Source organism: Bos indicus, chromosome 29, assembly GCF_029378745.1.
Source record: "Bos indicus isolate NIAB-ARS_2022 breed Sahiwal x Tharparkar chromosome 29, NIAB-ARS_B.indTharparkar_mat_pri_1.0, whole genome shotgun sequence".
NCBI lineage: Eukaryota > Metazoa > Chordata > Mammalia > Artiodactyla > Bovidae > Bos > Bos indicus.
The window spans coordinates 5,564,791-5,636,879 of record NC_091788.1 but is presented as its reverse complement, the minus strand read 5'-3'; the positions used below and the strand labels follow the sequence as shown (position 1 = coordinate 5,636,879).

The 72,089-nt window shown below is 42.7% G+C and overlaps 2 protein-coding genes and 1 non-coding gene across 3 annotated transcripts; 1 reads left to right on the top strand and 2 right to left on the bottom strand.

Moving 5' to 3' along the window:
* Positions 1–35,534: 35,534 nt before the first annotated feature.
* Positions 35,535–36,779, top strand: LOC139180564 (upstream-binding factor 1-like protein 1). The gene has a single exon (XM_070782410.1). The coding sequence runs from the start codon at positions 35,535–35,537 to the stop codon at positions 36,777–36,779; it is 1,245 nt and encodes a 414-aa protein (XP_070638511.1).
* A 15,094-nt stretch (positions 36,780–51,873) lies between these two features.
* Positions 51,874–55,198, bottom strand: LOC139180563 (PRAME family member 8-like). The gene is made up of 3 exons (XM_070782409.1): positions 54,912–55,198; positions 53,974–54,546; positions 51,874–53,013 (listed from the first exon to the last, which is right to left on the bottom strand). The coding sequence occupies exons 1-3, from the start codon at positions 55,196–55,198 to the stop codon at positions 52,461–52,463; spliced, it is 1,413 nt and encodes a 470-aa protein (XP_070638510.1). The 3' UTR covers positions 51,874–52,460.
* An 8,562-nt stretch (positions 55,199–63,760) lies between these two features.
* On the bottom strand, positions 63,761–63,869 carry LOC139180802 (U6 spliceosomal RNA). Its single transcript, XR_011565054.1, has one exon. It is a non-coding gene; the product is annotated as a U6 spliceosomal RNA (small nuclear RNA).
* Between the last annotated feature and the right edge of the window lie 8,220 nt (positions 63,870–72,089).

Below are 72,089 nucleotides of genomic sequence, written 5' to 3'. Positions count from 1 at the left end.
AAAGATAGTAATGATAACCCTGTATGCAAGATAGCAAAGAAGATACAGATGTATAGAACAGTCTTTTGGACTCTGTGGGAGAGGGAGAGGGTGGGATGATTTGGGAGAATGGCATTGAAACATGTATAATATCATATATGAAATGAATTGCCAGTCCAGGTTCAATGCATGATGCTGGATGCTTGGGGCTGGTGCACTGGGATGACCCAGAGGGATGGTACAGGGAGGGAGGAGGGAGGGGGGTTCAGGATGGGGAACACGTGTATACCTGTGGCAGATTCTTGTTGATGTATGGCAAAACCAATACAATATTGTAAAGTGATTAACCTTCAATTAAAATAAATAAATTTGTATGAAAAATACTTCAAAAAATAAAATAAAATTGACTTTTATTGAACTCTTATTCTGTTTCAATTGTGTAAAGTTCCTAAAATAAAGTAACCAACTACAATCACAGGCTGTCTGAAAATGTGAGAAGTTACCAGTGTAGACATGACTGTCAAGATGCATTTCTGAGTTCTCGGTGCTCTAACTAGTAGCTCCAGGATGAGCCTCAACCTTCTCTTCTACAACATCAGCGGGAGCAGGACTTAGTGTGTTTCTGGGACTGAGCTCCAGTTTTGGGCAAGGACTCAGAGATAAGAAAGATGGAACACTGAATCCAGATGCATTTCTTACCTGTGAGAAAGAACATGTCCCACAGTCTTTTGACTCCACCCCCACCACCCCCATTCAATGTGTTTTTCATTCCGTAGCAAAACTTGCGAGCAGGCAGGGTTGGTGTATTCCTAGATGTTGAAGGAGAGGTGTTGGTTTCTTGAATGTCGCCAAGAATTCCTTCTACTCAGATGAGTCCTTCAATGTCCCTGCCAGGCCTTTCTTTTATACTGGACACAAATGATAAGGGATTAATCAGGAATCTGACTGGTTGCCTGAAAACTCCATACATGAGGTCATCCTCATGAGCTACAGAAAAAATAATATTTTACTACTGTTTAAGAAAGCTCTCCTTTAGAGAGGAAAAAGAAGTAGAAAGGCTATGGTCAGGAAAGATTCTTTGGGTTTTCATTGGCTTAACTGTTAGGAAAGTAGTCTTTCTTCTAGTTGGGTTCCACTCTGTTACCAGGATACGACAGCCCCCTGACTCTAAGTCATTTAGGTTTTGTTTCTAACTACAACTCACATGGTGCGAGCTGGACTATAAAGAAAGTCGAGCGCTGTAGAATTGATGCTTTTGAACTGTGGTGTTGGAGGAGACTCTTGAGAGTCCCTTGGACTACAAGAAGATTCAACCAGTCCATCCTAAAGGAAAACAGTACTGAAAATATTCATTGGAACGACTGATGCTGAAGCTGAAACTCCAATACTTTGGCCACCTGATGCGAAGAACTGACTCATTTGAATAGACCTTGATGCTGGGAAAGATTGAAGGCGGAAGGAGAAGAGGATGACAGAGGATGAGACGATTGGATGGCATCACTGAATCAACGGACATGAGTTTGAGTAGACTCCAGAAGTTGGTGATGGACAGGGAGGGCTGTCATGCTGCAGTCCATGGGGTCGCAAAGAGTTGGACACGACTGAGTGACTGAACTGAACTGAACACTTCACGCCAAACTGTAAACTCTTTTTAAAGAAACGTTCTAAAATTTCCTGAACTCTTCCAAGGCAATATTCACTGAACCCCAACATATCCCATTAAGTCACAAGGCTCTAACTCTACAGAGTTTGTGCTAAAATGGGAAGATGAAAGTGAAAGTTGCTCAGTCGTGTCTGACTCTTTGCAACCAAATGAATGATATAACACAGTCCATGGGATTCTCCAGGCAAGAATACTGGAGTGTGCGGCTGTTCCCTTCTCCAGGGGATCTTCCCAATCCAGGGAGCAAACCCAGGGCTCCAGGTCTCCCACATTGCAGGCGGATTCTTTACCAGCTGAGCCACCAGGGAAGTCAAAATTGTAAGATACTAAGTGAAATAAAATTGGGACTTAAGAGAAAAAAACTCTTAAATTTTTCCATTAAGGTGCTGTCACATCCTGGATGCCCTGTTCAGGCTGATGTTGGGGATGGGACGTGCAGGAAGCTGGATGACACAATGGAATTGTTGGAAGATGGAAAAGTTCCAGCATAGTTTTACATTCCATCAATTTCGTTCATATATAAATCCTATATATATATATATATATATATATATATATATATGGCACCTATTTTTAATTGTATACCAAAGATTTGTGTTTTTATAAGAAAATTCAAAATGAAGAAGGAAATTTTGGGAATGATTATCCTGATATTTCTGAGAGAAGGATCATTAGTTAGTGAACTATATTGTTGATAGTGACAGAAAACAAGGGAGAGAATTCACATTTATAAAGAATAGCTTCATGTGGTGATTGCGGCACAATCACAGAAAACTAGCCAATCTGATTACATGGACCACAGCCTTGTCTAACTCAGTGAAACTAGGCCATGCTGTGTGGGGCCACCCAAAAGGCCGGGTCATGGTGGAGAGGTCTGACAGAATGCAGTCCACTGGATAAGGGAATGGCAAAACACTTCAGTATTCTTGAAGAAGCTGAAGTTGAATGGTTATATGAAGACCTACAAGACCTTCTAGAACTAATACCCCCAAAAGATGTCCTTTTCATTTTAGGAGACTGGAATGCAAAAGTAGAAAGTCAGGAAACACCTGGAGTAACAGGAAAATTTGGCCTTGGAGTACAGAATGAAGCAGGCAAAGGCTAATAGAGGTTTGCCAAGAGAATGCACTGGTCATAGCAAAAACCCTCTTTCTACAACACAAGAGAAGACTCTACACATGGACATCACCAGATGGTCAACAACAATATCAGATTGATTATATTCTTTGCAGACAAAGATGGAAAAGCTCTATACAGTCAGCAAAAACAAGACCTGGAGCTGACTGTGGCTCAGACCATGAACACTTTATTGGCAAATTCAGACTAAAACTGAAGAAAGAGGGGAAAAGCACTGTACCATTCAGGTATGACCTAAATCAAATCCCTTATGATTATACAGTGGAAGTGAGAAATAAATTTAAGGGACTAGATCTGATAGACAGAGTGCCTGATGAACTATGGACAGAGGTTCATGACATTGTGCAGAAGAGAGGGATCAAGACCATCTCCAGGAAAAAGAAATGCAAAAAAAAAAAAAAAAATAGCCTCTGAGGAGGCCTTACAAATAGTTGTGAAAAGAAGAGAAGTGAAAAGTAAAGGAGAAAAGGAAAGATATACCCATTTGAATGCAGAGTTCCAAAGAATAGGAAGGAGAGATAAGAAAGCCTTTCTTAGCGATCAGTGCAGAGAAGTAGAGAAAAACAATAGAATGGGAAAGACTAGAGATCTCTTCATGAAAATTAGAGATACCAAGGGAATATTTCATGAAAAGATGGGCTCAATAAAGGACAGAAATGGTATGGACCTAACAGAAGCAGAAGATATTAAGAAGATGTAGCAAGAATACACAGAACAAATTTACCAAAAAAAAAAAAAAAAAAAAAATCTTCATGACCCAGATATTCATGATGGTGTGATCACTCACACTCATCTAAAGCCAGACATCCTGGAACATGAAGTCAAGTGGGCCTTAGGAAGCATCACTATGAACAAAGCTGGTGGAGGTGATGGAATTCCAGTTGAGCTATTTCAAATCCTGAAAGATGATGCTGTGAAAGTGCTGCACCCAATATGCCAGCAAATTTGGAAAACTCAGCAATGGCCACAGGACTGGAAAAGGTCAGTTTTCATTCCAATCCCAAAGAAAGGCAATGCCAAAGAATGCTCAATCTACCGCACAAATGCACTCATCTCACATGCTAGCAAAGTAATGCTTAAAATTCTCCAAGCCACGCTTCAGCAATATGTGAACCGTGAACTTCCTGATGTTCAAGCTGGTTTTAGAAAAGCCAGAGGAACCAGAGATCAAATTGTCAACATCCACTCTGCCGGGAACCGGTGAGGCATTCCACTCATGACAAAGGTCATGAGGAAGGAGGCTCGGCATACGCAAAGGCGGGATCAAGCCTCAGGAGTCCGCCCGGATATTCTCAAGCATTTTCCCCCCAAAAACCAGAGTCTGCCTACTTTATTGCTTTGTGCTCTCACCTCTGACTCTACTGGGGGCTGTCCCCTACCACCATCTCGCTCTCTCTGTCAAGGAGTTAACTTACAGCTCCAATTAATAAAGTTCCTGGGCAATTAGGAGTGTTTAAATCCAAACCCCTCAGATGGCTCTCTAACTCGCCTGACAAGTTTACCCGGACTCCTACAGCTATGCATACGATTGTTTACAGTCTCCCAGCCTCGAGAGGCACGGGAAGCTTAAGATATTCAAATAGCTTAGAGCCTCTCAGAGAGTTAGAAACTGTCAGAATAAACTAGTAAAGGATTTCATTGATGAGTCAATGTTTGTTGCCAAGTTTTCACATCCCCTAAATTGTATCCTTGAATATGTATTAATTAATAGTTGGTATATAGAAAAAATAAGTAGTGGCCTTGGTGTTAGTAACTTTAGACCCTTAAGGTAATAAATTCTTTCCTTTGTTGTAAACCCATTACACATCCGCCCTATAGGAATGCAATTTTATCTTTAGAAGATGGCGCCAAACCTTAAAATAATTACTCTTAGAGAAAATAAGTCTTTGTTGATAAGTCCTTGTCAAGAGTCATAAAATGTTAGTAGGCCTTCTGGCCAGAAGATGATGTAAATCACCTAAACCATTTGTATACGATAAATTTGCAGGATGGTTTTTGATAAGGATCAAAAACTGCTGACTTTGCATCCCTTATTATCCTCTATGTGTAACTTAGGGTATAAAAGCCCCTGTTGAAAATAAAGCTACGGGCCTTGCTCACCAGCGCTTGGTCTCCCCATGTCATTCTTCCCTTTAACTTCCAGCTGAGTCTCCATCTGGAGCGCGGAACCCACCACGCTTACTAATTATGCCTGGGCTTCTAAGACCCACTCGAGAAGGTGTCTAGGGTGAGGCACCTTCCGCTATTCGAGAGGGCGCCTGCGGCCTACGTAAGTGGTGCAAACTTCTTGTCTTGAAGTTTTATTGGTCTCCCGCGTAAACCAAGCTACTCAGCTTCTTTTCTCCACTGAATTTTCCTACTGAGCTATCCTCATTCTATTATTCTTTATATCTCTAATTAGCATATAAATAGTCGCCTAGGCCGTCTCTCCTTCGAATACCCTGGATCAGCTGGGGCTGGTCCCCAGCACCACTCGATCATGGAAAAAGCAAGAGAGTTCCAGAAAAACATCTATTTCTGCTTTATTGACTATGCCAAAGCCTTTGACTGTGTGGATCACAATAAACTGTGGAAAATTCTGAAAGAGATGGGAATACCAGACCACCTGACCTGCCTCTTGAGAAACCTTCATGCAGGTCAGGAAGCAACAGTTAGAACTGGACATGGAACAACAGACTAGTTCCAAATAGGAAAAGGAGTATGTCAAGGCTGTGTGTTGTCACCCTGCTTATTTAACTTCTATGCAGAGTAACTCATGAGAAACTCTGGGCTGGAGGAAGCACAAGCTGGAATCAAGATTGCCAGGAGAAATATCAATAACCTCAGATATGCAGATGACACCACCCTTATGGCAGAAAGTGAAGAGGAACTAAAAAGCTCTTGATGAAAGTGAAAGAAGAGAGTGAAAAAGTTGGCTTAAAGCTCAACATTCAGAAAACGAAGATCATGGCATTTGGTCCCATCACTTCAGGGCAAATAGCTGGGGAAACAGTGGAAACAGTGGCTGACTTTATTTTTCTGGGCTCCAAAACCACTGCAGATGATGACTGCAGCCATGAAATTAAAAGACACTTACTCCTTGGAAGAAAAGTTATGATGAACCTAGACAGCATACTAAAAAACAGAGATATTACTTTGTCAACAAAGGACCATCTAGCCAAGGCTATGGTTTTTCCTGTGGTCATGTATGGATGTGAGAGTTGGACTGTGAAGAAGGCTGAGAGCCAAAGAATTGATGCTTTTGAACTGTACTGTTGGAGAGGGCTCTTGAGAGTTTTGGGCCTGCAAGGAGATCCAACCAGTCCATCCTAAAGGAGATCAGTCCTGGGTGTTCATTGGAAAGACTGATGCTGAAGCTGAAACTCCAGTACTTTGGCCACCTGATGCGAAGAGCTAACTCATTTGAAAAGACCCTGGTGCTGGCAAAGATTGAGGGCAGGAGGAGAAGGGGATGACAGAGGATTAGATGGTTGGATGTCATCACCCACTCAATAGACGTGATATTGAGGAAACTCTGGGAGTTGGTGATGGACAGGGAGGCCTGTCATGCTGCGGTTGATGGGGTCACAAAGAGTCAGACATGACTGAGAGACTTAACTAAACGTATAATAAGCCTTTTAACATTGGTGAAACATCTTTTTGTTATGAGTTTGTACACCTATTAACTTATTAAAGCAGATTTATTTCAAGCAGGTAGGTTCATGTTATTTATTTGGGATTTATCTGTACATGTTGCAGACACAAACCTTCTAACAGAGGGGAAACTAGGTGGGATTACCAATATTAGGTCATGAATTTTACAAAGAAATATGTAAGATGCTCTGAGTCAGCCCAACAAGATGCTGTCATCTAGTTCAGAAGGTTTACAAATAACATCATGAAAAAGAAATTTTAAAACTGAGACTTGATGAAGTAATATGAGCAGGGAAAAGAGAACTCCAATTCTGCCTTATCCCACTAAGCTGGGTAAACAGAGCAAGGTGTTTTTTGACATCCAGTTACCTTAGAAATTAAAGGACCAGAGAAGACGTAGAATAATGAGCGTACAGTATCCAAGATATATCATTTTTATTTAAATATTTATACAAATTTATAGTTAACATATCAACCCTTTAAAAATAAATCAATACATTTCATAAAGGAAGGTGAAATTATAGAAAATCATACAGACACAAATTAGTGATGCCATTTATTGACATTTCTGATACCTGTTTTCAAATTTCTAAAGTGCCCTTGATCATGGGTATCCAGAGCACAGAAAAGGTTTGAGAGGGAAAGAGAAGGAGAAGGAGAGGAAACTACAGATGAGGGCACTTCTGGCCACATTCACAGAGCTCACAACACCACCATCATAATCCAGGAACACCCCCACACAGCCTAGAGTCTTTCTGACATATTGATGTGACAGTGGGGAGGCGGTAAAGAAACTGCACTGACTGTTCTCTCTGATACAGAGAAGTAGAAAAATTCCCTCTGAGTCAAGGACCATGTCACTGTCTCTTGCCCAAGAATGATTTCAAAATCAAATGGCCCAGTTGCAACAGCCCGCCATATCCATCTCCCAGTAGTGCTGACCGGAAGTGAATGACTCAGCTCCCTAGGCAAGAAAATATTTAGATTTGGTGGAGTGTAGTCAACCCCAGGACCATCAGGACCAGCCTGAACACGTCTCAGATCTTCAAACACAGGGACATGACGAGTGACTCTTTCATTATCTAACCCAATGTACACTGAAGGAAGAAGGAAAAGTTACATTAGCAACTAGTGTTATAAATTCCTGATGGACATGAGCTCTACAGAGTGTCTGAGTTTCCTAACATATAACTAGAAATTGGAGGAAGAACAGCAAGAGAACTTGAGAAATCTTTTGCAATCCAAGATCTATAGGTCTGTCTTCATAAGAAGACAAATTGAGCCAGACCAAATGGGAGAAGTCATAATTTCTGTCTGTGAGACCTATTGCTATGTTTTGGTCATTATTTTCCATGGAACACTTGAAATTGGCAATTAATTAAAACTTCACTGTCAGAAACAAAAGTTGCTTGCTATCTCCATGGAAAATACACACTAATAAAAATAATAATAATAAAACTCTGATCACTTTTCCTGACAACAATAAATTTCCCCTACAGCATCAAAAATTAAAATGAAACAAAACCTTTTATTTTTGAAGTGGTTTCTTTCTGAGAATTTTCTGTCAGCACACCTTAAAAAGAAAAGGGAAAACTCTTTTGACAAAAGAAGTGGTCAGCTTACTTTGCCAGTGTTGTGTATCAGATCACATCAGTCGCTCAGTCGAGTCCAACTCTTTGCGACCCCATGAATCACAGCAGGCCAGGCCTCCCTGTCCATCACCAACTCCCGGAGTTCACCAGACTCACATCCATCGAGTCAGTGATGCCATCCAGCCATCTCATCTTCTGTTGTCCCCTTCTCCTCCTGCCCCCAATCCCTCCCACCATCAGTCTTTTCCAATGAGTCAACTCTTCGCATGAGGTGGCAAAAGTACTGGAGTTTCAGCTTTAGCATCATTCCTTCCAAAGAAATCCCAGGGCTGATCTCCTTCAGAATGGACTGGTTGGATCTCCTCGAAGTCCAAGAGACTTGCAAGGGTTTTCTCCAACAGCACAGTTCAAAAGCATCAATTCTTTGGTGCTCAGCCTTCTTCACAGTCCAACTCTCACATCCATACATGACCACAGGAAAAACCATAGCCTTGACGAGACGAATCTTTGTTGGCAAAGTAACGTCTCTGCTTTTGAATATGCTATCTAGGTTGGTCATAACTTTCCTTCCAAGGAGTAAGTGTCTTTTAATTTCATGGCTACAGTCACCATCTGAAGTGATTTTGGAGCCCCCCAAAATAAAGTCTGACAGTGTTTCCACTGTTTCCCCATCTATTTCCCATGAAGTGATGGGAACAGATGCCATGATCTTCGTTTTCTGAATGTTGAGCTTTAAGCCAACTTTTTCACTCTCCACTTTCACTTTCATCAAGAGGCTTTTGAGTTCCTCTTCACTTTCTGTCATAAGGGTGGTGTCATCGGTGTATCTGAGGTTATTGACATTTCTCCCAGCAGTCTTGATTCCAGTTTGTGTTTCTTCCAGTCCAGCATTTCTCAATATGGACTCTGCATATAAGTTAAATAAGCAGGGTGACAATATACAGCCTTTACATACTCCTTTCCCTATTTGGAACTAGTCTGTTGTTCCATGTCCAGTCCTAAGTGTTGCTTCCTGACCTGCATACAAATTTCTCAAGAGGCATGTCAGGTGGTCTGGTATTCCCATCTGTTTCAGAATTTTCCACAGTTTATTGTGATCCACACAGTCAAAGGCGTTGGCATAGTCAATAAAGCAGAAATAGATGTTTTTCTGGAACTCTCTTGCTTTTTCCATGATCCAGCTGATGTTGGCAATTTGATCTCTGATTCCTCTGCCTTTTCTAAAACCAGCTTGAACATCAGGAAGTTCATGGTTCACATATTGCTGAAGCGTGGCTTGGAGAATTTTGAGCATTCCTTTTATGTTTATAATAAACTTGACCATAGAGAGGATTTTTGTATGATGTGAGTGAAGTATGCTTTGTATTTATTACAAAGAGTTTATTTTTTTAAATATAAATTTATTTATTTTAATTGGAGTTTACCCAGAGGGATGGTACAGGGAGGGAGGTGGGAGAGGGGTTCAGGATGGGGAACACATGTATACCCGTGGCGGATTCATGTTGATGTATGGGAAAACCAATACAATATTGTAAAGTAATTAACCTACAAAGAGTTTTATAAACCAGCTTAAAACTCTCTAAGCGTCACACAACCATTGATAACCTCCCTTACCTAAAACTTGGGATGTGCTGAATGTACTTGCAGAGTACATGCTTCATGTGAAAAGTCAACACTATACCTCAGTCTGCCACAAGTGTCAATTGTCTTTTCCTGTTGTTTACCCCCCAGATGGCTTACCGTGTTGTGCTTAGTCACTCAATCACGTCTTACTTTTTGCTACCCCATGGGCTGTAGCATGCCAGCTCCTCTGTCCATGGGGATTCTCAAGGCAAGAACACTGGAGTGGGTTGCCATGTCCTCCTCCAGGGCATCTTCACAACCCAGGGATCAAACCTATATTTTCTTCCTTGCAGGCAGACGCTTTCTGTCTGAACCACCAGGGAAGATAGCTTACTACCACTCATTATAAATGTCTTTTTTCCAGATGCCATTTAGTTTTATTCCATATACAATATTCTCCTATAAGGGTAAGTGTGGATATTAAAATTTCCAGCATAGTCCACAGATTGGACAATGGGGAAAGGTAACCCATAGGACAGTAACAGAGGCCAGTGTATACCACCCGCAACAGAAGGCTGCCTGTTCCTTGGAATTGGTTGAGCCAGACTATGAGTCCAGGGATGGGCCACGCAGTGAGCTGTGGGACTACAGGCCGGAACATGTGCAGCTGCACTGACTCACCCCTGCAAGAAAGGACACTTCATTACTCTTTTGGAGCTCATATTTTCATCACAATAATTATGTCTACACACTTCTGTGGATTTCCGTTAAATCTTCATAATTAGATTCCAGGGCCATAAAAGTAATTCCCCAACTTAGAGAATGTGACCAATTTATTATATGAAAATCAAATAAAATTCTATCCCATTTGCTAACACTGAAATCCTAGCATGCAATTCAAATCAGTCGTGACCATATCTGATTCCTCGCAGCCAATCTCAGGGCGACACAAAATGACTTGAAATGAAGGACGTTCAAGAGGGGCACTCTGACTTTTAATACACTCTAGTCATCACAGAAATGCTCAGTGTCTGTACAACCACAGCTAGTGGTTGAGGAGATTAGCCTGGGTAGCAATCCCAATTCTTGGGACCCAGTTTTCCTAACCGCATCATAGAGTCTTTCGTTTTCAACTCCCCACGTGCTAAACATGGAAACCCTGCACCCAGATGATCCTCTGTTGGCCCATTCTCTCCCTGATTCCACATTAGGTTTCTATACAATCCTTACTTCTTCCACATTATTCTGTCATGACTTTGGGTACATTCCCTCGGTGTTTTTCTTTTTCTAAAAATTAAAATCAGCAATGGTAGTTGTTGTCATGAGATCTTTGCACAAAATCCTGCAAGTAATTCCCCTGCCCAGCTCCATCCTGGGTAAAGCAACACACAAAACTCTACCTTTGGAGAAAGGGGAATCTAAATACACCCAGAAAGAGGTTTTAGTGTCCTGATAACTCATGCTCCCATTTTAACATCAACTGACTGATCACAGTCACAATTACCAAAACTTGAAAATGAGGGCAATTTACCTTTTGGACATGTTTTCATAATGCTGTACAGAGAGAAACAACAAAAATAACGTGTTAATACACTTCACAAGATTCACAGTGAAGATTTAGTTGCTCATTTCCAAGGTTGCGTTAGCCCAAATTTCAGCAAATTGTATCATGTACACAGAAACAGCGGAGAAGGCAATGGCACCCCACTCCGGTACTCTTGCCTGGAGAATCCCAGGGACCGGGGAGCCTGGTGGGCTGCTGTCTATGGGGTCACACAGAGTCGGACATGACTGAAGTGACTTAGCAACAGCTTAGCAGCAGCAGCACACAGAAACAGGAGGGGAAACGAGTTATAGGGATTCCCAAATGTCTCATTATTGCAGGTCCAGGTACCAATCCATACATCTTTTAACACCTTCTCTGAGGCAGTTGTTCAGTAATCAAATGTATATTAGGAGAATTTAAGAAGAATTATTCTCGATTTCTTGCCTACTTCTCCATGAAGCTTTGCAGTTCTTGTGTTTGGCCAAAAAGGCTCTTGGTCATTAGCATTACTTGGACTGATAAAACTCTTATCACAGCAACAGAAAACATGATTTCAGACACTAGATGGAAGGCAAAGAAGAGGTGGGTATTATCCAGGGAACACCATGACTCTCCAGTTCTCTGTCCTTACCTGGATCAGCTCCATGTCTGGCTTATGGCACAATTCCTTGAGCTCCTCATATATCTGCCCTCAAAGTTTCTGCTTCAGGTCCATATTGTGTTGACTTTCTTTGAGTTGTTGAAAAATCTCCTCACTTTCCTCTTCTGTTTTCTCTAAATGATGCTTCTCTTCATGGTAGACTAAGTGAAACACCTTCCAATATTCAGTGTGTTTCATCTTCTTCCACATACTCACATAGCTCTGGGGTGACAATGAATTAATCAGGTCACATCCATGACTGTTACCCACTATTTATCTTCCAACATTTAGAAATTTGGGTATGTTCATTAAAAAAAATATCTAGGAATCCTTTTTTTAGGGGTGAGGGGAGCATTTCCAGGTGGCTCTAGTGGTAAAGAAGCTGCCTGCCATACAGGAGATGTAAGAGACACAGGTTCAATCCCTGAGTGGGGATGGTCCCCTGGAGGAGGGCATGGCAACTCACTCCAGTATTCTTGCCTAGAGAATCCCAATGGACAGAGGAGCCTGGCAGGCCACACAGTCCATAGGATGGCACAAAGTCGAACACGACTGAAACTACTTAACACACAGTTGCTTTTTATTTCATTGAACCTGAAATCAACATTTTGACTCTAAACACTGCCACAAATATCCACACTTCTTAAAAATGTGAATTTGTGATTTAATAATTGTTTTATATAATATATGGGGTACACTAATGACTAAAACTACTGAGTCTATCTTACCCTCACATATTTGCCTGTGGACTGACTCTTTGCTATAAAGAAATAATAGCAAATATTCAGAGAACTAGATAACATCTTTGTAAACTATTTACTTTCGGGTCCACAGACTGCATGCAAAGCAGAACCTCATGCACATGAGTGTAGCTTGACTTCCCTGTCTGATGCTGAACACTCCACACCTTAACTGGCTTCCACCCTATCCTAAGAGACACCAGTCAACAGACAACTACCTTCTAGTCTTAATTCCCATCATCTCCTTTTTTTTTTTTTTTTTTTTCCCCACTGTCTATTTTCCTTCTTTCCTTTAAACTTTAAAAATGATTCATACTTAAGAAAAACAAGACATATACCATTGACCAAAGTCTTCACTGGATTCTCTCTTGTATTGCCTTTACTTTCAGTGGGCAGATTTTTTGATCATGAGTGTATGTTCACAGTACTCATTTGTGGAACTCAATCTTTATTAATGTAACCACATTCCTCTTATCAGGAACCTCCTTTGCTGAGTCCCCATAGTTTTTACTCTGCGTGTTTCTAAGAACTTCTTCCTGTTACCCCAATCCTTCCTTTATTAAACCTATACACCTTGAGCTTCAAACAAACCCCCTTCTCTTGTTTCCCTCTATCAGTCTACTTTAACCAGTTCTTCTTTCCCTGATTGACCACCCGTTAATACAGAGATTCCTCCAGTTATCTCCTGATGTAAAAATGTTTTTCTTTTCATCCTTAAAACACTACTGTGATCTCCATCTTATGCCTAGAATATGCAGAAAACTGTGAAATGTTCCTGTCCAGACCAAGTCTTCCACACAAGGTCCATCCTCGTTCACCCAGTTTCATACTACCTATTTGTGTTAGAATACCTGCCAGAAACTCAGTTTCACAGTCTCAAACTCTAATATTTTCTTAACACAAATCACACTTCCTCCTTGTTTCTATCCTCAATGATGCCCCACCTTCAGAGCAGAAACTAGGTCTCAGGTTTTAAATTTTATCCTCTTAACATTACACATCAAGTGCTTCCTGTTTTTTGACATTTCTCTACCATCAAGAATATCTCTTGAATTCTATCATTTCTCCTTATCTGTGGGTAATTATTTCCTAAACTTTCCTTTAAGAATTTCTCAACTTTCAGATCTGGCTTCCAATGTCTCTAAGCTCTCTCATTTCCCTTTATATCAAGGTTGACACGATAGAGTAAACAATGGCAGGTGTGCTGTGGGGAAAGTGTAAGTTTAGTTTGAGACATGTTGATTTAGTTCTCTCTCCCTAAAAAACCTCCTTCCACAGAAAGCCCCCTGCCCTGACTTCTACCCTCAAGCAAATCTCTGCCGAAACGTGATCTTGCTTAGTAAATCTTTTCTGATCATATGTAAAATTCAATTTTGTCAAAATTAATTTTTAAAACAAAATTACAAAATTTTATTACTTAGCTTTCTTGCTGTTATTCTCAAAAGTACTTACCACAATGGATCGTGCCACAAATGTTATGTATAGAATTGTCAATTGACTCTCTCCATTACTCCATTTGATCTGTAAGTACAAGGAAATCTGTTCCTTTCATCTATTTCTACACTGGCTTAGAACAGTTATCATGACATATCTGCAACTCAATGTTTCAAAGAACAAACATTGTAAACTATAACCTTAAGTATATCATCTTTGAATAATTGAGATAATTTTGTTATATCTCCTTGTCATTCACACAGCCCAATTTAAATTTTCTTTATGGTGGTGAGAAGTGTCTTTTAATATTGCTCGTTTATATATTTCACATCATTAAATGTTTACTTACTCGAGAATCTAGATATACTGCTATTTCACCACTTTTATGTAGGGTGCTCAATTCACGTTTTTGAATCAACAAATGATAGATCCAAATTTCTCTGCGATGAATTTAGGTCACGTTTGAATCTCATCTATCCTCCATTTCCAGCCATATCTCTCAGCTCTGCGTCTCTAATGAAATACATGTGTCAACCTACATGAACTCTGTAGAATCTCAATATTCACATGATTCCTCTAGTTTATAGTCTTCAACTCTCACATGTTTACCTGCCTGGCACCCACATATATTTCCAACTTCAATTTGTCCTTTTCTATCCAAATAGTTAGAGCTGTCTTCCTGAAGTTTCAAAAAATTTCCCTGTGAGAAGCCCTGGGTTTATCTCATTGACAAATTATGACTGTGATTTATCTATAACCGTTGGTATGTTATGGTGTTAGCTAGGAAGTAAGATCTTTCAGCTTGATATTTTGATTTTAGAAAGAAATCCTACAAAGGGATGGACTCCGTTCCACATGATTACAGGAAAGCCTTTTGTAATTGGTTGGCCACCCATATTGAAACATGAACATTAGAATATTTAGTTCAAACATAGGTTTAGAGTAAACATCATGTGTCCCACGTTTGTGCTGAATGAAATAGAATTTCGTGCTTACATCCCATGTTCTGATTTTGTTGGTTTCTCTGTTCAGATTTATTTTATTTTCTTGTATCTTTTTCCACACAGACCTCATTATGTTCAGAAGCTTTTGCTGCAAAAGAACCAACAGTTTGATTATCAGAGAAGTTGGTAGTGAAATTTTTCAGATCCTAGAGTAAGAAGGATAGCAGAGAATAACAGGTGATCTCTGGAGAAGGGACAGTGTCCATTTTCTTTCACTTTGAAGCCCAGGTATCTACTGTGTGGGCTTCCCTGGTGGCTCAGTGGTAAAGGACCCATCTGACAATGCAGGGGATGTAGGTTTGAGCCCTGGGTAGAGAAGATCCCCTGGAGAAGGACACACTCATTCTCATACTCTTGTCTGGGAAATACCATAGACAGAAATGCCTGGCAGGCTCAGTCAAGAGAGTTGCAAAACAGTCAGACATGCCTGAATGACTAAAAAACAAGGCTACTGTGTAGGATGTTTATAACTAGAGAAGAGAGAAAACGTTGAAAAGGGTGCTTCTCCATAGAGAAAACTGGTTCTTGAACTTTATTTCACCTCGCCAATTTTTCTCATGCAAATTCCATCTCAGATTTCAGTTGTCCTGCTGCTAGTTCTCATCTCCTACTACTCTGTTCTTCTAGCTAAAAGGCAGGGTTTCTGATTAGACTCTCTTAGATTAGACTATTGCACTCACACACAGTAATCACTATGCACGTGCAGGGCACAAGGCTCACTGAAATTAGCAAGTTTGCCCACTTGGTCTCACACAGACTTAGCACAAATCCAAACACAATTAACCTCATCCACACCATCAGCTTGAATTGTAAGAATTTATAATGTAAAACCTTAACTGCTTAAGATTGAGGATGTCCTTTCTTAAATAGTTTATCCTAGGACCTGGGCCACAATGCTACTTAGTCTCTGCTTTATTTTTTTTTTTTTTTTTTTATTTTTTGCATTTTATTTATTATTATTTTTTTCTTCCAATTTTATTTTATTTTTAAACTTTACATAATTGTATTAGTTTTGCCAAATATCAAAATGAATCCTCCGCAGGTATACATGCGCTCCCCATCCCGAACCCTCCTCCCTCCTCCCTCCCCATACCATCCCTCTGGGCCGTCCCAGTGCACCAGCCCCAAGCATCCAGCATCATGCATCGAACCTGGACTGGCAACTTGTTTCCTACATGATATTTTATATGTTTCATTGCCATTCTCCCAAATCTTCCCACCCTCTCCCTCTCCCACAAAGTCCATAAGACTGTTCTATACATCAGTGTCTCTTTAGCTGTCTCGTACACCAGGTTATTGTTACCATCTTTCTAAATTCCATATATATGCGTTAGTATACTGTATTTATGTTTTTCCTTCTGGCTTACTTCACTCTGTATAATAGGCTCCAGTTTCATCCACCTCATTAGAACTGATTCAAATGTATTCTTTTTAATGGCTGAGTAATACTCCATTGTGTATATGTACCACTGCTTTCCTATCCATTCATCTGCTGATGGACATCTAGGTTGCTTCCATGTCTTGGCTATTATAAACAGTGCTGCGATGAACATTGGTGTACACGTGTCTCTTTCCCTTCTGGTTTCCTCAGTGTGTATGCCCAGCAGTGGGATTGCTGGATCATAAGGCAGTTCTATTTCCAGTTTTTTAAGGAATCTCCACACTGTTCTCCATAGTGGCTGTACTAGTTTGCATTCCCACCAACAGTGTAAGAGGGTTCCCTTTTCTCCACACCCTCTCCAGCATTTATTATTTGTAGACTTTTGGATCGCAGCCATTCTGACTGGTGTGAAATGGTACCTCATAGTGGTTTTGATTTGCATTTCTCTGATAATGAGTGATGTTGAGCATCTTTTCATGTGTTTGTTAGCCATCTGTATGTCTTTTTTGGAGAAATGTCTATTTAGTTCTTTGGCCCATTTTTTGATTGGGTCGTTTATTTTTCTGGAGTTGAGCTGTAGGAGTTGCTTGTATATTTTTGAGATTAGTTGTTTGTCGGTTGCTTCATTTGCTATTATTTTCTCCCATTCTGAAGGCTGTCTTTTCACCTTGCTAATAGTTTCCTTTGATGTGCAGAAGCTTTTAAGGTTAATTAGGTCCCATTTGTTTATTTTTGCTTTTATTTCCAATATTCTGGGAGGTGGGTCATAGAGGATCCTGCTGTGATGTATGTCGGAGAGTGTTTTGCCTATGTTCTCCTCTAGGAGTTTTATAGTTTCTGGTCTTACGTTTAGATCTTTAATCCATTTTGAGTTTATTTTTGTGTATGGTGTTAGAAAGTGGTCCAGTTTCATTCTTTTACAAGTGGTTGACCAGATTTCCCAGCACCACTTGTTAAAGAGGTTGTCTTTAATCCATTGTATATTCTTGCCTCCTTTGTCGAAGATAAGGTGTCCATATGTGCGTGGATTTATCTCTGGGCTTTCTATTTTATTCCATTAGCATGGAAATTGAAACTGTAATCAAAAATCTTCCAGCAAACAAAAGCCCCGGTCCAGACGGCTTCACAGCTGAATTCTACCAAAAATTTAGAGAAGAGCTAACACCTATCCTGCTCAAACTCTTCCAGAAAATTGCAGAGGAAGGTAAACTTCCAAACTCATTCTATGAGGCCACCATCACCCTAATACCAAAACCTGACAAAGATCCCACAAAAAAAGAAAACTACAGGCCAATATCACTGATGAACATAGATGCAAAAATCCTTAACAAAATTCTAGCAATCAGAATCCAACAACACATTAAAAAGATCATACACCATGATCAAGTGGGCTTTATCCCAGGGATGCAAGGATTCTTCAATATCCGCAAATCAATCAATGTAATACACCACATTAACAAATTGAAAAATAAAAACCATATGATTATCTCAATAGATGCAGAGAAAGCCTTTGACAAAATTCAACATCCATTTATGATAAAAACTCTCCAGAAAGCAGGAATAGAAGGAACATACCTCAACATAATAAAAGCTATATATGACAAACCCACAGCAAACATTATCCTCAATGGTGAAAAGTTGAAAGCATTTCCTCTAAAGTCAGGAACAAGACAAGGGTGCCCACTTTCACCATTACTATTCAACATAGTTTTGGAAGTTTTGGCCACAGCAATCAGAGCAGAAAAATAAATAAAAAGAATCCAAATTGGAAAAGAAGAAGTAAAACTCTCACTATTTGCAGATGACATGATCCTCTACATAGAAAACCCTAAAGAGTCCACCAGAAAATTACTAGAAATAATCAATGACTACAGTAAAGTTGCAGGATATAAAATCAACACACAGAAATCCCTTGCATTCCTATACACTAATAATGAGAAAACAGAAAGAGAAATTAAGGAAACAATTCCATTCACCATTGCAACAGAAAGAATAAAATACTTAGGAATATATCTACCTAAAGAAACTAAAGACCTATATATAGAAAACTATAAAACACTGGTGAAAGAAATCAAAGAGGACACTAATAGATGGAGAAATATACCATGTTCATGGATTGGAAGAATCAATATAGTGAAAATGAGTATACTACCCAAAGCAATTTATAGATTCAACGCAATCCCTATCAAGCTACCAACAGTATTCTTCACAGAGCTAGAACAAATAATTTCACAATTTGTATGGAAATACAAAAAACCTCGAATAGCCAAAGCGATCTTGAGAAAGAAGAATGGAACTGGAGGAATCAACCTACCTGACTTCAGGCTCTACTACAAAGCCACAGTTATCAAGACAGTATGGTACTGGCACAAAGACAGAAATATTGATCAATGCTTTATTTTTGACATGAGTGAAGAATGAAAGTGAAGTGAAAGTGAAGTCAGTGAGTCGTATCCGACTCTTTGTGACCCCACAGACAATAGCCTACCATGCTTCTCCGTCCATGGGATTTTCAAGGCAAGAGTACTGGAATGGGTTGCCATTTCCTTCTCAGGGGGATCTTCCCAACCCAGGGATCAAACCCGGGTCTCCCACATTGTAGGCAGATGCTTTTACTGTCTGAGCCACCAAGGAAGCTATCTTCATTTTCTTTAGCATTCACTCTCAGACAGAAAGTCCCCCAGATTCAAACTTCCCTCTTAGCCCTTGCTTACCTGGTATTCCTCAGCCGTACACTGAAGGGAACCATGCCTGGGAGTGCCCTGCTGCTCAGACATACAGCAGAGTGAACAATGCACATCCTTGGTGACTCTACAGAAGAAGTTCTTGGTATATCTGTATATTTCACATATCTCTTCTTCAGGATGTGGTAAGTCACAAGGTCCTTTCTGTCTGGCAAGAAGTACCAGTTTCCTCAAATTGGTGTTGGCTTTCAGGTTCAGTTGATGGGGTGTTTCCCTGCACATAGGGTAGCAAGGAGGCCGTTGGCCTTCCTCCAAGTAGAGACAGAGACACAGCATGCAGAACCTGTGCCCACAGCCCAGCGTGACCAGGTCTATGAAACACTTCACACACATGGAACAGGTGACTTCATTCCAGAGGCTTTTGGAACTCATGTTTCTGAAAGAGAAAAGAAAAAAGAAAGAACATTTTGTTGCTGTGGGCTCTAAGAGTGCCTTTTAAAAACCACAGACAGTATCAAGGGGCATGAGACTTACTTCCCACTCATAGCAACATGTTACTGTATAGAGCAGGACAGGTGATGTATTGCATGCAATGGAAAGAGGATGCTGGGTAATCAGTGCCCTCCTGACAGTCAGGATACTGTCAGACACAGCTTTTCCATCAGGGATTCAGCTCTCATCCATTTCTGACACAATCCTCTGCCACAGAGTCTTGTTCATATTCCACCTAAAACAACCCTCCTTATCCTTCTGCCAGTGATAGCAGTTAATGGATATGTATCCATGCCTCTTGAGAAATCTGTATGCAGGTCAGGAAGCAACAGTTAGAACTGGACATGAAACAACAGACTGGTTCCAAATAGGAAAAGAGTACGTCAAGGCTGTATATTATCACCTTGCTTCTTTAACCTATATGCAGAGTACATCATGAGAAATGCTGGACTGGAAGAAACACAAGCTGGAATCAAGATTGCAGGAAGAAATATCAATAACCTCAGATATGCAGATGACACCACCCTTATGGCAAAAAGTGAAGAGGAACTAAAAAGCCTCTTGATGAAAGTGAAAGCGGAGAGTGAAAAAGTTGGCTTAAAGCTCAACATTCAGAAAACGAAGATCATGGCATCTGGTCCCATGATCAGATGGGACCTATTTCATAGGAAATAGATGGGGAAACAGTGGAAACAGTGTCAGACTTTATTTTTCTGGGCTCCAAAATCACTGCAGATGGTGACTGCAGCCATGAAATTAAAAGACACTTACTCCTTGGAAGGAAAGCTATGACCAACCTAGATAGCATATTCAAAAGCAGAGACATAACTTTGCCAACAAAGGTTCATCTAGTTAAAGCTATGATTTTTCCTGTGATCATGTATGGATGTGAGAGTTGGACTGTGAAGAAGGCTGAGTGCTGAAGAATTGATGCTTTTGAACTGTGGTGTTGGAGAAGACTCTTGAGAGTCCCATGGACTGCAAGGAGATCCAACCAGTCCATTCTGAAGAAGATCAGCCCTGGGATTTCTTTGGAAGGGATGATGCTAAACCTGAAACTCCAGTACTTTGGCCACTTCATGGGAAGAGTTGACTTATTGGAAAAGACTCTGATGCTGGGAGGGATTGGGGGCAGGAGGAGAAGGGGACGACAGAGGATGAGATGGCTGGATGGCATCACTGACTCGATGGATGTGAGTCTGAGTGAACTGTGGGAGTTGGTGACGGACAGGGAAGCCTGGCGTGCTGTGATTCATGGGGTCACAAAGAGTCGGACATGACAGAGCGACTGAACTGAACTGAACTGACTGTATAGCACAGGGAACTCAAGTGAAGACTTGGGAATGATGTGTATAAAAAATAATCTTAAAAAAGAGTTATTATTGTTATTCAGGAAATAAGTCATGTCCAACTCTTTGCAACCCCATGAACTGCAGCATGCCATGCTTCCTTGTCCTTCACTATCTCCGGAAGTTTGCTCAAACTCATATTCATTGACTCAGTGATGCCATTCAACTGTGTCATCCCCTGTCACCCCCATCTCTTGCCTTCAATCTTTCCCTGCATTAAGGTCTTTTCAAATGAGCTAGATCTTTGTATCAGGTGGGCAAAGTACTGGAGTTTCAGCTTCAGTTCTTCCAGTGAATATTCAGGGTTGATTTCCTTCAGGATTGACTGGTTTGATCTCCTTGCTGTCCAAGGAACTCTCAAGAGTCTTCTCCAGCACCACAGCTTGAAAGCACCAACTCTTTGGCACTCAGCCTTTATGATCCAACTCTAACATGACTACTGGAAAAATCATAGCTTTTCCTATAGGGACCTTTGTTGGCAAAGTGATGTGTCTGCTTTTTAATACAATGTCTAGGTTGGTCATAGCTTTTCTTCCAAGGAGCAAGTGGCTTCCAATTTCGTGGCTATAGTTATTGGCTGCAGAGATTTTGGAGCCCAAGAAAATAAAATGTGTCACAGGTTCCATTTTCCCCCATCTATTTGCCATGAAGTGATGGAACCGGATGCCAGGATTTCGTTTTTTGAATGATGAGTTTTAAGCCAGCTTTTTCACTCTCCTATTTCATCCTCATCAAGAGGCTTTTAAGTTCCTATTTGCTTTCTGCTGTAAAAGTGGTATCATCTATATATCTGAGGTTGCTGATATTTCTGCCAGCAATCTTGACTCTACTTGTGAGTCATTCAGCATGGCATTTGACATGATGTACTCTGCATATAAGTTAAAGAAGCAGGGTGACATCCTCCTTTCCCAATCTTGAACCACTCTCATGTTCCTAGTCTGGTTACAATTCTTGCTTCCTTTCCTGCATACAGTCTTTTTAGAAAACAGGTAAGTCAGTCTGGCATTCCCATCTCTTTAAGAATTTTCACAGTTTTATTTGATTCACATAGTCAAAGGCTTTAGAGTAGTCAATGAAGCAGATGTAATTCTTTTTTGGAATTTTCTTACTTATCCTATAATCCAACAGATGTTGTCAATTGGATCTCTGATTCCTCTGCTGCTGCTGCTGCTGCTAAGTTGCTTCAGTCATGTCAGACTCTGTGCGACCCCATAGATAGCAGCCCACCAGGCTCCCCTGTCCCTGGGATTCTCCAGGCAAGAACATTGGAGTGGGTTGCCATTACCTTCTCCAATGCATGAAAGTGAAAAGTGAAAGTGAAGTCGCTCAGTCGTATCTGACTCCTAGCGACCCCATGGACTGCAGCCTACTAGGCTCCTCAGTCCATGGGATTTTCCAGGCAAGAGTACTGGAATGGGGTGCTTTTTCTAAATGCAGCTTGCACATCTGGAAGTTCTCTGTTCACAAACTGCCAAAGACTAACTGAAGGATTTTAGCATAATCTTGCTAACATATGAAATGATTACAGTTGCACAGTAGTCTGAACATTCTTTGCCATTTCTTTTTTTTCAGACTAGAAGGAAAACTGACCCTTTCCAGTCCCATGACCACCATAGATTTTCCAAATTTGCTGGCATATTGAGTGCAGCACTTTCACCATCTTTAATGATTTTAAATAGCTCAGCCTGAATTCCATCACCTCCACTAGCTTTGTTCCTATCTCTTAAGGCCCATTTTTTCCACACTCTAAAACGTCTGGCTCTAGGTGAGTGACCCCACCATTGTGGTGATCCAGGTCATTAAGACATTTTTAGTATAGTTGTTCTGTGTATTCTTGCCACTGCTCCTTAATCTCTCTGCTTTGGTTATGCCCTTGATATTTCTGTCCTTTGTGTCCATCCTGGCAAGAAGTGTTCCCTTGGTATCCCCAATTACCTTTAAGAGATCTCTAGTCTTTCCTATTTTCCTCTATTTCTTTTCACTTCTTACCTTTCCTTGCTATTCTCTGGAACTCTGCATTCAGTTGGGTATCTCTTTCCCTTTCTCTATTGTGTTTGCTTCTCATTTTCCCAGCTATTTGTAAGGTCTCCTTGGACAAGCACTTTGCCTTCTTGCACTGATTGCATGGATCACAGGCTTGTGTAATTCAAGGAAGCTATGAGTCATACCTTGCAGGGCCACCAAAGATGGACGAGTCATGGTGGAGAGTTCTGACAAAACGTGTTGCACTAGAGAAGGGAATGGCAAACCACTTCAGTGTTCTCGGCTCAAGAACCTCATGAACAGTATGGAAAATGGAGGTGAGATATATATATATAATTCACTTTGCTATACACCTGAGACTAATACAGTATTTTAAATCAACTTTATATTTCAAAGAAATTACAAATAAGTAAAGAAATTTTCCCGTCCAGTATCTTTCTCTGAGTGGAGCACCATGACCCATCTTTGATTAAATATGAAAATGTTTTGAGGGATAGCATGGAAGCAGAGTCAAAATAAACAAAATCTTAAAAGATAGTTGTCCAAACTTCATAGACAGTATCACATTTCTTTCACAGATTTTCTATGATTTTTTTAGTCTATCTTGCACTGTACAACTATGCAATAATCCTTAACTTCACAACCTAGCATCAGTATTTCAAATACAGATACATATTGAATAATATAATGAAAGGGTATGAGATGACATGCAGGGAATGACTAAAAAGAACAGAGTCTTTAGAGAATAACCACTATCCACTATTCTGTTTGCAGTTCTAACCAGAGCAAAACAATAGTGTGTAACCAAAACGAGCCTCGGAGGGAAGAATTTCACAGAAAACTGAATGAAAAGAATAACATTTAAGAGGCTTTAGTTCTGAAGGGGCTGAACACATCCATCAAACAGCAGAAGGCAAGAGTAGTAAGTGGTATTATTGGGGAGCTTGACTGTTCTAGGTTGAAAGACAGAATGTGAAGAACTCCTCTTCCTGAAGGAATATCCAGGGAGTAATTCAGGCAAATTCAGACAGGTATCCAAAACTAGTGGGTCACTTCAATTAGGACTATAATAAACTTCTGTAAATGGAGATATGAAATTTATAATTAAAGAGTTCATTTATTAACCAGACTTCATGGATTGGAAGTGTGAACTCAACCTGTGATTCTTTACCTGAGATTAGATTATGGTGTTTGGATTAAGTAAATTTCGGAAGGTTTGACTTCAATCCTTGGCATCTAGATGTGTTTACAATTCTTGACAAATCTAATCTCGTGCTACTGCACCTTTGTGCAGGGTTGATAACACTATCACTTTGAGGAAGTGGACCTGGTCTTCAGAGGATGTATAAGGCATCCAGCAAAGATCCAAGCTCATTCTTCTCCAGGGCCCAGAGCTGTTGCCTTTGGAATTGACTGGACTGTGGAGACTTGAAGGTGTTTGCCACCAGGAAGTGAGCACCTAAACTCTGAACTGAATTTAACAGAGTTACTTACTGAACCAGAGAGAAGACCTCTGTAACAGTACTGAGGTGAGTTCTGATCCAGGTACGATGAATTTTTGCTATGTTCAGTTAAAAACGGCTTCCCGGTGGCTCAGATGGTAAAGCGTCTGTCTGCAATGCAGGAGACCCAGGTTTGATCCCTGGGTTGGGAAGATCCCCTGGAGAAGGAAATGGCAGCCCACTCCAATATTCTTGCCTGGAACATCTCATGTACAGCAGAGCCTGGTAAGCTACTGTCCATGGGGTTGCAAAGAGTCAGACATGACTGAGAGACTTCACTTCACTTCTTCAATTAAAAATGAAACTTTAATGGTAATCATGGATAGAAAAGCTAATTTTTTTTTGTCTTCCAGTAATATCTATTTTGAAGCCCTGCATCAAACATTTGTTCCATATGTGATTTTTAGAAAAGTAACATTTTACCCACAGTATGTCAAGTAGCCTCTTTATAAACTGGGGGTAAAAGTTAGTGAATATTGCTGAGAATACTAAAATGGTTAATCCATATAACAGGAGTTAAGCCAAGTCCTAAAAATAGTTTTCTTGGGGATGGTTTTGACCACTGCCTCCTGTACAATGTTATGAACTTCCATCCATAGTTCTACAGGAACATGGTCACTTCTTACAAACAGCTGAGAAAAGAAGAGAAGCAAAAGGCAAAGAAAAAAAGGAAAGATATATCCATCTGAATGCAGAGCTCCAAAGTATAGCAAGGAGAGATAGGAAAGGCTTCCTAGGTGATCAATGCAAAAAAATAGAGGAAAATCATAATGGGAAAAAATAGAAATCTTCAGGAAATTAGAGCTATCAAGGGAACATGTCATGCAAAGATGGGCACAATAAAGCGCAGAAATGGTATGGGCCTGACAGAAGCAGAAGATATTAAGAGGAGTTGGCAAGAATACACAGAAGAACTATACCAAAAAAGATCTTAGTGACTCTAATAGCCATGATGGTGTGATCACTCACCTAGAGCAGACATCCTGGAGTGCATAGTCAGTGGGCCTTAGAAAGCATCACTGCAAATAAAGCTAGTGGAGGTGATGGAGTTCCAGCTGAGCTCTTTCAAATCCTAAAAGATGCTGCTGCTAAAGTGCTGGTCTCAATATGCCAGCAAATTTGGAAAACTCAGCAGTGGCCACAGGACTGGAAAAGATAAGTTTTCATTCCAATTCCAAAGAAAGGCAATGCCAAAAATGTTCAAACTACCACACAAATTGCACTCACCCCACAGGCTAGCAAAGTAATGCTCAAAATTCTCCAAGCCAGGCTTCATGAACCGAGACCATCCGGAGGTTCAAGCTGAATTTGTAAAAGGCAGAGAAACAAGAGATCAGATTGCCACATCCATTGGATCATAGAAAAGGCAAGATAATTCCAGAAAAATATCTACTTCTGCTTCACTGACTGCACTAAAGCCTTTGACTGTGTGGATCATGGCAAATGGTGGGAAATTCTTAAGGAGATGGGAATACCAGAACACCTGACGTGTCTCCTGAGAAACCTGCATGCAGTTCAAGAGGCAACAATTAGAACAGGACATGGAACAGACTGGTTCAAAATTGAGAAAGGAGTATGTCAGGGCCTTATATTGTCACCCTGCTTATTTAACTTACAGGCAGAGTACATCAGTGAAATGCCAGGCTGGATGAAACACAAGCCAGAATCAAGATTGCCTGGAGAAATATCACTAACCTCAGATACGCAGATGACACCACCCTTATGGCAGAAAGTAAAGAAGGACTAAAGAGACTCTTGATGAAAGTGAAAGAGGAGAGTGAAAAAGCTGGCTTACAACTCAACATTCAGAAAATGAAGATCATGGCATCTGGTCCCATCACTTCACGGGAAATAGATGGGGAAACAGTGGAAAGTGTCAGACTTTATTTTTTGGGGCTCCAAAATCACTGCAGATGGTGACTGCAGCCATGAAATTAAAAGACGCTTACTCCTTAGAAGGAAAGTTATGACCAACCGAGACAGCATATTAAAAAGTCAACCACTTGTAAAAGAATGAAACTAGAACACTTTCTAACACCATATACAAAAATAAACTCAAAATGGATTAATGATCTCAACGTAAGACCAGAAACTATAAAACTCCTAGAGGAGAACATAGGCAAAACACTCTCTGACATACATCACAGCAGGATCCTCTATGACCCACCTCCCAGAATATTGGAAATAAAAGCAAAAATAAACAAATGGGACCTAATTAAACTTAAAAGCTTCTGCACATCAAAGGAAACTATTAGCAAGGTGAAAAGACAGCCTTCAGAATGGGAGAAAATAATAGCAAATGAAGCAACTGACAAACAACTAATCTCAAAAATATACAAGCAACTCCTACAGCTCAACTCCAGAAAAATAAATGACCCGATCAAAAAATGGGCCAAAGATCTAAATAGACATTTCTCCAAAGAAGACATACAGATGGCTAACAAACACATGAAAAGGTGCTCAACATCACTCATTATCAGAGAAATGCAAATCAAAACCACTATGAGGTACCATTTCACACCAGTCAGAATGGCTGCAACCCAAAAGTCTACAAATAATAAATGCTGGAGAGGGTGTGGAGAAAAGGGAACCCTCTTACACTGTTGGTGGGAATGCAAACTAGTACAGCCACTATGGAGAACAGTGTGGAGATTCCTTAAAAAACTGGAAATAGAACTGCCTTATGATCCAGCAATCCCACTGCTGGGCATACACACTGAGGAAACCAGAAGGGAAAGAGACACGTGTACCCCAATGTTCATCGCAGCACTGTTTATAATAGCCAGGACATGGAAGCAACCTAGATGTCCATCAGCAGATGAATGGATAAGAAAGCAGTGGTACATATACACAATGGAGTATTACTCAGCCATTAAAAAGAATACATTTGAATCAGTTCTAATGAGGTGGATGAAACTGGAGCCTATTATACAGAGTGAAGTAAGCCAGAAGGAAAAACACCAATACAGTATACTAACGCATATATATGGAATTTAGAAAGATGGTAACGATAACCCTGTATACGAGACAGCAAAAGAGACACTGATGTATAGAACAGTCTTATGGACTTTGTGGGAGAGGGAGAGGGTGGGAAGATTTGGGAGAATGGCATTGAAACATGTAAAATATCATGTATGAAACGAGATGCCAGTCCGGGTTCGATGCGCGATGCTGGATGCTTGGGGCTGGTGCGCTGGGACGACCCAGAGGGATGGTGTGGGGAGGGAGGAGGGAGGAGGGTTTTTATAAGAGAAGAAAGAAAAAAAAAAGAAAAAAAAAGAAAAACCATCCAGTAACAAAAAAAAAAAAAAAAAAAAAAGCAGAGACATTACTTTGCCAACAAAGGTCCATCAGGTCAAAGCTATGGTTTTCCCACTAGTCAAGTACAGATGTGAGAGTTGGGCCATAAACAAAGCTGAGTGCCAAAGAATTGATGCTTTTGAACTGTGGTGTTGGAGAAGACTCTTGAGAGTCCCTTGCACTGAGAGGAGATGAAATCAGTCAATCCTAACGGAAATCAATCCTGAATATTCGATGGAAGGACTTGTGCTGTAACTGAAGCTTCAATACTTTGGGCAACTGATGTGAAGAAGTCACTCATTAGTTAAGATTCCAACTCCAGGAAAGATTGAAGGCAGGATGAAAAGGGAATGACAGAGGATGAGATGGTTGGATGGCACCCCAGACTCAGTGGACATGAATTTGAGTGAGCTCCAAAAGCTAGTGAAGGACAGAGAAGCCTGGTATCCTGCAGTCCATGGGATCACAAGAAGTCAGAAACTATTGAGCGACTGAACTGAACTGAAGAAGTGGTGAAGGACCTCAAAGTTGAGAAAATGAAGGCCTAGCCATTGTCTCTGCTACTGTTAAGTCACTCAGTCGTGTCCAACTCTTTGGGACCCCATAGATGACAGCCCACCGAGCTCCCCTGTCCCTGGGGTTCTCCAGGCAAGAATATTGGAGTGAAAATGTTTTCCATTGAAAAGTGAAAGGGAAGTCACTCAGTCGTGTCTGACTCTTAGTCACCCCAGGGATAGCAGCTTACCAGGCTCCTGCATCCATGGGATTTTCCAGGCAACAGTACTAGATTGGGTTTCCATTGCCTTCTCCCTCCATTGTCCCTGGAAGTCACTATTTTTTTTTATCAGTTTCTTAGGGCTTCCGCAACACCCGACCCCACACGGGGTTGCTTAAAACCAGTGTATTCTCTGACACATCTGGAGGCTGGAAATCAAGGTGTTGGCAGGGCCATACTCCTTTCAAAGGCTCTAAAATAATTTGTCTTTATCTCTTCCAGTGCCAGGTGGCTCCTGGAAATCCTCAAATTATGACATTGAACTTGAATCTCTGCTTCCTTACAAGACCTTTTCTGGTACATCTAAAACATCCCTTTGCTTTCTCTCATCAGGACACTGGTCAGCAGATTTAGGGTCCACTCTCTACCCTGGATGGTCTCATCATGGTATCTTCGCCATGCAGAGTCTGCACAGACTCTATTCTAAAAATAAAGTTAAAGAGATACTGGCTGTTGAGACTTAGACATAATTTGGTAAGGGGCACATTTTGGAGAAAGGGATGGCAACCCACTCCAGTATTCTTGCCTGGAGAATCCCATAGACCGAGAAGCCTGGTAGCTACAGTCCTTGTGGTCACAGAGGGTCGGACACAACTGAGTCACTAGCACAATGGGTGCATTAACTCACTACTTCATGAACAGAATGAAAGAATGCTGTCCTAAATTCAAGAGGTCTCAGATTTTTCTGGGGAAAGTAAAAACCTCAATATTTTTTCCTTGCTTTATACATAGATTACATGCAGTAGAGAAAGAAATAGTTAAAGCAAAGTTTCAGATTTGTGAGGTTTTGTCCAATGAATTCTTTTGAAGTTTTAATCAAGGTTAGAATTACTGGGTCAAAGACAAATATACTTTTTAAGGATTTGAATGCATATATACAAAACATTGTAAAGTCCATTTGCTGGTTGGATCTCCTTGCAATCAAAGGAACTCTAAAGAGTCTTCTCCTACACCACAGTTCAAAAGCATCAATTCTTCGGCATTCAGCTTTCTTCACTGTCCAACTCTCACATCCATACATGACTACTAGAAAATTTGAACTTAAGGAGAACACAGGATCCTTAAAATCAGAGAGAAATGGGTGTTCAATATAAAATCAGTGATGAGGACTGGGACTTTAGTTGTGGATTCTATTAACATATAGAGATTAGAGAGAGTTAGTGCAGTTAGTGCTGATTGGGTTTATCCAAGGGAACTGTGGTAATCTAATCAGGAAGGGGCTTCAAGGGTCCTGATAGTCGATTTCAGATGCACTGTTTCTTCTGTTCAGAGGTGTTCTGAGTTGGCTGGACCATGGACAGCTCCGAAAGTTACAGCTGCTGACCCATCCAGAGAACACAGAACTCCTGACTGGATGGGACTGATTTTCATACCAGCATTGAGGAGACCAAATCTACAACTTTCTGGTGAGTAAATGGTTCTGAGTAGATGGCTTCATATTTCTTTCCCTCAAAAATTAAAAAGAATAATTTTAATTTAGCAGTTAGCAGGCTTAAGAATTTCTTAAGCAAATGAAAAATCTAGTTCATAAGAATTCTGTTATTACTTAGAATTCACTCTGAAACTATAGACTTACCTTCAAATCATTGGAATTTGTGAATGAACATGAGTGATTCTACAAACATGAGTGATTCCACGAACTGGAAAAACCATCACTCTGACTAGATGGACCTTTGTTGGCAAAGTAGTGTCTCTACTTTTTAATATGCTGTCTAGGTTGGTCGTAACTTTTCTTCCAAGGAGTAAGCGTCTTTTAATTTCATGGCTGCGGTCACCATCGGCAGTGATTTCGGAGCCTAGAAAAGTAAAGTCTGTCACTGTTTCCCCATCTATTTGCCATGAAGTGATGGGACCAGATGCCATGAACTTTGTTTTTTGACTGTTGAGTTTAAGCCAACTTTTTTACTCTCCTCTTTCACTTTCATCAAGAGGCTCTTTAGTTCTTTGCTTTCTGCCATAAGGGTGGTGTCATCTGGGTATCTGAGGTTATTGATATTTCTCCCAGCAATCTTGGTTCCAGCTTGTGCTTCATCTAGCACAGCGTTCCTCATGATGTAATCTGCATAGAAGTTAAATAATCAGGGTGACAGTATACAGCTTTCATGTACTCCTTTCCCTATTTGGAACCTGAATGTTTTAGAAGTTTTTTTATTTTCTCTAATAGTGAATCTGCTAATATTTAATCTTAATTTTGTGTTATAAACAATGCACCATTTATGATTCCCTTAATTTTTATGATGATAAAATATTATATTAAAGCTAATTAGAACTACTGACCTCTGCAAACTGTTTATGTGAATGCCATATATGTAATAAAAATCTCTGTGCTTTTTCAAGAGCAGTTCATCAAAATCTATGAATTATATGTATAGAGATGAAACATTTATTTTTAGCAAATCCCATCTACTAACTACCATGAATCCTCCAAAAAGTTTAGCAATCCAGTGTATATTTTGATATATGATTTCAGCTTTGCCTGCGCACATCCATAAGTAAAAGTATATACCCACAATGATGCCAGTTATTTACCATTATTTGAAGCTATGTATCAAAATATTTCACTGATTTAGGTTTTCCAAATTATATCTTACTCTTACATGTTTCACAAGTACTAGTTTAAAAGTATATTTATATATAATTTAGGAAATAGAAGAAATCAATTTCAAGACTGTTACGAAATCTGTTATTGGTCTAATAACTAGTCATTTCAAGCTAGATATACTTTTGACCATGTTGGGTGAATCAAATTGTTCTCAACAAACAACTGTATTTTGTAAAATGCAATGTTCCTGTTTAATCACTCTAAAATCAGAATTAGATCAATCTTGGATGCCAGAGTTTGGAGCCTCTTTTCTCAAATTCCCAAGCTAATCTACAATAATTATTCATATTTTTATCTATTCTATAGATAAAATATATAGAATAGATAAATTTGGATTGGAACTGAAGGGGTTTTAATGACCACTGTAAATTTGATATGTTGTTAAACCCTAGAGCTTGTGAATAAAGGGCAGAAATGATCAAAACATGGAAGGATACATATTCAAATGTCCTAGTAAACTAAAATCAAATATGGAGGGAATTTAAGAAGAATGCAAGATCCTTAAAATCAGAGAGGAATGGGTATTCAATATAAAATCAGTGATGAGGACTAGGACTTCAGTTGTGGATTCTATTAACATATAGAGATTAGAGAGAGATTTAGTGTAGTTAGTGTTGATTGGCGGAGAAGGCAATGGCAACCCACACGAGTACTCTTGCCTGGCAAATCCCATGGATGGAGGAACCTGGTAGGCTGCAGTCCATGGGGTCGCTAAGAGTAGGACACGACTGAACGACTTCACTTACACTTTTCATTTTCATGCACTGGAGAAGGAAATGGCAACCCACTCCAGTGTTCTTGCTTGGAGTATCCCAGGGACAGGGGAGCCTGGTGGGCTGCCGACTATGAGTGACTTAGCAGCAGCAGCAGCAACAGTGTTGATTGGGTTTATCCAAGGGGACTGTGGTAATCTAATCAGGAAGGGGCCTCAAGGGTCCTGATAGTGGGATCTCAGATGCACTGTTTCTTCTGTTCAGAGTTGTTCTGAGTGGCTGGACTGTGGACAGCTCCGAAAGTTACAGCTGCTGACCCATCCAGAGAACACAGAACTCCTGACTGGATGGGACTGATTTTCACACCAGCATTGAGGAGACCAAATCTACAACTTTCTGGTGAGTAAATGGTTCTGAGTAGATGGCTTCATATTTCTTTCCCTCAAAACTTAAAAAGAATAATTTTAATTCAGCAGTAGCAGGCTTAAGAATTTCTTAAGCAAACGAAAAATCTAGTTCATAAGAATTATGTTATTACTTAGAATTTCACTCTGAAACTATAGACTTACCTTCAAATCATTGGAATTTGTGAGTGAACATGAGTAATTCTATGAACTTATGATTCCATGATATAAAAGGAAAATATGAATTTCTTGATGGGAAGTCCTAGACAGTTTTTCCATTTAGCATGATACCTAAAATTTGAATGAGAAACTGTGCTGTAGAACATGAAGAGTAATATATTTGTAAGGAAAAGTTGGAGTTTCTGCCTTTCAATTGTCCAATAGCAACCCAGACCTGATAATGGCTCTGAAAACAACATTGGTAACACACCAAATACCTGAAAGAAAAAGAAAGTCTGCACTCACTCTGATATAGAAGTGAAAACTTTTATTAACTTCAGTCATTGATTTTGAAGCACAATATATTAGATGGCTGGCTTCCCTGGTGGCTCAGGGGTAAGAAACTGCCTGCTAATGCAGGAGACACAGGTTCAATCTGTGGGTCTCAAGGGCCCCTGGAGAAGGGAATGTCAACCCACTCCAGTATTCTTGCCTGGAAAATCCCATGGACAGGAGCCTGGTGGGCTACAGTCCAAGGGCTGCAGAAGAGTCCCACAGGCCTCAGGGATTAAACAACTACAATATTAGAAGGAACTGTGTGTTAATTGATTGATGGATTTGATGAATTTGGCTGCACCAGATCTTTCTTGCACCTTGAGGGACCTTTAGATGGGACATGCAAACTCTTAGTCCCCACACGGGCACTCTGTGTCTTGGCAGGTGAACACTTTGCTGTGGAATGTGGGCTCTCATTCCCTGACGAAGGACCAAATGCTGGTCCCGTCCACTGGTAGCACAGAGTCTTAGACACTGCACCTCCAAGGAAGTCCCAGAACTGATCTTATTGTAACCCGGAATTTGTATGTTTCCAAACGGGAAAACTTTTCTGATAGTAGAGCAAATCTGATATGATTGGGAGTATGTTGATGTGCTGATCAAAGAAATGGATTCCCCTTACATTAAGGTCACTTAAATTGAAGAGTGTCATTTTCAAAGAGAAGAGAAAATTCAATTGTTAGAGTTCTCAGAACTGAAAGTTGTAGTTAAACAAAGATTAATGTTATGATTAAGATTCATTTTTATTAGAGATAGAAGGGACTGCATTTTAACAGAATAAAATAGAACACTGAACGTAAGTACCTTTGTTTAGAGTAGATAACTGTGTGTGATACACTGTGTGTGATGTGTCAATGTTTCTCAGGTTGCTCTGTCAGAGGCGGTCAGAAGACTCTTCTTGTGTGAGTGCAGGAGACACGTGCAGAGAAGGGCTTCCCCTGCCAGTGCCTGAAGTACCTGCGCCTCCTCCACAGGTCAGTGTTCCTATTTGTTCATTTCTATGAGCTTCCAATGAAACATGTTTTGTCATCTTTATATCTCAGCTAAAACAGAGAGTCCCTAGCTTATTGTGAAGTAGTGAAGTGAAAGTCTCTCAGTTGTGTCCAACTCTTTGCGACCACATGGGCTATCCAGTGGATGGACTTCTTTAGGCCAGAATACTGGAGTTGGTAGCCTTTCCCTTCTCCAGGGGATCTTTACAACCCAGGGATCAAACCCAGTTCTTCCACACTGCAGGTGGATCCTTTACCAGCTGAGTCAAAAGGGAAGGGTCTTCTTGTATACAGTTGTATTTAATATGCCTTATTATAATGTCTATTGACCTCCCCAGAAATGAAATATTGACCACTTAAACTCTTTTTCAATCCTTACATACACATGTTTACCCTTCTCCTCTCTTCATCTTCCCTTTGTACTTCTATGACATGTTTCTTAGATAAATTATATCTATTACAGCTTTCTTAGATTAATTATATCAATTATCATCTCAACTGCACATTCAGTCTATGGCCATCTGGACTTTTCTTAGGAGGGAGCTATGCTCAGAATCCTAAGGACTGTTAGTGTTCTATAGAAGATTGCATTCACAGTAATATTGAGCAGAAAGTACGGAATTCCTGTCTACATCCTGCGCTCCCAGAATAAGCAGGCGTTTTCCCCCTGTTATCACATTATGTCTCAGAGTGGTGTGTTTATTATGATTTAGGAACCTCCACTGACACTTCATTATCACCCAAAGTCTATGGTTTCACATTAGTGTTCACTCTTGGTGTTGCGCATTCTGTTAGTTTTCACTGATATACAGTGACAAGTATCCAGCTCTATAATATCCAGAAGGGTTAGACTGCTGAAAGTCATTTGTGATCACCTATTCATCAGTCCCATTATCCTAACTGCTGGGAAGCAAGGTTTATTTCACTGTCCTCACATATTTCTCTTTTTTTCCCATATACTCCTTTTTCCTTGAATGTCTTATAGTTGGACTCATGAAATATGTATGTTTTTCAGCTTAGATTCATTCACTTAGAGATATGAATAAAAGAATACCCCATGTCTCTTACTGGCTTGATCACTCATTTCTTTTTAGAACTGAGTACTATTTCATGGTCTTAATGTACCAGAGTTGCTTTATCCATTCATTATGGTTGTTTTCATGTTTTGTGATTATGACCAAAATGGCTATAAACATCCCATTGCAGGTCTTTTTTTCTTTTTTATGGATACAGGTTTTCAAATGATTTGGGCAAATACAAAGGAGCATGAGTCCTGACTTACGTGGTAGGAGGATATTTAGTTTAGTAACAAGTTGCCTTATTGTCTTTCAGAAGGCTTGTAATGTTTTTCATCACCTTACGAAATGAATCAAATTGCCTGATATTCCACCCTCTCAGTACTTGGTCCTTCTTTGGGATTTTGACCATTCTTGTCCATGTGCTGTGGTATCTCATTGCTATTTTAAAGCCCTGTTGCTTGTCAGGCATTTTTATTTTAAACTTCCCTTGCTTTTCTCTCATCCTTTGTCCCTTGAGTGAGTCCCCAGGCTCTTGTTCATTTCTATGTAAAACCCACTGTGGTGAGACTGGGAGGCAAGTTGGGTTCAGGCCTGAGGATTTTTAATTGTGAAAAGAAGCTTCATAATGCTCAACAGGACTCTCAACTCACAGGTTGGGCTGGTTTTCATTTACGTTCTTGAGGGTAAATGAAATAACAGAAGGGATGTATCCCAAGTGGGCTCTGCTTCTCTCCTGTGTCACATAGGAGAATAACTTTCCTTTTCTTTCTCCACAGAAACAGAGGATCGCACACACTGCAGGACTTCAGAAATAACTCACCTGCTGAATCTTGAGAGTGAAGAAACAAAAATTCTGCTGAGGTGTCTGAACTGCTGGGATCACATAAGTGTCCCAAAGACCTAGAAATGGCAATGCCTAAACGCCAAGATGACTGGTCCAAGGAAGACATTGTGCAGTTATTGGAAAGTATGGAGAAAAGCATTCCATCCAGTGACGGGCACACGTTCAAAACAACCCAGTCAGTGATGGACTGGGAAAAAGTAGCTTTTAAAGATTTTTCTGGTGAAATGTGCAAACTCAAATGGTTAGAGGTTTCCCATAAGGTGAGAAAGTTTCGCACACTGAAAGAATTAGTCCTGGAAGCTAAGGAAAATGTTAGCAATCCTTCCAAAAAACACAAGAAAACACAAGAAAACAGCAGAAAACATAAGAAACATGCTTATTTGTTCCAGAAGTCCCTGACAGCTTACCGGCACATTTCCCAAGTGATGCGACCCCAGTACATCCAAAAACACCCCAAGATAAGCAACCAGGAGCTGACCAAGGTTCTGTCTGAGGAACACAGGAAGGTGCCTGAGCAGCTGAGGGTGAAACACAGTCAGGATCTTGAGAAAGAGAAAAAGGATTTTAGGGAGAAAATAGCTCTGTTCAGAGCACAGCACCCTGATCTAGTCCCAAACCCTGAGAAATCTGGTGTCCCTCAAAGAAGTGAAATGAAAGTGCCAGAGAAGCTTCAGGAGAATGTTCAAAAAGTGAAGTCTCCCCCAGAAAAGAGTTTACCCATGAAGTGGAAATTCCACGGAGAGCCCAAAAAGCCCCCGATGAATGGCTATCACAAGTTCCACCAGGATCTCTGGTCGAGCAGGGAGCTGAAAGTGGTGCCCCCGAGGGAGCGCATGGTGGAGATCAGTAGACGCTGGCAGCGGGTCCCCCAGGACCAGAAGGAGCTTTATAAGAAGCAGGCGGAGGGACTGCAGACACAGTACAAGGTGGACCTTGATCTCTGGCTCAGGACTCTGTCTCCTGAAGAATATGCTGCTTACAGAGAGGCGACCTGTGCTAAGCGTAAGAACATGAGCGTGACGGGGGGCCCAAACCCCAAGATTAGAAGGATGGGTCTGCAGTCCCCATCATCAGGGAATCTGCAAGGAAGGCTTAGAGAGGACCCAGGGCTTCAGGCTGCAGAGTTAGCATCATCAGACATGATTAGAGAATATTCTCCTGCCTCAGGGAGATCAGAGGAAAATGAGGAAGAGGAGGAAGGCAGCCGCTCCTCAGCCCCCAGCAGTGAGGATGAAGATGGAGATTCTGAGCCGGAGGACCACGGGTCCAGCTCATCGTCCTCAGGGGACTCCTCTGACTCGGATTCCAACTGAGTTTAGTTCACAACCTGAAGAGACAGAACTTTCAGCAGAAGTCCATGGGCTCGTCTCTCCATGCTTTTTCATTGCCTTCCTTCTTTCCCTCCCTCTTCATACAAAGTTGGACCTCTTGGAAAGAAGGCATCTTGAGCTGTAATTTCTAGCTTTTCCATCCACTCCATGTTCACCCTGAGAGAAAGTCAATGCAATGACGCCTCGTGGAATAAACCCTGAGCTGACTGGGCTGTGGGGCCCCCTGGACTAGACTGAGCTCCCTGAACTGGAAAGGCTTGCTCTCCTCACCCTCTGCCTGCCAGACGTTTTAGGGGCTCCAGGGGTCGGTGAGCCCCTTCTCTGTGACCCTGTCCCTCAGGACTCAGGCAGTGATCTGGGGAGGGAAGATCTGATTGACTGGAAGTGGGAGACTTGCCCTAAAGAAAGCTGTCAGGCCCTGATGTCTCTGGCCCTTCTCTCTGAGCTGAGGAGCTGGCCCTTCCTTTCCTTGGAAGTGGGGCCGGCACGTGGGCAGCAGCATTTCCATGTGTGTGTGCATCCCTGTTAACTGTCCATGAGATTTTCTCACTGATCAAAATCTCAACATTAAAAATGTGTAACCCCTCCACCTGAATTAGGTTTTCCTTAAAACCAGCCTCTTTTGACCCAGTGCCCTGAGTTTTCAGGCCATGTCTGAATTTCTACAGGTTTCTGCCCCAACCCCTTCCTCCTGCTCTAGGTTACAAGTGAATCATGTTTTTACCATACACTCAAATTGTATTATGTTATGACTTGTATGGTTTGAGTGTCAGTGTTTTAATTCACAGATACTAAACTGTTTGGGAATTCATTTACCACTATGACACATTTTTATTATTTTGGTTTATTGATGTATTTGAAAGTGTATTTAAATCTAATGCCATCTCATTAAACTTTTTTTCCTAAACTTTCCTGGCTATTTTCATTTTTGATTCTCATGGACAATTAGTATCATACAAGTATTGTTCTTGTATATGAAAAGTGTTGAATTTGGAGACTTCCTCTTCATCCATGATGTCTTAATGGGGCATTTTATTCCTCATGAATATACAGTTGGGGAACTACTGTAGAGCACATGGAACTCTGCTCAATTTTGTGTGGCAGCCAGGATGGGAGGGAAGTGTGGGGAAGGATGGGCACAGGTAGATTCATGGCCAAGCCCCTTTGCTCTTTACCTGAAATTACCACAATATTAAAACTTCTCTCTCTCTCTTTTCACGGATTAATTTACTTATTTTTCATGGAGCTTGGTCTTCTTGCAGTGCAGGACACGTTTCCAGTTAGGAGGAGCTGGGGCAACTCAGTGCTTGGGCTCCCCCCTGAGGTGGTTTCCCTGGGTTTGGAGCAGGGCCCTAGAGCAGTGGCTCAGTAGTTGTGACACGTGGGCTTTAGTGCTCCAGGGTTGTGAGATCTTCTGGGACCAGGAATCAAACCCATGTCCCCTGCATGGGAAGGCAGATTCTTAACCATTGGACCAGCAGAGAAGACCTACCACAGAATTATAACTGTCTATACTGCAATACAAAATAAAAACTGTTTAAAGAAACAGGCAGGAAAATACACATATGAGATGAATATAGGCTAAAATTCTGAATTTTCTAATAGAAGAATACAACATTGGTTAAAATACTAAAATATCTTTTTATCTGTTGCTTCACCTATACATGAACTGGGAATAAACCTCCAGTCTTATAGGATCTAATTTAAGAACAAGATTTAGTGCTTCCAAAATGACTTGTTCACAGTTCGTTCATGTCCACAAAATGTTAAGTGGGTTTCTTTCCTCCAGGAAAATCTAAACAGATTTTTGGTTGAAAAGACTCAGGGAGGAAAGCAGGAAGCACTGCTCACTGCCTGCCAGACAGCATCTCCCTTTTATTCTAGAAATGAAATTGAAGCCAGGAGTCTAGAACTCAACCCCAGAGATACTTCTGCCTCTTTAGCTGTGGGACCCGGCTGCTCCACGTCATTAGACCTTCCTTCCCAGAACCTGCCCAGCCTGCACTTCTGATCCCTTCACTGTAGAAGGACAGGTGCGGGGCAGCAGCAGGAAGAAAGCAGGGGTCAGGGTCTCACCTCTCAGGATTCTCGAGCTGCCATTTCCTCCTCTAGGAGATCTTCCCATCCCAGGGATCAAACCCAGATCTCCTGCATTCCAGGAAGATTCTTTACCCTCAAACCACCGAGGAAGCTCAGGCTTGGCTCTTAAATACTCCCAAGTAAAATGACTTTACTTTCAGGTGGTGACTCCTGTTTGAGTCGACAGTTTCCATCTAATCCCTGGAACTCAGGTGAGTGGGGACAAACACTGTGGGCTGGGAAAAGGTATTGGAAGAGCGGGTCAAATGACAAAAAAAATGAACAAACTAAAACATGGCACATATGCTTTATTCAGTGATTTTACAGAAGATCGTAGCCAGAAAAGTGTCTTCTTATGTGGCTCTGAGGAACTGTTCAAAAGTTATAAGGGGAGCCAGAATACAAATGGTCAGGGGCTGAAAAAACATTCAGAAAGCATCAAAAGATTACTGTGGATGATGATCATGATACATCTCAAATTAATGATTTTCATTTTTTTAAACAATCGTTATTTATTTATTTTTATAATCTTATTTATTTGTTTGCTTATTTTAGCTGTGCTGGGTCTCTTTTGCTGACTGAGTGCAGCCTTTTCTGGTTGTGGTGAGCAAGGGCTACTCTCGAGTTGAAATGTGCTGACTTCTCCTTTTGCCGGCGTCTCATCTCAGAGTGTGGGATCGGGGGATGGTCATCAGTGGTCATGGCCCCCAGGCTCTAGTCGGGTGCTCAGTAGTCATGGTGCTTGGGCTTAGTTGCTCCACAGTCTGTGGGGTCTTCCTAGACAGGGATCCAACCTGTATCCCTGTCTCTGACCAGTGAATTCTTAACCACAGGAACCCCAGGAAGTTCCTTTTCATGATTTTCTCTATGAAAAGAGGCAAGAGTCTGGGCTTATTGAAGTCCTGTTTGGAACTGAGTTGTTGCTCGGTTGCTCTGTCGTGTGCCTCTCTTTGTGACCCCATGGAATGCAGCATGCCAGGCTTCTGTGTCCTTCACCATCTCCCACAGTTTGCTCAAATTCATGTCCATTGTGTCGGTGATGCCATCCAACCATCTCATCCTTTGTGGTCCCCTTCTCCTCCTGGCCTCAATCTTTCCCAGGATCAGGTTTTTTTTTTTGTTTGTTTTTTGAATCAGCCATGGGTGTACAGGGTGTAATGTACGGAGTTAAGGAAAGCGAGGTTCAGAAAAAGAACGAGACCGGCACTTTACAGGAACAAATCACCTTTAATGAGGTGAGAAGGGGCAGCAGTCAGATTAGTGAGCTGCTTCACTAACATAAGAAAAGAATAAGTATATATAGGCATGGATGTGGAAAGCTACTGTCTTAAGGGGGCCTGTTCTCCAAGGTTGTTCAGAGTAGTTATCTCTTAAAAGGCTGGGGCAAGGAATTCTGGAGATCAGCCAGAGGCTGGACGGGCTGGGAGCTGGGCGTAGTGTCCATTTTTTTCTTTGGGTGAGAGAGTTCTTTGCTTTGCATAGAATGGTGGAGAGGACGTGGAGGGGAGTTTTAATTCCAGGCTATTTTGAGCTGTGCAACTTTCCTTCACAGAGATCAGGGTCTTTTACGATGAGTCAGCTTTTCCAATCAGGTGGCCAAAGTACTGGCGTTTCAGCTTCAGCATCAGTGCTTGCAATGAATATTCACAGTTGACTTCCTTAAGGATTGATTGGTTTGATCTCCTTGCAGTTCAAGGGACTCTCAAGGAGTCTTCACAACACCACAGTTTGAAAGCATCGGTTCTTCAGTGCTCAACCTTCCTTATGATCCAACTCTCACATCCATACATGACTACTGGAAAAACCACCGCTTTCACTAGAAAAAAGCCTGCACACCCATGTGCTGTAAGAAGCTCATGATCTCTACAATGGCCCTGGACAGTATCACAAAGGTCCTGAATGTGGTGCAGCGGGACTGCATCCAGGAGATGCAAGTGACCTGGATCTGGCATCTGTCCATCCTGGCCACGTTTGCTCCTCTCCTGGGTCAGACGAGCAACGTGCAGAAACCCTGTCTCTCCCGCATTCATGGTCTGCCCGTGAGGAGCAGCAGCAGGAAGTTGTTGGATTCCCCACTCAGTTTCTAAGTGGCACCATCTCCAGTCTATCTATCTGGATTCTCCCTCCTTGTCTGAACCTGCCTGGACCAGACGCTCACGAGAGGGTGGACCGCTGCCTGGGAAACAGTGAACACAACACTGGCACGTCAAGCACACTGGGTTCTTTGTGTTTCTATCCTGAGCTGTGGAATCACTTCACCTCGGAAATCAAGGGGGAGGAGCAGACAACACGCTAGAAATCTATGGATGGGGTGTTTGGATCCAGTGAGGGCAGACATGGGTTCTTCCATAGGAAGAGAAAGCTATGTCAGATGACTAAGAAAATAGGTAAGTGAAGAGGGCATTAAAGAAGGGACACCACCTCAGACCCGAGCTATTTGCAAGACAAGGTCTGAGGAAATCCCTGGTGATCCAGTGGTTAGGAGTCTTCTCTTTTGGGGCTGAAAGTCCAGGTTTGATCCCTGGTGCGGGAAGTAAATTTCACAACCTGTGCAGTGTGGCCAGTAAAGAAAAATGAAAACAGAAAGTTTGGGAAAGAGACAGAGAGAAAAGTTCTGTGCTTACCAGATGCTTGAACACAATGCACTTGTCTGAAATCACTGGTCCCTAAAAGATTGCCTTTTGCTCCCGATAAGTTAGTTAATATTCAAGAAATGCATAATTCTGAGAGGATTGTAGTGGAGCAGGAGCCAGAGCTCATACAAAGCTGTAGGGAGTTTGAAGGTGATGCAGAGAGGTAGTGCCAGGCCAAAATGAGACGGGTGACCTTCAGGAGGTGGTTAGTAGGACCTTGTCTTTGGGCAAATCACTTATCTCACAACTTTAGCTCAGCTGCCACCCTGATTTCTCAGGCCTAATTGCTTGCTTTCTCCCCAGATGCCTGAGGACCCCCTTGGCCCACCCAGCAGTAACTAACTGGCAGCTTACAGAGTCAAACTTGCCCCATCTGTCTAAGAGCCCAAACTTGCATCAGCTCAAAGGCCTGGATCTGAGTGGGGTCACCATTATGGACTTTAGTCCTGAGATACTCCACCTTCTTTTGGAACAAGTTGCAGCCACCCTCCAGGAACTTAACTTAGAGTGGTGTTGGATCACAGAGTCCCAACATGAGTCCATCCTGAGTGAGTCCATGCATCAGGAATGGAAAACCAATCCATGGTTTCAGACATCAGTTCAACGCGAATGGAAAGGAAAAATGATACTGCAGGGCTGCAGGACTGCAAGGGGAAATGCAGACTCTGGTTGGTGATGGGACCTTCAGAGACATGGGTTTATAGCATGACAAACATGAATTAATTTCCGGAAGGAAATCTTGTATGCACAGGTGGCATTACCCTTGGGTGGGGATTGGAAATAAATGGTCACAAATAAAGAAACCTGCATTGTATTTGTATCCAGTGCCGTTCATGATACATTATCGTGTTTGTCTGTTTTCACCTCAGGAATCTCCAAGTAGTGATGAAAGCAAACACACAGGATTGTTTATGCTCAGAAATCCCACTATTCCCACTAGTTCTCTATTCTGTCTCAGACATCCGCTACCTCCTAGCTTACTGCGGTGGCTGTTCAGTGGCTTACTGCACACACAGCAAGGGGAACATACTCAATGGCCAAGGAGTCATTGGAGCGAAGAGCCCTACGTTAGGGTACCCATGACCCTGTATGTGAGCTGTCCTCAGGGTTCTCCTGGTGGGACCATAGGTCCCAGTCCCTGACCTTTCTGTGCTGGGAAAGGGCTTCACTACACACATCAAGACCCTCCATCCTAGAAGCATCATCCACACTGCAGATGAGCCCAGTCTCTTGTCAAGCATGTGTAGTGGTTCTCCTTGCATAATAGAATATCTCCTGGCCAATAGAAGAGGAAAAGGTTGAGGTAGTGACAGATTTCCTCTTCTTGGACTCTAAAATCTCTGCAGACGGTGACTCAAGCCATGATATCAAAAGACAACTACTTTTCGTCAGGAAAGCTCTATGACTAACCTTAAACATTTTGTTGAGGATCAGAGGCATTACTCTGCTGACAAAGGCCTGCATAGTCAAAGCTATGGTCTTGTCAGTCATCACCTGTGTGTGTGAGAGCTGGACGGTAAAGAAAGCAGCACCAAAGAACTGATGCCTTCAAACTGTGATGCTGGAGAAGACGCCTGAAAATCCCTTGGACTGCAAGGAGATCAAGCCAGTCAATCTGAAAAGGAATCAACCCTGCATTCTCATTGGAAGGACTGATGCTGACACTGAAGCTCCAGTATTTTGGTCATCTTATGCAAACAGCCGACTTATTGGAAAAGTCCCTGATGCTGGGAAATATTGAGGGCAGTAGGAAACGAAGGCATGAAAGGATGAGATGGCTGGATGGTATCAATGGAATGGACATGAAATTGACAAACTCCAGGAGATGGTGAGGAATAGGAAAGCCAAAGAAATAAGCAAAGGGTTAAGAGATGCTCTTAACAGAAGAAAGAATGTGCAGAAATGGAAAGGTATTGGATCATAGACAACTCAGTGCTCTTTTTTGAATCAGTAACTGGAGATTGCTGAGGAATAAGCTGAAAAGGAGAGAAAAAGACCATGGAAGGCAGCAGTTGGTTTTCAACGAGAGTTTCTTTATTTCTGACAGTTGCTTTACAAACATCTACCCAGGGAAAATTCCAACATGTGCGTCTCAAACCCACATGCAGCTCCAAACATTGAGGTTTATATATGATTGTATAATACATATCCCCAAAAGTTCCAACACCTCCCAGAGTCTACATTTCCCCTTGCAATCCAGCACCCCCATAGGATCATCTTTCCCTTTCCCATTCACGTTGAGCTGATGTCTGAAACCATGGATTGGTTTTCCATTCCTGATGTATCTACTGCCAAGATTTTAGTTTGCAGGTGACCCGAAGTAAACTTTGACAGATGCATCCAGCTAGGAGGAGGGTAACAGGGGTACAGAAAAGGCTCCTCGGGATAGAATGCCTTAATGCCGTAGTGAGGATACAGGCTGGAGCTAAGCCAGATGGAGCTTGGATATCCTAAATCCCACATAATTTCAATGAGTTTATCTTGAAGTTGGACGAGTCAGCCGAGGTGGAGGGCTCCATGAGGCTACAGCTCTCCTGAGGGGAAGGACAAAACTCATCACTTAAGGTGCTCAGCCCAGTGGTGTGACTCAGAAGCTTCTCCAGGATGGAGATTCTCCAGAAAGGAGATTACCACACAGACAGAGGCCCCAAGCTTGAAGGGCAGACAGGATGGAGTCATATTGGGACTCTGTGATCTAATACCAATTTAGGTTCAGTTCCTAGAGTGTGGCTTGTTCCAAAGAACAACTTGTTCCAAAAGAACATGGAGAATCTCAGGACTAAAGTCCATTGTGGTGACCCCACTCAGATCCAGGCCTTTGAGCTGATGCAAGTTTGGGCTCTGGGACAGATGGGGCAAGTGTGACTCTGTAAGCTGCCAGTTAGTTACTGCCGGGTGGGCCAAGGGGGTCCTCAGGCATCTGGGGAGAAAGCAAGCAATTAGGTCTGAGAAATCAGGGTGGCAGCTGAGCTAAAGTTGTGAGATAAGTGATTTGCCCAAAGACAAGGTTCTACTAACCGCCTCCTGAAGGTCAGTACCCAGAATGACCCGTCTCATTTTGGCCAGGCACTACCTCTCTGCATCACCTGCAAACCACCTGCAGTTTGTATGATCTCTGGCTCCTGCTCCACTACGATCCTCTCAGAATTATGCATTTCTTAAATATTAACTAACTTACTGGGAGCAAAAGGCAATCTTTTAGGGACCAGTGATTTCAGACAAATTCATCGTGTTCAGGAATCTGGTAAGCACAGAGCTTTTCTCTCTGTCTCTTTCCCGAACTTTCTGTTTTCAGTTTTCTTTACTGGCCATACTGCACAGGTTGTGAAATTTACTTCCCCCACAAGGGGTCAAACCTGGACTTTCAGCCCCAAAAGAAAAGAGTCCTAACCACTGGACCACCAGGGAATTCCTCAGACCTTGTCTTGCAAATAGCTCGGGTCTGAGGTGGTGTCCCTTCTTTAATGCCCTCTTCACTTACCTATTGTCTTAGTCATCTGACATAGCTTTCCCTTCCTAAGGAAGAACCCATGCCTTCCCTCATTGGATCCAAGCTGCCCCATCCAGAGATTTCTAGTGTGTTGTCTCTGTTCCTCCCCCTTGATTTCCGAGGTGAAGTGATTCCACAGCTCAGGATAGAAACACAAAGGACCCAGTGTGCTTGACATGCCAGTGTTGTGTTCACTGTTTCCCAGGCAGCGGTCCACCCTCACGTGAGCGTCTGGTCCAGGCAGGTTCAGACAAGGAGGGAGAATCCAGATAGACAGACTGGAGATGGTGCCGCTTAGGAACTGAGTGGGGAATCAAAAAACTTCCTGCTGCTCCTCATGGGCAGACTGTGAATGCGGGAGAGACGGGGTTTCTGCACGTTGCTCGTCTGACCCAGGAGAGGAGCAAACGTGGCCACGATGGACAGATGCCAGATCCAGGTGACTTGCACCTTCTGGATACAGTCCAGCTGCACCATATTCAGGACCTTTGTGATACTGTCCAGGGGCATTGCAGAGATCATCTGCCTCTTACAGTACAGGTGTGTGCAGGCTTTTCTCTAGCCACCCACCCGGGGAGGTAGGAGAGGAAGTTATCCAGGGTCCTTTTACTTAGACAAAGGTCTGTGTATACTTTAAGGGAGCCAAGGCCTGCTGTGTCCTTGAGCTCTGCTCCACCACTGGTGCCATTCCTGAGTGTGAGCCCCCTTGAGTGCTGGCTCCAGACCACACGCTCCAGAAATTCTGGCCAGTATTCCATGAATCTAGCACCTGCAGTTTGCACCTCCTATGAGGACCAGGAGATTGACAGGGATGCATTACCATCCACATACACTGCAGCCACAGACTCAGAAATAGACCACAGGCGGCCTCTGTATTTCCCTCATGTCTCTCTCGTCACCTGCTTCCTCGCCGGCTCCCTTCTGTGCCTCTCTATTCTCCAGCTCCCTTTCTCCCCCTTTCCTCTCCAGGTCTCCACTTCTAGTAGGATTAAGCCTCATGGGAAGGAGATGGGGCATGTTCTCTCAACCCTCCTTGCATCTTAGGCACCCTTACATATCAGGAAGGCATTTCTCACACTGAGCCAAGGCCTCTAAGCCTCTCCATCGCCACCCTCAGAGCCCTTGTGTCTGTCCATGGGTCGCCGAAATGGCCCACCCTAGAAGTCTCTTCCGGGATGCCCAGGACCCTATCAAGCTACCTGGATCTTGTTCCCCTGGAGTGAACCTTCTGGGCCAGCAGGACGTCAAGTGCTTCCAGCCCTGTTCATAAGGGACCCACATGAGGCAGGGCAATGAGGCCCTCCAGAGGGAGGCAGACAAAGGGACAGGCTTGCACCGTGATCCCAAGGTCTTGATGTGTCTACCATGGGTTGCATCCATGAAGAGGGGTGGGAAGAGCTCCCTGGGCAGAAACTCCAGATAAGAATAGACCAAGGCATCTTCCCTGAGCAGGTGCATTCTCTCCAGGTCCAGGAGCCTATGGGGGTTCTGAACACTCATCCTGACTCTGCTTCAGGAGGAATCCTGTGGAAAATGCCAGTGAGCATATCATCCATGTCAGGCCAAGCAGGAGCAGACCTAAGACAATCTCCCAACCCTTCAGAGGAATCTACTCAGGACTAAGCACTGCTCTGGCAGGGGTGGACGTGCCTGTTAGGCCACATGCCATTCAGGCCTCAAGGGCACAGTGATATAGCTCTTTCCCTACTGGATTCAGAACAAGCCTCTCACAAGTACCAATCCGGAGGAATGGCAACCACCAACCCATTCAGTTCATACGGTGCTTGGATTAATCCAAGTCCCACCTGGAAGTGGGCAGCAGGAATTCTGAAAACCCACTCCAGTCTTTATGAGGGAATGACGTCAGAGCATCATTTAGAGCCCTAAATCAATACGAGGAAGGTCATGTGGACCAACGCAGCCTCCATCCTCAGTTACCCCTAACATGAAGGCCATGTGTGTCAGAACTGTGTAGGTGAAACTCATGAAACACAACTCCAAAAAGAGATTTTGAATACATATGTTACATGTCTTTACAAGATATTTTAAAATGATAGAAGTTAAAGCACTAATTAAAATGTTTGAGTTCAGGCAAAACTACACTGAGGCAAAATTAAACCTGAAACGTGTTCATTGGAAAGAACTGACTTTTTTAACAACTCTTCCTTCACTAGGGATACATGGCACCCTTCAAGATTAGCTAACCACTAGTAAGAGAAGAGAAGGCTTCCCTCATAGCTCAGTTGGTAAATCATCTGCCTGCAATGCAGGAGGCCCCAGTTCGATTCCTGGGTCAGGATGATCCCCTGGAGAAGGAAATGGCAACCCACTCTAGCATTCTTGTCTGGAGAATCCCATGGATAGAGGAGCTTGACAGGCTACAGTCCATGGGATTGCAAGAGTCGGATACCACTTGGCGACTAAACCACCACCACTAGTAAGAGAAGAGTGTCCTTATATGAGGGTGGAAACTTACTGCTCTAATGTGCCTGGTGGGATGCTCACAATTCAAACCCTGTGAGAACCCCTCTGATGTCTCCAGAGCCAGGAAATTCTGCACGTCTTCTCCAGTGCTTAAGACTTTTATAAGTCTTTTTGTTCTGTCATCCCTCTGTCCCACTGCTAACCAAACCGGAACAGTATATCTGATTAGATTACAGAGGGACCATTGGATTGACCCTGATTGGATCATCGTACTTCTCTAGATTAGTTGATTGAATCATATACACATCACCAAACAGAGACTGATGGAGTGGTCAGGTAATCAAGGATCTGTTCACTGATTCACTTCACAAATATTTACTGTATTCTACTAATATGGACAGTTATATTCTTGTGGATCAAGCATGAAAGGGATTATTGATTCCTGCCCTTGGCCAAGAAAGAACAAAAGTTGACAGAATCATTGTTGGGGGAATTTTGGTCAAGTCAAAATTAGCAAAATGTCCTTGAGTTAAAACAGCTCATGAAAGCAGTGGTGTTGTCATCAAAGAAAACAAAATACACTCATTCTTGTATGAGATTTTCACTCAGGTGTTATGTAGGAAACACAGGAGATTCTAAGCCTATTTGGGCAGCAAGGGAAGAGCTTTGGGGGATGTGATTGGTTTTCTAGGCCTAAGCCAAGCCTTCTCTGAAGGTGGACAGGTCAAAACCTCAGTGAGTGAAAGAGTGGTTCTGGACAGTTTGGAGCTGAGCATTCCTAAAGGGACATCATAAATGATCCCAACAATGGAAAGTAAAAGTTTCCTTTTCATATTTCTATTTTGAGAAACAGGTAAATTTAAATACATTACTCTGGGTGATATTAAGATAGCAAAATTGGGCTTCCCTGTGATTTAGTTGTAAAAAATCTGATTGCCAATGCAGGAGACATGGGTTTGATCCCTGATCTGGGACGATCCCGCATGACATGAGGCATATAAACCTGCTTGCCACAACTGTTGAGTCTGTGCTCTAAATCCTGGGAGCCGAAACTACTGAAAGTCAAGCACTCTAGAGTTTGCTCTGCAACAAGAGAAGCCACCTCCGTGAGAAGCCACCTCCGTGAGAAGCCTGCACACCACGACTAGAGAGCAGGCCCCTTGCTCCAGCTAGAGAAAAGCAGGAACAACAGTGAAGACCCAAGGCCACAAAAAGAAATGCAGTAAATTTCAAGGAAAAGAGAGAGGCTCAGAGGAGACACTGTTACCTTAGAGGCTGTTCTTTCCCAGAGAGTTGAGATCAGCACAGCACACTGAGGGTGGGCACTGCGGGCTCTTTGGGAACTTGGAATCAGAGAAGAAACGAACCTGCTTCAGTCCCCAATAACCCTGCCATCAGTAACCCTGCCGTCCAGAGGTTTTCTTTAAGTTGTGTTTTTTGTTGTTGTTGTTGTTCTCACTGAGGACACTTTCCAGATGGCTGTTTCTCCCTCCATTTTTCAGGGGTCTTAGAAGTCAAATAAATCATAATTTCACTGGCCACTTTTCTACTGCATTTAGATGATTATTGTTTCCTCAGACCTAGCTAAATCCACACAGATTCTGATCAAGTTGACACCGTTAGGCCCAGAAATAAAATTCTGCTATTTCTCTTCATAAATACCAACATCTTTTCTGCACTTAATACCGAAGCTCTTATGGTGTTAGCATACTACCTCGTTCAGGGATGACTCCCACTTTGAGATGCCTCATACAAGGATTTCTTTGAAGTTGAATGTCACATGCAAAGGGAGACCTTTTCTCCATCTATAAGAATTTTCCATGCCTCTCATGCACCCCAGTTATTTGATGCCTCAACAATTCTTATACACTTCTGACCACCAAGGTGAAGACTCCCTGAAGGGTGTTCTCTGTCTGAGTCACTTTGGGGAAGATTGCTTTCACCATATTTCTCTCATGACCTTTACTTAAAAAGCATTAAAATGGATTCTACTCATGACATTTTAAACATAAACATGATGAAAAAAATATATATGTGTGTGTAACTGAGTAACTTTGCCCTACAGTTAAGATGAGACACAATAATTTAACTAAAATTATTTTCAATTGTGTGTTTAAATTGTGTTTATTTTTAATTGTGTGTTTAAGTAAAAACACAATGATTTAACTATACTTCAGTAAAAACTTTTTTTAAAAAAACCTGGGACTTCTGAGGTGGTCCAGAGTTTAAGAATCTATCTTATAGTGCAGGGGATGCCAGTTCAATCCCTGGCCCAGGAATATGTCTCATGCCACAGGGCAACTAAGCCCATGAGCAGCAACCATGGGCCCATGTGTAGCAACGAGTTAAGCCTGTGGACTGGAGCCTGTGCTCCAAAACGAGAGACGCCACACAAGGAGAAGCCTGAGCCCTGCGATGAAGAGCAGCTGTGTGCACCACAGCTAGAGAAAGCTATGCAGCAAGGAAGACCTAGCACAGCCAGAACAAAATCAATCAATCAATCAGAAAATTAGTCTCTGAAGAAAGCTCATGGGCTGATATGGAGCTCTGCCACAGTGGCCAGATTCCAAGTTGGCCATTCTCGGGTATGCGGGAATCTGGGGGATATGCAGAAGGACCTTTCCTGCCTGAGCTGTCATCATTGTGCCAAAGAAAATCAGAGACAGACACGGGGTTAAGTGTTGAAGACAAATTTTATTCAGCATGATGACAATAGACTGCCAAATGGGCTTCTTTTGACATTCCTCCAGAATTTGGCTTCTCTAGCTCCCCTGTGGACTTGATGAATTACTGCCACCAGACCACAATTGATTTTCACTAATCATTATTTAATTTGTTCTAACTTGTTTTCAAATGGTTTATGTCTTGTGTCTCTCTTCGCTGTATTATGAATTTATAAATGTAACGGGCTATATAGCTTATAGCCCATCTACTTTATAAAATAGTGTCTCCTGCACTACCCAAGGGGAACCCATGCTTCTAACATAGTTAAATATCTTGAGGCTATCAATCACATTTAAAACCACATAGAGAATATTTGTAATAGTACATGTCTAGAAGAGGGAACAGGGAAAAATATTTTCTGCATCATTATAGACTAGTAAGACAGGAGATCCAGAGAATCATAAGAAATCTCAAAAATATACAAGCAACTCCTACAGCTCAACTTCAGAAAAATAAATGACCCAATCAAAAAATGGGCCAAAGATCTAAATAGACATTTCTCCAAAGAAGACATACAGATGGCTAACAAACACATGAAAAGATGCTCAACATCACTCATTATCAGAGAAATGCAAATCAAAACCACTATGAGGTACCATTTCACACCAGTCAGAATGGCTGCAATCCAAAAGTCTACAAGCAATAAATGCTGGAGAGGGTGTGGAGAAAAGGGAACCCTCTTACACTGTTGGTGGGAATGCAAACTAGTACAGCCACTATGGAGAACAGTGTGGAGATTCCTTAAAAAACTGGAAATAGAACTGCCTTATGATCCAGCAATCCCACTGCTGGGCATACACACTGAGGAAACCAGAAGGGAAAGAGACACGTGTACCCCAATGTTCATCGCAGCACTGTTTATAATAGCCAGGACATGGAAGCAACCTAGATGTCCATCAGCAGATGAATGGATAAGCAAGCTGTGGTACATATACACAATGGAGTATTAGTCAGCCATTAAAAAGAATACATTTGAATCAGTTCTAATGAGGTGGATGAAACTGGAGCCTATTATACAGAGTGAAGTAAGCCAGAAGGAAAAACACCAATACAGTATACTAACGCATATATATGGAATTTAGAAAGATGGTAACGATAACCCTGTATACGAGACAGCAAAAGAGACACTGACGTATAGAACAGTCTTATGGACTTTGTGGGAGAGGGAGAGGGTGGGAAGATTTGGGAGAATGGCATTGAAACATGTAAAATATCATGTATGAAACAAGATGCCAGTCCAGGTTCAATGCATGATACTGGATGCTTGGGGCTAGTGCACTGGGACGACCCTGAGGGATGGTATGGGGAGGGAGGAGGGAGGAGGCTTCAGGATGGGGAACACATGTATACGTGTGGTGGATTCATTTTGATATTTGGCAAAACTAATACAATTATGTAAAGTTTAAAAATAAAATAAAATTAATTTTAAAAAAAAGAAATATTTTATAATGAATCTGCAGCTGATTGAGGGAGACAGTAGGGAGCCGAGAATAAAAATGGCCAACTATAAGTTATATGGTGTAAAGACATTTTATTATACATCTTGTTATCTGATGTCAAAGCATGCTCTACTAGTCTTCCTCGATAGGGAAGAACAATAATAGGCATGGGAATAAAATAAAACTCTTATTGACATGACCTAGCCTTCAAAAGACATGCTTCTGAAATATACTTCTGGTATAAACATAACAAAACCATATTTCATGCCTGTATGATTTTAGTATTTTTCTCATAGGAATATGCATATAAGTACCCACTCTTGACAGGATGTGCTATTGAGGACCACTGAGTGTATTTCCTTTGCTATTTGTATTAACCACCAGAACTAAGTAAGGAAACCATGAAGAAAAAAGATAACTAGGGAATGATGGAGTTTCAGATCATACACAACAGAGGGCTTCCACTCCACAAGTAACTGGAGATCCATGAGATGTAAATACAGAAAGCAGAATAATATCATGGATGGCATTTATCATTTACACTGAAGGTCTCTTTATTTCTGATCATTTCTACAAGTGTGCATACAGAAATAACTGGAACATGTGTGTCTCAGACTGAATCTTCCAGGAACTCAGTTTCATATTTGACTCTATAAACACATATCTAAAAAAGTCACATCAATTCCTCAAGTCAACACTCCCTTTTCGAATCCTGCACCCCTGCTGGATCAGGTTTTTCAATCACACTGAGCTTATATCAGAAACCAGGGCTGTGTTTTCCCTTCATAATGGATGTATGACCTAGATTTCAGTTTTCAAGTGTCCAGAAGAAAGCTTCTGATAGAAGCAACCGACTACACAGTGTATTACAGAATTATGTGTTGGGAGTCAGATGACCACACATGTCATCACCACAGTAAGGACAGGGGCTGGGGCTAACCCAAATCTTCCTGGGACGTTCTAAGTATGTAAGGATCACCCTCAGCTTAGCCTTTATCTGAGCAAATCTTTCCCGGTGAAGGACACCCAGAGAGCTGTAACTCTCCCGAGGGGCTGGATAAAGCTCTAGATTTAAATCAGGGAGCCTGTCAGTATGATGCAGGACACTCTCCAGGACAGCCATGGAGATGAGGTTTCCACACATGGTGAGGACCCTAAGCTGGGAGCAGCAGCTCAGGGCAGGCAGAAAGCCCATGAGGTGGACGTCCGTGATACCACACAGGTTTAAGTCCAGTTCTTCCAGAGTGCCTGCAACTTTCTCCAGTAGAACTTGAAGGAGCTTGGGATTAAAGTCGGTCAGGGTGACGCCACTAAGATTCAGGCCCTTCAGCTGACAGATTTTTGGACACCAGGACAGATGGGTCAGGTCTGATTCTGTAAGCAGGCAGTTGGTGATTGAGATGTTGTCCAAGGGGGTCTTCAAGCACCTGGGGTGGAGGGGGGGAAGAAGCAATTAGATGAGGGAAAGCAAAGTAGCAGTTGAGTTCCAGAGGAGGACTCAATGATTGGCCCAAAGCTGATACAGTTCAAATTCCAGAATGTCCAGTCTCATTCTAGGCTGAGTCCTGCCATTTTCTTAGTGTGACTGGATCACATTCACATGATCTTGAAAGCCGTCTTTCCTCATCTGTCAAGCAGAGTACAGTACACTATTTCCTTAGCAGGATGAATAGACATAATGGAATGCACTAGAACATGATCAGAGGAGAGCATGACACAAAGTGTCCATCAGGGTGGACATCACTGAGTGTAAGTTCTGGGAGATGAGATAAAACATGCTTTTCATTTAGATCGCCACTCTGTGGGTGAGCTGCTGGTCATATACCTCTGGCCAGGTGAGGCTCTTGGCATACATGCAGAAAGGGGCTGCCGGTCTTTAGGGACTCCCAGCCCTATGACATCTACAAACTTTCTATCACTTTTTACATTCTTTTGGCTCTGCTTTGCTACCATCATCTCCAGAACCATGCATTTCCCATATATTAATTACCTTATATGCAGCAAAAGGCCACCTGTTACTGACTTGGACTTTAAAACAGGCTCCTTGTGGTCATGGGTTAGTGACCACAGAGTTTCTTTTCACAATGCTCAGGCTGATGTGATTTTCCCTCTTCAATGCCCCCTTCACTTACCTATACATAAATCTTCAGAACACAGAAATCTCTCCTCCAAGAAGAAATCACATACACCCTTGCACTAGATCTAGGCCCCCTAACTTGTGGGTTCCCAACATGGTGTCCCTTTCCAGAGCTGCTTTAACCGATTCCCCCTACCTGGATTCCTGTGCTTCTGTAATACTGGGTTTCATGGTGGAGCAGCAGATGAGACACTTCCCTTGATATTCTACCATTGTGTCCACTGTTAATCAGCTGCTGGCAGAGCCTCACCTGAGCATTTGGTCCAGACGGCCTTCAAGGAAGAATGGAGCTTCCATGCGGAGGTCCCGGAGGTTCTGCAGCCGGAGGATCTGAGAGGTCAATTGCAGAAGATCCTGATGGTCCTGCTCCTCAACAGCAGACCCACGAATGCAGGAGAGAATGAGACTCTGAACGTTGCTCATCTGACCCAGGAGAGGAGCAAACTGGGCCAGGGTGGACAGCTTCTGGGTGAAACTCAGTTTCACCATCTGTACACAGTCCAGCTTCACCATCCTGAGAACTGTCTTCATATTTTCCTTGGACATTGAAATAATCTTCATCTTCTTACAGCACAGGTGTATGGAGGCTTTTCTCTGCTCCACCCACCTGAAGAGGTAGGTAAGGAATTTCTCCAGGGGCTTTTTCGTAAGACAAAGTTCTATGTACACTTCTAAGGGAGTCAAGGGGTGCCTTTTCCTGGACATGTCCTCAGCCACTGGAACCAGCAGTGAGCTGGAGGGCATGTGGCCCTTGCCTCCAGACCACATGTTCCAGAAGTCCTGGCCGGTATTCCTTAAGTCCAGCACCCGCAGCTTGCCCCTCCTGTGGGGAAACAGCAGATGGGTGGGGTGAGATTATTCAAAATCCACACTGAATGAACCCACAGCCTGGATGGAATGTTCAGGCAACATTCCATCTCCCCATGTGTGCTCTTACTTCACAGTCCTGCTCTCACCTGCTGTTGTTTCTTTCCTTTCTTGCTCCCTCTCCCCCAGTTCTTTTTTCTCTTCCATCCTTCCTATTATATATTTGTAAGGGATTTCCCAAAGTGATCTAGCAATTCCTCTGAAAAAGCCTCTGAGCTTTTTCAGAAGCCTCTGGTCACCACTTGGTCATGCACTCTGCCTGGCACCATGTGTCTCTTCCAGGAATCCAAGACCCTGCCAGGCTCCCTGGATCTGACTCACCTGGGGTGAACCTTCTGGGCAAGCAGGACATCAAGGCCTTCCAGCACTGCTTGTAAGGTTCTTTGGTGAGGCTTTTGCATCAGGCTTCCCAGAGGCAGGCGGGCAAAGGGCCAGGCTGGCACCATAGCCTTCAGGGTCTCCCTGTGTCGGCCAAAGACGGCAGCCATGAAGAGTAGTGGGTAGAGCTCTGTGGGCAGAAACTCCAAAGTAAAGATGGCTAAGGGCTCGTCTCTCAGCAGGCCAATTGCTGCCAAGATCGCAAGTCTGGGAGGGTTGTGAACACTCATCCTGACTCTTCTCTGAATTGAATCCTGGGAAACTGCAAAGAGACAAGACATCCTTCTCAGAACAATCATAACCATCAGGGTAGTCTCTCTCCCCACACTTCAGAGAAATCAAATCAGGGCCACAGTCATTGCTCTGGCAATGATGAATCAGAATGGAAGACTTCGGTGTGTCTGGATTCCAGTCTGGGTTTGTGTCCCTAAGGCCAGAGCTCTCCCCATCCTGCCACTAGAGCGAGAATCTAACAAGTTGCAGGAAGGAAGAAAGCCAAATGGAGGCTCATCTGTTTCCATCCACTGCTTTCCTTAACGCATGTCCCTCTTGCACATCTGTACCAGGAGACTGAAAAAGCTGACTCTCTTTGTTTTTATGGTGGAAAAAAAAAAAAAGAATTATTGCTTAAAGCCCAAACTATGGGGACAGGAGTTCATGTAGAACACAGCTTCCATCCTCAGTTCCCTAAGTCAACTTAGCTGGGAAAGATTAAGGAGATACTTTAAAGGGAATGCCATTGTGTATAGAGCAAAAACCTTAAATGTCAAGAAACAGCATGTCAAACAGATGTCTTTAAAAAGAAAAACTGCTGGTTAAGACTTTTAAATAATATAAACCAAAGCACAAATCAAAATGTTTAGAATGGAAGCATGGTACTGGATGCTTGGTGCACTCTGACGACCCAGAGGGAGGGGAGGGGAGGGAGGAGGGAGGAGGGTTCAGGATGGGGAATGCGGGTATACCTGTGGTGGATTCATTTTGATATTTGGCAAAACTAATACAATATTGTAAAGTTTAAAAATAAAATAAAATTAAAAAAAAGAAATATTTAGAAGAAAAATCCAAATATATAGTGAATATACTTGATAAAGGAATGGAAAAGTAATAAATATTTGATAATAAAAAAAAGAAGAGCATCTAAATATGTACAGCAGATATTAACAGACATTGAGGAAGAAGCTGACAGCAGTACAATGATAGGAGGAGAATTTAATAACTCATTACACCAATGGGCACATCATCCAGACAGTACATGATGATTCCCATTGTACAGAGGAGCGACTGAAGCTTGGGTTGGTTACTGGTCTCGCCCATGGTGAAACAGCCTATATTTGGAATGGACAATGTCACACCCAGTTCTGCTCACCCCTAAAATGTCCACTTCTTCATTTCTGCAATGCTAGATCATAGAAGATTCCAGTTGGGCCAGATGGAAACCCTGGAGGATTAAAAAAAAAAAAAAAAAAAAGAATACTTTGAGGCAGAAAGACAGATTTAAATTTAACCTAAAGAAGAGAAAAAGGTAAACTCTCCATGCCATGTCAAACTGCATTATACCATTCATTGCATGCCTGCCATTGGCAGAACATCCCTCACTGAGGTTAACTCACCAGGTCTGATGTGGTCGGGGTAGGGATGCTGCTCAGACCTCAGACTTGATGGAGAACACAAGGAGTGACTCCAGAGCGAGAAGTTTCTGCGTCTATTCTTTGGTGCTGGGGCATTTTATGGAACTTTTTAAACCACATCTTCTCTCCTTTCAACTGCTAACTTCCAATCAGTAGGCATTACCTGATTGGATTCCAGAGCATCCCTCCATCCCTCAGGTTCATCCTGATTGGGTTACTGCCAGTCTCCAGATGAACTGATTGAGTCAGATCATCATTCATGAAAGAAAACGAATTGGGGGAGGGGGAATCTAGGACTTATTCAGTGATTCACTATATAAAATTGATTGAGTTTTGTTAATATGGCCACTGAAATAAAAAGATGCTTACTCCTTAGAAGAAAAGTTATGACCAACCTAGACAGCATATTAAAAAGTAGAGACATTATTTTGCATGAAATGTTCCCTTGGTATTTCTAATTTTCTTGAAGAGATCTCTAGTCTCTCATGCCCTATTATTTTCCTCTATTTCTTTGCATTTTTCACTTAAAATGGATTTCTTATCTCTCCTTGCTCTTTTCTGGAACTCTGCATTCAGATGTATATTTTTCCTTTTCTCCTTTGCCTTTCAGTTCTCTCTCTCTTTTTTTTTTTTTTTTCCAGCTATTTTTAAGGCCTCCTCAGACAACCATTTTGCCTTTTAGCATTTCTTTTCTTGGGGATGGTTTTGATCACCACCTCCTGTACAATGTTACAAACCTCTGTCCACAGTTCTTCAAGCACTTTATCTATCATATCTATTCCCTTGAATGTATTTGTCACTTCCACTGTATAATCATGAGTCTTCCCTGATAGCTCAGTTAGTACAGAGTCTGTATGCAATGCAGGAGACCCAGTTCCATTCCTGGGTCCGGAAGATCCACTAGAGAAGGGATGGGCTATCCACTCCAGTGTTCTTGGGCTTCCCTTGTGGCTCAGCTGGTAAAGAAATTACCTGAAATGTGGAAGATCTGGGCTTGATCTCTGTGTTGGGAAGATACCCTGGAGAAGTGAAAGGCTCCCCACTCCATTACTCTGGCCTGGACAATTCCATTGACTGTATTGTCCATGGGTCTCAAAGAATCGGACACAACTGAGTGACTTTCACTTTTTTGATTTAGGTTAGACCTGAATGGCCTAGTGGTTTTCCCTACATTCTTCAATTTGAGTCTGAATTCGGCAAGAAGTTCATGATCTGGCCACAGTCAACTCCCAGACTTGTTTTTGCTGGCTATATAGAGTTTATCCAATTTTGACCACAAGGAATATAATCAACCTGTTTTGGTATTGACTATCTGGTGATATCCATGTGTAGAGTCTTCTCTTGGGTTAATGGAAAGGGTGTTTGCTATGACAGGTGTCTTCTTTTCACAACACGCTGTTAGCCTCTGCCTGCTTCATTTTGTACTGCAAGGTCAAACTTGTCTGTTACTCTTGACTTCCTACATTTTCATTCTAGCCCCCTATGATGAAAAGGTCATCTTTTTTTGTTTTTAGATCTAGAAGGTCACATAGGTCCTTATACAACCGTTCAACTTCAGCTTTCAGCGTTAGTGGTTGGGGCATCAATTCAGTTCCGTCACTCAGTCGTGTCTGACTCTTTGTGACCCCATGGACCACAGCCAGGTTTCCCTGTCCATCACCAACCCCTGGAGCTTTCTCAAACTTATGTCAATCACTGGACATGTCCATGGTTGGGGCATAGACTTGGATTATTTTAATGTTGAATGATTTGCCTTGGAAAAGAGCCGAGATCATTCTGTCATTTTTGAGACTATACCCAAGTACTGCATTTCAGACTCTTTTGTTGACTATGAAGGCTACTACATTTCTTCAAAGAGATTCTTTCCCATAGTAGTAGATATAATGGTCATCTGAATTAAATTCGCCCATTCCTGTCATAGCTGAAGGGATGAGAAGGACTCCTCCAATTGTCAGATCACATAAATGTTGGAAAAGGCTGTGATGTTAGTGCAAATGTGGAAATTTCAAAATTCAAGGTGCTGATGTTCCTCTGGGATCACAGTTACTATGAGATCAAAAAGAAGAATGTTTTAAAGTTTAAATGAATTTTCTGAAAATAACTCAAGGCCTGATATGGAAGCTAAAATAGTGGTCAGACTCCAAATTGGTCATTCTTGAGTATGTGGGAATCTAGGGGATACTTGTAGAACGCTTCCTGCCTGAGCACTAATCAGCTGAGGGAATTGTTTCCAAGGAAAATCAGACACAGAAACAGGTGTAAGTGGCTACATCAAATTTTATTTAGGACAATGATAATACAGATAAGGATAGCTTAGCATCTCAGGTCATCCAACTTCAACAGATACAGGTGGTAGGGACTCACAATTCAGAAGCAGTGTGTTTCTTGGCTGGTAATTTCCTATGAGGAGGAATCAGGTCTGCAAAGGATCTTGGCTGAACCAAACTAGTAGATTTTTTGCTGAGGGCAGCCCAGATGAACTGGATACTAATAGTGGGCAGTGAGGAAGTTTGATCAGATTCTTGGGGAGACCAGATATCAAGATCAGATCAGATCAGTCGCTCAGTCATGTCCAACTCTTTGTGACCCCATGAATCACAGCACGCCAGGCCTCCCTGTCCATCACCAACTCCTGGAGTTCATTCAGACTCACGTCCATCAAGTCAGTAATGCCATCCAGCCATCTCATCCTCTGTCGTCCTCTTCTCCTCTTGCCCCCAATCCCTCCCAACATCAGAGTCTTTTCCAATGAGTCAACTCTTCGCATGAGGTGGCCAAAGTACTGGAGTTTCAGCTTTAGCATCATTTCTTCCAAAGAAATCCCAGGGCTGATCTCCTACAGAATGGACTGGTTGGATCTCTTTGCATTCCAAGGGACTCTCAAGAGTCTTTTCCAACACCACAGTTCAAAAGCATTAATTCTTCGGCGCTCAGCCTTCTTCACAGTCCAACTCTCACATCCATACATGACCACAGGAAAAACCATAGAACTAACATCCAAAAAAGATGTCCTTTTCATTATAGGGGACTGGAATGCAAAAGTAGGAAGTCAAGAAACACCTGGAGTAACGGGCAAATTTGGCCTTGGAATACGCAATGAAGCAGGGCAAAGACTAATAGAATTTTGCTAAGAAAATGCACTGGTCATAACAAACACCCTCTTCCAACAACACAAGAGAAGACTCTATATATGGACATCACCAGATGGTCAATACCATAATCAGATTGATTATATTCTTTGTAGCCAAAGATGGAGAAGCTCTATACAGTCAGCAAAAACAAGACCAGGAGCTGACTGTGGCTCAGACCATGAACTCCTTATTGCCAAATTCAGACTTAAATTGAAGAAAGTAGGGAAAACCACTAGACCATTCAGGTATGACCTAAATCAAATCCTTTATGATTATACAGATATCAAGAGTGGGTTTTTTTGCTGAACGGACTTAGAATAATTATTCAAACTGGATTTTACAAGGAAGCCGTCTGATAATTCGAGGAGAAGGATCACGAGCCTGAATAAATTTTGGTGAAACAATGCTTTCCCTGCCTCACTTGTGTAACCCAGTGAGCAGGTGCATCTAGCGGGGACTTGGTAGACATTCTCCCTCAGTTCCACTTGCCATCTCCTCCTACACTTTCCTTTGGAGACAATTATTTCACTTGCCATGTCAGTAAACAAAGGTTATTGCAGCCCAAAGGCCGTCATCCACTGCAGCCCCAAGACAGTGTGCCCTGAGGGCAGTTCAAGGAGGAGAAGAAGGTCGGTGTCCTGAGGTGGTACCATGAATGTCACATGGATGACTTCAATAAGACCAGACTCCTGCCTCTTTCCATACAGAGAAAAAGAAAAAGAAAAAATTCTCTGGTGGTCCAGTGATTAAGAATCCACCAGTCAGTGCAAGGGATACAGGTTAGATCCCTGGTCTGGGAAAATCCCACAGGCTGCAGAGCAACTAAGCCCAAGCCCCACAAGCACCGGACTGGGGCCTGGGAGCCCTGACTACTGAAGCACACACACCCTGGCACCATGCTCTGCAACGAGAGAAGCCACCAAAATGAGAAACCAGTGCATTTCTACTAGAGAGTGGCCCCTGCTCACCACAACAAGAGAAAGGCTGTGCATAGCAAGGAAGACCCAGAACAGCCAAAATAAGTAAATTTTAAAATTAGAGAAGTAAATAAATAAAATTTAAAATGCATGAAAATTAGTGAGATTATCATTTTTATCATGTGCAATAATTCTTTGATATTTTCTGATTTTTTTAACACCAAATGATCTTATATACTGTAAGGTAAGGTAAGTCACCTCAGTCATGTCTGACTCTATGCGACCCATCAGGCTCTCCTTATAACTTTTTTTTCCTCCTTATAACTTTTGAACAGTTCCTTCGAGCTATCTGAGAAGCCACCTTTCTGCCTATAATCTGTAGTCACCAAATAAAACATACTTCTCACCTTTTAGGTTGTGTATTTGTCATTTGATATGCTCTTCCGAGACCTTTTCCCAACACACATGTCCTGGCCCCACTCACCTGAGTTCCAGGAGTTACATGGAAACTGCCAATGAAAACATTAGCCACTCCCTGAAAGTAGAGAGAGATTTTATTTGGTAGCAGTGTTTAGGACCCAAGCCCAGGAGACAGAATCTCAGTTGCTCTGAGAAAACTGCTCCAAGAAGGCAGGAGGGGGAGTCATGTGATAAAATTTGTAAAAAGGGAGAGGGTAGTCTGAACATCAAAGATTGTTGTTGTTCAGTCACTCCGTCTGACTTTGCGATTCCAGGGGCTGCTGTAAGAAAAATCAGATTTCAAGTGAAGGAATTTAGCATACTGCATATGGGAAGATGCAAGCCTCTGGGCTCACTGAATTCATTCCTTTCATATGCACCTCAGCTCTCTGGGGCCAAATCCTGTTCCCTTGTTCAACTTAAGGAGTGGTAGATGCCCCAGATGGCTGCTTCTTTCACCCTCTGAGCTCCTCAGAGATCACCATGGGGAGCAGTGACATCTGTTGGATTGGAGGTCTGGGAGCCCTCATTCACATTTGGATGCCAGAAATCTCTGGTGACTGTGTCATTTCTTGTTTATTGAAATGGCAAGACATATCTTCATTTCATAAAACTTTCTGTACCTTCTATTCAATAATATTGTGAACCAAAAACTGCTCTAAATATAATGTCTACATCCTAAAGGAAATCAGTCCTGAATATTCATTGGAAGGACTGATGCTGAGGCTGAAACACTAATACTCTGGCCACCTGATGCAAAGAACTGACTCATCTGAAAAGACCCTGATGCTGAGAAAGATTGAAGGCAGGAGAAGGGGACCACAGAAGATAAGATGGTTGGATGGCATCACCGACTCAACAGACATGAGTTTGAGGAATCTCCGGGAATTAGTGATAGACAGGGAGGCCTGGTGTGCTGCAGGCCGTGGGCTCACAAAGGGTTGGACACGACTGAGCAACTGAACTGAACTGAACTATTAAAAATATCCTTGGAAATCTTTCGACTCAAAATTTTATTGATCTACATATTTTTTTAAAGAAACAATTCTTGTTCATTTATGGTTAAAATCAGTTTTTAAATCACATTTGTTTTTTGAGTTTTCTAAGCAAGTACAATATTTTTAAATTACCCACATGACTTCTTAAAAATAGTATATTGCCTCAATTAACTTTAGAGTGTTTTCTATATAAACCACTGTGCAAATATTTATACTCAATGATATTACCGGAAGACACAATTTTTTAAATATGTATTTATTTAATTATTTGGCTGCCCTGGGTCTTAGTCATGCACACACGATCTTTGATCTTCCTTGTGACCCTCTGTGTGGGTATTGTGTGTGTGTGTATGCCTGTATATGTTCAGTTTGCTCCAACTCTTTGTGACCCCATGAACGGTAGCCCACCAGGCTCCTCTGTCCATGGAATTTTCTAGGCAGGAGTACTGGAGTAGGGTATCATTTCCTTCTCCAGGGGTTCTTCCCGACCCAGGGATAGAACCCATGTCTTCTGTGTCTCCTGCATTGGCAGGCAAATTCTTTGCCACTGGGCCACCTGGGAAATCGGAGTGATCATTCAGTTGTGGCATGCAAATACTTAGTTTCAGGATATGAAATCTAGTTTCTTGACCAGAGATTGAACCAGGGCCCACTGTGCTGGGAGCATGGAGTCATACCCACAGTATCACCAGGGAAGTTCCAGGACAGCAAGGTTTATTGAAAATTCTAAAGTATACAGTCCTGATTACAAAACGGATTTTTATTGTGAGGTGCTGTGGCCAGGGAAGCAGGTAGGGATTGAAAGTGGTTGATGCACAGTTTGGGGAAAAGAAACTAGAGACAGAATTAAAGTTTCAAAGATGGAACTGGGGGACTCAAGACTTCTTGGATCAAGAGCCCTATTCTTTGGGGCCAGGTCACTTTTTTTTAGTGTCTCAGCACACAGAAAGTGTCTGTTGTGCTATGATAAAATCAGTCCTGTGTCCCTAATCACATCTCCCATTGCTATATTTTGCTTTTATTCTTTTCCCATGGGGTTTTTCTCATGGCTTAGCCAGAGCAACAGGTGGCTGACTATTAACCCCTGCACTCTGGTCTGATCTACAAGCAGCTGGCCTAGAGACCTGAGGCTCAGAATGTCTATCACTGAAGATGAATCCAGTCTTTCCTACTCCCTCCCATCCCCTGCCCCCACCCTCACCCCCACCCCCGCACTGGCTACTGGAACAGTCTGGATGAATCCTGACTCATTGGTAAGCACATGTAATATATGAGTCCAGTTTCAGCATCCAGGTTTTTCTTTCCTCTGTTGTAAACAACAGTGGTTGAGTTCAAGGGATGAAGACTCATGCTACTCATGAGGAGGGAAAAGACTGTAAAAAAAAAAAAAAAATGTGAAGTGCTTACATAATAATGAGCTCTTGTTCAACAACTCCAGAGCCCAGCCCTCAACAGGCAATATCTCATTTTGTGAAAGTCACTCAGTCATGTCTGACTCTTTGTGACCCCATGCACTATACAGTCCATGGAATTCTCCAGGGCAGAATACTGGAGAGGTTAGCCTTTCTGTTCTCCAGGGGATCTTCCCAACCCAGGGATTGAACCCATCTGAATTGCAGATGGATTATTTACCAGCTGAGGCTCCAGGGAAGCCTAAAAAATATGGAATGCTTCATGAATTTGTGTGTCATCCTTGTGCAGGGGCCATGACAAACTGCTCTGTATTGTTACAATTTCAGTATATGTGCTGCCAAAGTGAGAGCAAATATCTCATTGGATCCTACTAAAAATCCCATAAACTGTACGTGCATCATTATATTCACTGTGGGGGAACCAAAGATCTGCCTAAGGTCCTCTAAGCCCTATATCCCCTTCCATCAGTTCAGAAACAACTGCAGCCTCTGAATCCTTAGCAAGGAAACTTTTTATTTGTCTCCATTAGTTTAGACACACTGTGAGGGTTAAATTTATGTGTCAACCTCACTGTGAGTTGAGATGCCCAGATCACAGGTCAAAGATTAACACTAGGACAATCTGCAAGGGAACTCCTGGGAGAGATTAGCATTGAAATCAGTAATTGAGTCAAGACATCAGCCCTCACCAGTGTGGGTGGGCATCACTTTATCATCTGGGGGCTTGGATGGAACAAAGGCAACTGTTCGCCTTCTCTCTCTTCTTGGCCATGAATACTGGAGCTTCTAGCTCTTGAACCTGGAAACTCCAGTACATACACAAGTGGCTCCCTGGTTCTCAGATCTTTAGTTTTGACTTAGAGCTACACCATCACTTCCACTGCTATCCAACCTTAAGATTAGGTCTGAATTATACCATTAAGATTATGTCTGAATTATACCATTAAGTCAGAGAAGGCAATGGCACCCCACTCTAGTACTTTTGCCTAGAAAATCCCATGGATGGAGGAGCCTGATAGGCTGCAGTCCATGGGGTCTCGAAGAGTCGGACACGAGTGAGCGACTTCACTTTCACTTTTCACTTTCGTGCATTGGAGAAGGAAATGGCAACCCACTCCGGTGTTCTTGCCTGGAGAATCCCAGGGACGGGGAAGCCTGGTGGCCTGCCGTCTATGGTGTTGCGCAGAGTCGGACACGACTGAAGGGACTTAGCAGCAGTAGCAGGATACCATTAAGAACAGAGCGCGGGTGGCTGCGGCGGCCCACAGAGCGTGGCGGAGAGAAGCTACCCCGACGTCTGAGGTCAGGGGAAGAAGCCAGGAGGACCCCCATGCAAAGGGGCGGCGACCAAGAGGAGCTACCCCAAGTCCGAGGTCAGGGGCGGCGGCCGAGAATGCCAGGCTGCGACACTGCAGGAGCAGCCGAGAGGACTTACCCTGCGTCCGAGGTCAGGGGCAGCGGCCGGGAGGAGCTACCTCACATCGAGGTCAGAGGCGGCGGCCGGGAGGAGCTACCCCAACTCCGAGGTCAGGGGCAGCGGCCAAGAATGCCAAGCTGCGACAGTGCAAAAGCGGAGAGGAGCTACAGCCACACGAGGCCAGGGGTGGCGGCAGGGAGGAGCTACCCCCATGCCCAAGGCCATGGGCGGCGGGAGGGAGGAGCAACCCCACGTCCAAGGAGTGGTGGCTGCGCAGGCCCAGGAGGGCCTAGAGGAGCTATTCCACGTCAAGGTCAGGAGGGGCGGTGGTGAGGAGATACTCCTCGTTTTAGAAAAGGCAGAGGAACCAGAGACCAAATTGCCAACATCCGCTGGATCATGGAAAAAGCAAGAGAGTTCCAGAAAAACATTTATTTCTGCTTTATTGACTATGCCAAAGTTTTTGACTGTGTGGATCACAGTAAACTGTGGACAATTATGAAAGTGATGGGGATAACAGACCACATGACCTACCTCTTGAGAAATCTGTATGCAGGTCAAGAAGCAACAGTTAAAACTAGACATGGAACAACAGACTGGTCCCAAATAGGAAAAGGAGTACATCAAGGCTGTATATTGTCACCCTGCTTATTTAAATTCTATGCAGAGTACATCGTGAGAAACGCTGGACTGGAAGAAACACAAGCTGGAATCAAGATTGCCAGGAGAAATATCAATAACCTCAGATATACAGTTAACATCACCCTTATGGCAGAAAGTGAAGAGGAACTAAAAAGCCTCTTGATGAAAGTGAAAGTGGAGAGTGAAAAAGTTGGCTTAAAGCTCAACATTCAGAAAACGAAGATCATGGCATCCGGTCCCATCACTTCATGGGAAATACATGGGGAAACACTAGAAACAGTGTCAGACTTTATTTTTGGGGGCTCCAAAATCACTGCAGATGGTGACTGCAGCCATGAAATTAAAAGACACTTACTCTTTGGAAGGAAAGTTATGACCAACCTAGATAGCATATTCAAAAGCAGAGACATTACTTTGCCAACAAAGGTTCGTCTAGTCAAGGCTATGGTTTTTCCTGTGGTCGTGTATGGATATAGAGTTGGACTGTGAAGAAAGCTGAGTGCCGAAGAATTGATGCTTTTCAACTGTGGTGTTGGAGAATCGTTACCCATTCCAATCTTCTTCTCTGGAGAATCCCATGAACAGAAGAGGCTACTCTTTAGGGATCTTAAAGAGTTGGACACAATGGAATGACTAAGCACGCATGTGCACACGCACACAGAACAATATATCATGGAGGACAGCAGTTGGTTTTCCATGAGCGTCTCTTTATTTACTTATCTTTTAATTCATTTTTATTGAGTAGATTTGCATTACAATGTCATGTTAGTTTGTTGCTTAACAATGAAATAAGTCATATCGATCTGTTTATCCACTCTTGTTTTAGATTTCCTTCCTGTTTAGATCACCAAGAAGATAACTTTCTTCCTGACAGTTTCTTTACAACTATCTTCCGAAGGATAATTGCAACATGTGGGTGTCCAGCACATATTCAGGTGTCATATGAGATTCTAGAAGCACATGTCCATGCCAGTCCGACCCCTCCCAGAGTCTACATTTCCACAGCAACCCCCACCCCTGAGGATCGCTGTTCCTTTTCACATCCACATTGAGCACATGTCTGAAACCATGCTGTTTTCCCTCCATGATATCCCCATGTTTTAGATTTCAGTTTCCAAGCACACAGAAGAAAGCTCCTGATGGAGCCAGTGCTCTAGGCAGGGGCAGTATACCTGTGTAAAATGGGCAACCGGTGATGCCCTCACCACAGGGAGGATGGGGTTGAAGCTAAGCCACAGGCCCTGGGACATCCTGAGGCTCTCAGAATCTCCAACAGCTGAGCCCGAAGCTCGGCAAGTCTCGCTTCCAGGAAAATACCCTGAGGTCTGTCACTCTCCTGAGGGGCAGGATGATGCTCTTGCATTAAACCGGGCAGCCCAGTGGGCTGTCGGACCAGCTTCTCCATGACAGCCTGGACAGGAGGTTTCCCACCCAGACTGAAGTGCCTGAGCTGGGAGCAGTGGCTCAGGGCAGACAAGATGGCCTCCACCTGGGAGTACTTGATCCCACATAGACCTAAGTCCAGTCAGTCCTGCAGGGTGGCTGCAACTTTCTCCAGCAGAACGTGGAGGACCTCAGGTCTAAAGTCAGTCACGGTGACCCCACTCAGATCCAGGCCCTTTAGCTGACTGATGTTTGGGCTCTGGGACTGGTGGGTCGAGTCTGATTCTGTCAGCCAGCAGTTGGTTATTGACAGGTTGTTCAAGGGGGACGTCAGGCACCTGGGAAGAAACCAAATAATTAGTTCTTGGAAACTGGAGTGCTAGGTTGCACACACGCGATAGACAAATGGTTTGTACAGAACTAACATTGGTCTGACCATCAATTCAGAGTCAATACACTGATTGTCACGTCTCATGCTAGGCTGAGCACTGTCACCTTCACTGCAGGATTAAGTCACATCACAGAATCTGGAAGGTACACCTCCTCATCTATCAAGTAGAGTCAACACATCCCACTTCCTTATGGATGAATGAAGGTCATGGAATCACTAGAACAGTGAGAGCCAGAGAGAGTCTCCATCGAGTATGGACATCACTGAATATTAGTGTTGGGAGATGAGATTTAAAAATGATTCCAGTTAAGGCTTCAGTCGAGGTTGAGCTCTAGATGCCTATATCTCTGGCCAGGGTGGCTCTAGCGAGGCATGCATAAGGAACCAACTTACACAAGATCCCACAACATGAAATGTGATGCCAGACCAAAGGGGCTTACATACATCCCTGCATCGTCTTCAACTTTCTATCCCTTTTTATTATCCTTTTCTCAGCTTGATTAACAGCATCTCCAGAATCATGCTTTTCCCACATGTTAATTAACAGGTCCTCTGTGGGCACAAACCTGTGGAGCATAGAGCTTCTCTTCAAGAATGCTTGGATCTGACGCAGTTTCCTCATTTCAATGTCATTTCTAACTTACTTAATTTTATCATTTCAACATAGACACCTCCACAAAAGGAGGGAATTACAAATGCTGGGATGCAAACATCCCAGTCAATCCTCTGTATCTCCCCAGCCAGGTATCTCACAAGAGCCATGAGACCAGTTCAGCCCCCTACCCCCTACATTTGTGTGGTTATGGGATGCCATGCTTTAGGAGAGTGCAAGAAAGGAGAGGGTACTTTTGAAATTCTAGGGTTGTGTTCAGTGTTACCCAGCTCATTGTCCACTCTCACCTGAGCATGTGGTTCAGGCATCCTTCAGGGAGGGAGACTCCGGATGGAGATCCAGGAGGTGGCCCAGCCTCAGGAACTGAGAGGTAATTTGGACAAAGTGATCCTGCTCCTGCTTCATGAAGGCAGTCAGGTGGATGGGAGAGAGGCAGAGTCTCTGTCTTTCCCAGAAGAAGAGCAAACATGGCCAGCATGGGCATATGCCAGGGCCAATTCCCACTCATCTGGACACATCCAGCTGCATCATGCTCAGGATCTTCACAGTGCCATCCACGGGCATAGAGACAGTCTTCAGCTTCTTGCTGCACAGGTGGATGGAGGATTTACTCTGCTCCACCCACCTGAGGATGTAGGTGAGGAAGTTGTCCAGAGTCCTTTTCTTCAGGCAAAGATCTATAAAAACCTTCAGTGGAGCCAAGTGCTGCTTTGTGGTTGAGCTCTGCTCAGCCACTGGTGCCATATATGAGCCTGAGCACCAGACCACATGCTCCAGAAGTTCTGGCCAGTATGTCGTAAATCCAGGACCCTCAGTTTGCGCCTCGTAGGGAAAGGAGACTAACTGGGATGCATTCAAATCTTCACAGAATAAAAAAGAAAAAAAAAAAAAAAAACAGCCTCATAATTTTACAACAGCCTGCCCACCTCTGCTGTAACTTAACATTCCTGATGTCATCTGCTGCCTTGCTCCCTACCTCTCTGCCTCACTTTCCTCCATCTCCCTTTGCCCTCTTATCCTTCCTATTCTTCCACTTTAGTAACTGATGCATGACTTTGAGGAGGTAGGGAATGTTCTTTCAGGCTCCCATTCACTAAAGGCACTCGTATACTTCCAGAAGCTATTTCCCTTAGCATGCAAAGGCTTCTTCATTGCCATCTTCAGAACCCTTTCCATCCACTTGCCCTCAACCCAGCTGTCTCCTCTGGGACACCCAGGATTTTATCAGGGTGCCTTGATCACACTCACCTGGAATGAACCTTCTGGGCCAGCAGAACATCAAGTGCTTCCAGAACTGCTTGTAAGGGCCCCACATGAGGCAGGGAAATGAGGCTCCCCAGAGGCAGACAAAGGGAAAGGCTTGCACCATAGGCTCAGGGGCTCAATGTGTCTCCCATAAAATGCCTCCATGAAGAGGGGTGGGAAGAGGTCCCTGGGCAGATCCTCCAAAGCAGAAAAGGCCAAAGCGTCATTCCTCAGCAGGTGCTTTCCTGCCAGATCCAGGAATCTGGGTGGGTTCCAGACATTCGTCCTGACTCTACAAGAAAAGGAGTCCCGTGGAAACCGCCAAGGAACAAGGCATCCATGTCAGGCCAAGCAGCAGCACACCTAAGACAATCTCCAAACCTTTCGGAAGGACCTACTAGGTCCAAGGTCACTGCTCTGGCAGGGTGGAAGTGCCTCAGTTAGCTCATATGACACTCTGGCCAAAGAGGAAAAAAAGACAATCACTAGCCTGTTCAGTTCCATCCATTGCTTTGCATGATGCAGGTCCCACTAGAAAGTGGGTACCTAGAACCTGAGAGTTCACTCCAGTCTTTAATTGGGGAAGAGCTGCACATCATCCTTAGAGCCCTACATTAATGGGCAGATGAGAGTCATGTGGACCAGCACAGCTAACCTCAGTTACCCCCAACATGAATGCCATTGTGTCAGAATATCTTAAATTTCATGAAATAAAATTCTAAATGGATGTTTTTCATTAAAAATATCTCCTTGGTAACTGCTAAGTCACTTCAGTTGTGTCCAACTCTGTGCGACCCCAGAGACGGCAGCCCACCAGGCTCCCACGTCCCTGGGACTCTCCAGGCAAGAACACTGGAGAGGGTTGCCATTTCCTTCTCCAATGCGTGAAAGTGAAAAGTGAAAGGGAAGTTGCTCAGTCATGTCTGACTCTTAGTGACCCCATGGACTGCAGCCTACCAGGCTCCTCCATCCATGGGATTTTCCAGGCAAGAGTACCAGCTAAAGCACAAATCAAAATGTTTGAGATTCAGACAAAAATACACTGCTAGGCAAAATCAAGGCATGAAATGTGTTCATGTGAGAGAAATATCTTTTTTGAAAACTCTCGCTACATCCAGAGATACAGGCCACCCTTCAAGGTTAGCTATTCAATGGTAAAAAAGGGTTCCTCATATGAGGGAAGTGACTTCCTGCTCTGATGTGTCTGGAAGGTGCTCAGACCTCAGACGCATGGAGAACCCAGCTGGTGTCTCCAGAATATGAAGATTCTGCATCTCTTCTCCAGTGCCTTAGACTTTTATACAACATTTATTCACATCATCCTTCTGTCCCACTGCTAACCCAGTCAGAAAGGGATACATGTATAGATTACTGAGTACCTGTTGGGTTTATCCTGATTGGATTATCATGTTTCTCTAGGTTAGTTGACTGAATCTGATACACATTCAAGAGGCAGAGAAAGATGGGGTGGCTGGATCACCAAGGACCTGTTCACTGATTCACAAACACACTATTTGGGGTGATATTAAGGTAGTGAAGGAGGGCTGCCCTGTGGCTCATCAGTAAATAATCTGATGGCAGTGAAGGAATCAGGGTTTGATCCATGGTCGGGGAAGATAGCCCAAGTCGAGGAGCAATGAACCTGGAGCCCCACAACTACTGAGCCTGTGCTCTAGAGCTGGGAGCGAAACCACTGAAAGTGACGCCCTCTAGAGCCCACTCTACAGTACAGAGGGTGCTGCAGGGAGGGGCCCAGGCCCCTCAACCAGAGGGCACCCCTCTCGCCTCAACTAGAGAAAAGTGTACTCAGCACTAAAGACCTCGGGCAGTCAAAAATAAATAAAACAGTTTTTTTTTTTTTTTTTAAGGTAGTAAAGGAGAGTGGCTCAGAGCAGACAGTCATCTTAATGTGCTTTCTTCAGAAAGTTGGGATCAGCACAGCAAACTGCATGCAAAGATTCAAGGTAAGATGTGAGAAGAGGAAGAAGTAAAAATTCTGTCATCAAGATTTTTCCCAAGACCAAGAGGCTCAGAAGGTGGGCCCTGCAGGGCATTTTGAGAACTTGGAGTCAGAGAAGAAATCAACGTGGGCCATTCCCAAACAGTCATCCAGAGGCAGCCACTACCAGGAGACATATACCTATTTCTTTATGTGTTTTTCTCACTAAGGACATTTTTCAAAAGGCAAATTTCCCCAGCCGTTTCTCCAGAATCTTAGAAGCCAAACCATAATTTTATTGGCCCCTTTCCAGTGTATTTACATCACTACTCAAACTTAGCTTGGTCACAAATAATGACCAAGGTGATGGAATTAGGCACATAAATAAAATTCTGTTATTTTCTTCATAAGTACCAACACCTTTTCTGCACTAAGTACAGAAGCTCTCCTTGGTGTCTAACATTTCTGCTACATTCAGGGATGACACCCACTTTGGGCTGCATCACACAAAGATACCTTTGAAGTTTAAGGTCATACATAAAGGGAGATGCTTTCCCCATCTCCAAGAGTTCCCATGCTTCTCTCCCAGCCCATTTATTTGATGCCCAAGCAATTCTTACATACCACTAGCTATCAAGGTGACGACTCTGCTAAGGGTGTCCTCCCACTTGGTCTCTTTGGGGACGATCCCTTTCACCATATTTCTGCCATGGGTATGAATAGACTTAGCATAAGAAAGGGTTTAATGGATTCAACTCAATAGGTGTTTTAAATCCCAGGTCAGCAATCCCTTTTGTTAATAACATGCAATTGAGTGAGATTAGTAACAATAATAAGCATAAATGTCTCTGTTACTGAACAGAAACTAAGTGAGCCACCATGTGGGCACTTCTTATTCACTCCTTCAGATAACCTTCAGGGAAAAGGTAAACTTTACTTATAT

Coding starts and splice junctions, on each gene's coding strand:
- LOC139180564 (XM_070782410.1), top strand. CDS start 35,535: ATGCCTAAACGCCAAGATGACTGGTCCAAGGAAGACATTGTGCAGTTA.
- LOC139180563 (XM_070782409.1), bottom strand. CDS start 55,198: ATGAGTGTTCACAACCCTCCCAGACTTGCGATCTTGGCAGCAATTGGC. Junction 54,547..54,911: donor GCCCAGAAGGTTCACCCCAG/GTGAGTCAGATC, acceptor GTTTCCCCACAG/GAGGGGCAAGCTGCGGGTGC. Junction 53,014..53,973: donor CGTCTGGACCAAATGCTCAG/GTGAGGCTCTGC, acceptor CCTCCACCCCAG/GTGCTTGAAGACCCCCTTGG.